General features: G+C 45.8%; 3 protein-coding genes across 5 annotated transcripts in view; 2 read left to right on the forward strand and 1 right to left on the reverse strand.

The window, feature by feature from the left end:
- Positions 1–16,963: 16,963 nt before the first annotated feature.
- Positions 16,964–43,709, forward strand: LOC310793787 (DDB1- and CUL4-associated factor 15-like; the record flags this gene model as incomplete). The annotated part of the gene is made up of 8 exons (XM_083655676.1): positions 16,964–17,096; positions 19,529–20,104; positions 20,241–20,332; positions 30,029–30,151; positions 35,272–35,354; positions 37,650–37,754; positions 39,438–39,553; positions 42,889–43,709. Coding segments are annotated over 8 exons (1,284 nt in total), but the record flags the coding sequence as incomplete, so codon positions are not given.
- Positions 43,710–51,655: 7,946 nt separating this feature from the next.
- On the reverse strand, positions 51,656–62,787 carry LOC310794016 (eukaryotic translation initiation factor 4 gamma 1-like; the record flags this gene model as incomplete). The annotated part of the gene is made up of 10 exons (XM_083655884.1): positions 51,656–51,679; positions 53,591–53,686; positions 54,168–54,329; positions 54,682–54,906; positions 55,753–55,857; positions 56,480–56,713; positions 56,979–57,125; positions 57,307–57,714; positions 58,482–58,613; positions 62,728–62,787. The coding sequence occupies 10 exons, from the start codon at positions 62,785–62,787 to the stop codon at positions 51,656–51,658; spliced, it is 1,593 nt and encodes a 530-aa protein (XP_083512010.1).
- Positions 62,788–63,926: 1,139 nt separating this feature from the next.
- LOC310793786 (mannose-1-phosphate guanylyltransferase catalytic subunit beta-like) overlaps positions 63,927–72,089 on the forward strand; it is a 22,073-nt gene continuing 13,910 nt past the window's right edge. The window contains exons 1-5 of one of the 3 annotated variants that reach the window (XM_083655675.1): positions 63,927–64,067; positions 65,787–66,005; positions 66,636–66,778; positions 67,386–67,544; positions 70,324–70,805. In XM_083655675.1, coding sequence (XP_083511801.1) covers positions 65,876–66,005; positions 66,636–66,778; positions 67,386–67,544; positions 70,324–70,752 — 861 coding nt within the window. In that variant the 5' untranslated portion in view covers positions 63,927–64,067; positions 65,787–65,875 and the 3' untranslated portion in view covers positions 70,753–70,805. Of the gene's footprint in view, positions 64,068–65,786; positions 66,006–66,635; positions 66,779–67,385; positions 67,545–70,323; positions 70,806–72,089 lie in introns of those variants that run through there. The other 2 variants (XM_083655673.1, XM_083655674.1) reach the window with 2 other exon arrangements.

The raw sequence follows: 72,089 nt of genomic DNA on the forward strand, positions 1-72,089 counted from the left end.
GTTAGCCTAGACCTCCAGCTGTTTCAAAACACAGCGGTCTCACATAGACACACAGCCCCATCTCTCCATATACAGACAGACATGCACCAAGTATCACTGCTGTATCTCGTTGCCTCATTCTTGGCAGTTTGTGAGTAAAATAAATAAATAATGATGACTGTAGTTTAAAACGTTTTTTCCATTGTTCTCAGGTGGGGCAATGCCAGAAATGATCACTGTAGGTACAGTATTGATCACTATAAGCAAATTATTCAAACAGCATCTGTATAGGAATGATTCGGGAGCAAGCCTTTTAATATTATTTTTAATGAATTGTTTTTATTTTTATTAAATTTTAGGGACCAAGCTTTTCTTTTCTTTTTTTATTATCAATAAGCGATTGATAAATTGATAATTACTATAATAATATAAAAATGTGATAATTATAAGCAGATTCCACTGTAATCGCAATTCATTGCAATATGGCAATACTCAATACATCGCAATACTAGCATATCGCAATACTATCGTATCGTGGGGCATCTGGTGATTCCCACCCCTACCGTCGTCTGGATCTCTGGCTTCAGCCCGATGTCCATTGAGCATCCTCCGGCGGTGGCGCCCCCGCTGGGCGGGCTTAGGCTACTGCACAGAGGCTTGGGGGCCTTGCGCTTTACTCGAGGTCTGCAGGTCAGGTCCATTGTGGCTTCAGTGGGCGAACAAGAGGGCTGTGGAGCGGAAGAGGCAATGATGGAAGAGGCACTGGTGTCAAGAGAAGCATCACTGGGGCTGCTTTCCTCACTGGCCTCTAGAGCTAAAGGAGGAGAAACAGAAGGTAGAAAGAAATCTAAATATATACCGGTAGGAGTTTTCAATGCAATGTGATTTTAGTAGGATAGAAAGGTGGTAAGAGCCTCATGAGTTTGAGTTCTATATCAGTTTCAACTTCAATCAATTAAATCATTCCATACAAACTTAGAAAACAGAATTGATATTCAGTTGTCACTTCCAATCTAAGTCATGTACACAAACACAAGATTTCAATGCAAGACTTTAGAAACCTTTTCAAGTCATAAGAATACAAGTCAGAGTCAAGTCACAAGTCACCAGAACCCAAGACGAAGTCTCAAGTCTTCTCTTCATGCATTCAAGTCAAGATCCACTTTCAAACTGCTTTACATTTGAAAAAGTATCGGTTCCATTTTAAAAGGATCGTTTTAGCACCGGTATCTGAAAAATACAACAATACCGTCCCTACTACCAAACAAATGTAAAAGAGTAATTACCTCAATACCTAACAATGAGTGGTTCAATCACTCAACTGCTTCCACACTCCCCAGTAGACAGACCGAACTCACCAGTAGACAGACCGAACTCACCAGTAGACAGACTGCACTCACCAGTAGACAGACCACACTCACCAGTAGACAGACCACACTCACCAGTAGACAGACCACACTCACCAGTAGACAGGCTGCACTCACCAGTAGACAGGCTGCACTCACCAGTAGACAGGCTGCACTCACCAGTAGACAGACCACACTCACCAGTAGATAGACCACACTCACCAGTAGACAGACCACACTCACCAGTAGACAGACCACACTCACCAGTAGACAGACCACACTCACCAGTAGATAGACCACACTCACCAGTAGACAGACCACACTCACCAGTAGACAGACCACACTCACCAGTAGACAGACCGCACTCACCAGTAGACAGGCTGCACTCACCAGTAGACAGACCACACTCACCAGTAGACAGACCACACTCACCAGTAGACAGACCGCACTCACCAGTAGACAGACCGCACTCACCAGTAGACAGACCACACTCACCAGTAGACAGACCACACTCACCAGTAGACAGACCACACTCACCAGACTGCACTCACCAGTAGACAGGCTGCACTCACCAGTAGACAGACCACACTCACCAGTAGATAGACCACACTCACCAGTAGACAGACCACACTCACCAGTAGATAGAGCACACTCACCAGTAGACAGACCACACTCACCAGTAGATAGACCACACTCACCAGTAGACAGACCGCACTCACCAGTAGACAGACTGCACTCACCAGTAGATAGACCACACTCACCAGTAGACAGACCGCACTCACCAGTAGACAGACTGCACTCACCAGTAGACAGGCCGCACTCACCAGTAGACAGACCACACTCACCAGTAGACAGACCACACTCACCAGTAGACAGGCTGCACTCACCAGTAGACAGACCACACTCACCAGTAGACAGGCCGCACTCACCAGTAGACAGACCACACTCACCAGTAGACAGACCACACTCACCAGTAGACAGACCACACTCACCAGTAGACAGGCTGCACTCACCAGTAGACAGACCACACTCACCAGTAGACAGACCGAACTCACCAGTAGACAGACCGAACTCACCAGTAGACAGGCTGCACTCTGCCTGGATGTTCACTTCCACCTTGAGGTCCAGGTTGCAGTCGGCTCGCTCTCCTCTCTCCTGCTTGACCAGTGGCTGCTGCCGCCTGCTGGTGTCCTCCTGTTGCTGCCAGACAAAAGCAATGGAACACTGTAATATCCATCTCCATCCAATCCTTTTCCACTAGGGATGCACCGATATGAAAATTTTGGCCGATGTATACGATAACCGATTATTAACACTGCTGTTATGGCCGCTAACCGATATTTACTGATGTTGACATGATCTGTATTAAAACACGTTTCTATGATAATCAAACTGTACATACTGAAAAACACATGTAAACACTGCCAACATGAACTAGAACTGGAAATATGTCTCCGCCAACAAGTGAGCAGTCGACATCCGTGTCTGTCCAGACTTTGACGTTTGAGCCAAATATGAAGAGATTCCGTGAAGGCGTTACTGACATATCACGTTAACAAGCTTGAAAATGGCGTTCATGTTCCTCACTTCACTCAACCTGCTCTCTGCTCAGCCTGCTCTCTGCTCAGCCTGCTCTCTGCTCAACCTGCTCTCTGCTCAGCCTGCTCTCTGCTCAACCTGCTCTCTGCTCAACCTGCTCTCTGCTCAACCTGCTCTCTGCTCAGCCTGCTCTCTGCTCAACCTGCTCTCTGCTCAACCTGCTCTCTGCTCAACCTGCTCTCTGCTCAACCTGCTCTCTGCTCAACCTGCTCTCTGCTCAACCTGCTCTCTGCTCAACCTGCTCTCTGCTCAGCCTGCTCTCTGCTCAACCTGCTCTCTGCTCAGCCTGCTCTCTGCTCAACCTGCTCTCTGCTCAGCCTGCTCTCTGCTCAACCTGCTCTCTGCTCAACCTGCTCTCTGCTCAACCTGCTCTCTGCTCAACCTGCTCTCTGCTCAACCTGCTCTCTGCTCAACCTGCTCTCTGCTCCCTCCGTACTCATCATGTTCCTCACTTCACTCAACCTGCTCTCTGCTCAACCTGCTCCCTCTGTACTCATCATGTTCCTCACTTCACTCAACCTGCTCTCTGCTCAACCTGCTCTCTGCTCCCTCTGTACTCATCATGTTCCTCACTTCACTCAACCTGCTCTCTGCTCAACCTGCTCTCTGCTCCCTCTGTACTCATCATGTTCCTCACTTCACTCAAGCTTCCTTCATGGCAGATGAAAGCAGGTGGACGTCATCTAGAATCATCTATGATGTCTTGATGATTGTTCAGGAAGTGTTTTAGGAGCGACGTTTTGACAGAGTGGAGGCCAGACCCAACACTCCCTCAATCTAAAGCTGCTCAATATAATACTGCAAATAAGTGAGTTAATTGACTACGTTGTAATCCCACCTGCAGACATCACACGGCCAATTGTGCCTGTGGGAATGTCTGGCCAAGGCAGAGGTGCCACTGCCGGGAATTGAACCCGGGACTCCGTGGTGGTAGGCGAGTGCTTTTATCTCTACACTACTCAGACGTCCCAAGTACGGCAAGTAGTCATTTTTTTTATGTAGTTATAATATGATAATATGATATAATAATATAATATGCCAAATGAATCCCGCTTGGAAGTAGTACTTCATCTTTACCTTTGGAGAGTGACGGCAGGCGTCGTCTTCAGAAGCAGCAGAGAGAGGCTGGGGCACCGGAGGCACCTGCTGGGGCACGTGGGGCTGCTGCTCGACGGGCGCTGGTTAAAGTAGCACAGGACAGAACCCTGCTGTTACAAAGAGTTGTCTACTTCAAGGTACTTTGCAATATATCATCTATTTCATACTAGATACTCTTCACAAACGTGAATCACTTTTATGCCCTTTGAAGCGTTTTATGAAAATCGTGTGTTTTTGTTTGACGCATTTACGTTCCAAAAGTCATCAAAATGATTCACGTTTGTGAAGATTATCATGCAGAACCCAGATTTGTGTTCCCAGAAACTTTTGTTAACCACATACCTTATTTTATGCATTTAATGCCTGACACAGATTCCCTAAGATGATGAGGTATATATATAATATATATATAGTTTTCATCTGACAGCATTTAACCATAAAATCATATTTGAACAGTTGTCTGCAGCTCATAGAGCCGCAGGAATGAGTCTGGAAGTAGACTTCCGGGTTCTTCAGTGGAAAGGTCTATGGGATTTAACATGGGGCTTTCACTCCCCTTATTTCTGGACTTTGAAGTCACAGGTAGGGTCGCATTATATTATTATTACCTTATTATATAGGAAGCCTAGTTGCGCCAAAAGGTGAGCAGTTATTCTTTTGAATGACAGTTTGACGAGAATCGGCCAGTTGCCTGGAAACAGAGTTCAGAAGCATGCGTACTGGCATCATTTGGTGATTCTGCTGGGAAAAATAAATTGAGGTATGTTAAAAGTTTCCACCAATTGAACCCTTTTGGGCCTTTTTTTTTTAAGGTTGTTGGCAATTTGAGCAATGTGTCACATCTGCCATCTTTCTGATCATCTTTGCTGTCACGCATTCAGGGGCTGTGTCTAAAATGCATTCGGGGGCTGTGTCTAAAATGCATTCGGGGGCTGTGTCTAAAATGCAAAATGTCTGTAGAATAAATAAATAAATGCCAATGCGCATGCGCCTGGACTCTCTTTCCAGACAACTGGACGATTCTCATCAAACTTTGTCTTTTAAAAGAATAACCGCTTTTTGGAGCAACTAGGCTTCCGATATAATAAGGTTGCCCCTATGTAACGATAACCGGTTTAAATGATAAGTGTTAAAATTCCTTACGATAACCGTACCGTTTCAAATTTTCATTATCATTAAAACCATGGTACCGTGATGACAGTGCTTTGAAAAACATGGTAAATACTGTCCATCATCAACCAAAGTTGGCAACAGTCTCCCAGATGCAAACGTGCAGCCTTGGAGAAATGATTTCAGTGAGTGTATCAATCCTTTTTGGGTCTGAGTTTTCAATATAAAACTTGATGAAATGATTTGTGTATAGTGTATTAGTACTTTTTGAACATTTTCAGCACATTTTAACAAACCGTGATAATACTGATAACCGTGATAATTTTGGTCACTATAATCGTGTTCTGAAATTTTCACATCGTTCCATCTCTAGTTACCCCATGCGACCCTACCTGTGACTTAAAAGTGCAGAAATAAGGTGAGTTTAATGCCCGACACAGATTCCCTAAAGGATGTTGGCGAGGTGAATGGAGGGTTCTGCATTAGTGTAGTGTTGACAAAAGAGCCTGAGGACGGTTAGAGCAGATCGGGTACTTGTTGCTGGCGACAGTAACGTTTATGTGGTCACACAATTTAACGGCTGCTGCCTGTCATAGAAAATGGTCACAGATTTCGTTGTTACACCTGTTTGTTACTGTTGGCGCAAACACGCTCATCCTCACTCTATGCTGCTGGGCTATTATGGACTCGTATTGATCTGGTGTAAAAGGCTTAAATGCACCAACGCATCAATGATCCCAATGGGATTTTGAGGGGGGGGTTATTTCTCTTCAGATTTCCCCAGACAGTAGGCAGGGGAGGGGTTGTGCAACGCAACAGGGCCGAACCAGAGCAGCTTCCCTCCCGTGTATTCCCCCCTTACCTGCGGGTGGCCTGAGCAGCACGGAGTGCATCATGTGCCCTGTCCTGTGGCTGTGTTGGCTCCTCTGTCTCTGTCTCAGCCTCTGTCTCTCCAGGCTGCGCATCTTGCCGTCCATGTCGCGCAGCCTCTGCCGCAGCGCGTCGTTCTCCTCGGCGCCGCGCTGCCGCTCCTGCTCCATCTGTGCGCGCAGCGCGGCGTAGCCCTCGTCCACCAGCTTGCAGATCTCCACTACCGCCGAGTTGGCCAGCATCTCTATGATGGACGCGATCTGCGCCTGGAAGCCAACACAGTCCGCCATCGTCGCCATTTCTGCTGCACACAGACAGCAGGGAGATCGTCGAGGACCAGATGCACGCCGCGCAGTGGAGATGGTGGTCGGCAGACAGATTTGCAGTCCCGGGCTACATGCAGAGCGGCACCGGGTTTGATTTGGCAGCACCGTGTCGGCCTGCTGTCAACCTTTTCTTGATGTGCTCGAGATGTTGTGGCTCTTCGGGTGCGAGCGTCGCCTCCTGATGACGTCAGTTTGTTGTTCAACCGTTCAACTGACCGCTTCATTTCAACACGGCATTTTTTTTATACAGTCATTATTATTGTTATTGCTTAGCTCTTCAGTTAAATTATTATTATTATTATTATTATTTTATCATACATTCAGGCGGTGTGACGCGTGGTCAATGGGTCAGGATGGAAATCCTCTCTAGTAGTCTATGGCTCCTATGCACTTAATTTGGGAGAGAAAGACATATGACCCCTGCAAACAACTTGTGATGTGTGCCAAAATCTCTATCCGGGACGAAAAACCCAAGAATGGCCAAAATGGCCTATTTTTTTTTGTGAATGGGATTCTCTCTCACCCTCTCTCTCGAGAACCGTTGGTCAGATCGACTTCAAACTTGGGGCGTGCTATAGGGGGGCCTGATGGAGTGCAGTGCACAGCTCCACCTACTGGCAACACAAAAAGTGGTTTATTTTTAAAACCGTGTTTGGAGTGTGGACGATTCCAAGGGCCCTTGACTGACAGGGGCCCCAAATTACCAAAAATTTCCGCCGCCACCCTTCGGACGGCGGCATCTGTGGGCCCGGTGTGATATCCTTTCATGGGGCCCGAAATCCTACTGGCTACGGCCCTGCCTACTGGCAGCACAAAAAGCGGTTTATCTCTCTCGAGAACCATTCGTCCAATCGACTTTAAACTTGGCGGGTGCGTTGCTGGGAACCTGAGAAATTGCAGTGGTAAAACTTTGTGCAATTCATCAAACTAGTGCAGTGCCCGTTCCCCCATGCACCACCCCGTGGGCGCTTCCCCCCGGCACACACACTGCACTCTGTCAGGTCCCCCTAAGCGCAAGTTTGAAGTCGATCCGACAAACGGTTCTCAAGATACGCGAAGGGCAGACATACAGACAGTCCTGGAATAAGTCCAAATTGCATGAAATGCGGCACCGCACTCCATCGGGGTCCGAGCAGCGCACTCCCCAAATTTGAAGTCAATCGAACAAATGTTTCTCGAGAGAAACTGCTTTTTGTGTTGCCAGTAGGTGGCGGGGGAAATTGCAAGATTTGCAAGAAATTCAGCGGCGCACTACTTCGAGTTCCCAGGAGCACACTCCCCAAGCTTGAAGTCAATCGGATGAACGGTTCTCAAGATAAACCACTTTTTGTGTTGCCAGTAGGTGGCGCTGTGCCGAATTGCACAGAACTCGGCACTGCTCTATGTCAGGTTCCCAGCAGCACACTCCCCAAGTTTGAAGTCGATCAGATGAATGGCTATCGAGATAAACCGCTTTTCTGTTGCCAGTAGGTGGCGCTATGCCAAATTGCATGGAATTCAGCTCCCTGCACTCCGTTGAGTCCCCCTAAGTGCACTTCCAGAGTTTGAAGTCGATCAGATGAATGTCTAGGGAGATAAACCACTTTTTGTGTGGCCAGTAGGTGGCGCTGTGCCGAATTGCACAAAATCCGGCACTGCACTGTGTCGAGTTCCCATCAGCGCACTCCCCAAAGTTGAAGTCAATCGGACGAACGCTTCTCAAGATAAAGCACTTTTTGTGTTGCCAGTAGGTGGCGCTATGCCGAATTGCACAAAATTTGGCACTGTTCTATGTCAGGTTCCCAGCAGCACACTCCAAGTTTGAAGTCGATCAGATGAATGGCTATGGAGATAAAGCGTTTTTTGTAGTAGAGGGAATCCCAACGCGCTTCAGCTATTGCAGGCAGGCAGGTCCGGTGCCTCACAGAGGAGGGATGCAGCATGCAATAAAAGGAAGGGAACTGGAGCAGCTCGGACGGTTCAATGCCTTTTATTAAGGTGCAAAGTAAGAGGACATACGTTTCGACGCCATATGCGTCTTCATCAAAGCGTTTTTTGTGTTGCCAGTAGGTGGCGCTATGCCAAATTGCACGGAATGATATTCTCTCCTAAATGAAGCGCATATCTGACCGGGCCAGGTCCTATACTACCTGTTCTTCCCAGCCAGCATAGTTAGCATTTAGCTGCTGCTAGCCCAGCCCAGGCAGACAGGATCGGGGATTCAACCACTGCAGTAAACGCACATCTGAACAGACATCTGTGTGCCTGCTCTTGAATGCCCAATCCTGTAGTGTAGAGCCACAGCACCGTCCTTTGGTCAGTCAGCCCATTGAGATATACGGGGGGTTTCCCTAGCCTGGGTAAACCCATCCCCCACGTGACCTGCTCTCAGACCTGTTCTCAGTCACTAGTTCAGGAGGGAAAGTTCTACAAAATCAGCCATGTCTGAAAGAAAAGTATTGAATAAATACTATCCTCCTGATTTTGATCCATCAAAAATACCAAAACTTAAACTCCCTAAGTAACACAAGAATGACATGTATTTTATGTATTATTGTAATTTAAATATTAGTCAGAGGAAACAAGGTGATGAAATTTAGAATGACAAGAAAAAATACACGTTCATATGCCTGTGCAATAGGCTAAGTAGGCCTAAATAACTGTTATACGGTTTGCAATTGTAACGTTTAATATAATGAAGTAAGATCTCACACATAACCTTTTGATTCTATATGCTGCCATCTGCCATCTCATGCTTGTTGATTGAATGATTTTGTTTTGCACCTGCTGCTCACGTTATGAACAAATTAATGCTTAGATGACCCTTATATCCTCAGCAGAAACTAACTGACTGCAGAGTCATTTTAATAAAGTATGAATGTTAGTTAGCTGTCCAGCAAACACTCCACTAATCGCCTATCTAGTTATAGTAATAATGCTTGTAAGTAGCCTACTTCCCCCCCCGGCAGCATTGTGACATTGAATGAAAGTATAGGCTATATTAGGCTCGTTTGAGATGACTTCTGGCTCGCCTGGGAAGCAGGCGAGAGCAGCCGAGTGCAGTCAGTCAATCAGAGGCAGAGAGGGGCGGGTCATGCCTTCGCCTAGCCTTCGCCATCATGGGAAAAAAATCTTGTGCCTCTTGCCTCCTGAGTGTCACCACACACACACACACACACACACACACACACACACACACACACACACACACACACACACACACACACACACACACACACACACACCAGAAGTAACACAACGCAGTCGTAACGCACGGGTTACAATGACATAGGCATAGCCTACTTAATTAATAGTCATTCATATATGACTCAGTCTGTTCATCAAACATGCCTTTCATTAGCTGATGATGCGGTAATCGGCCTCCGTGCTCAACTTACACATCCCCACCACATTTTGGGGCTGTTTTAACTTACAGGGGTGTAGTGCCCGTAGAACGCGGGGGAACGGCGTTCCCATACTTATCCAAGGGGTGTTTTGTGTGTGTCAGTGTGTGTGTGCATGTCGAGCCAATAAAACGAGTGAAACTTGGCAACCTTATATCAGCCATATTCACTCTCTTCCTTCCTCTCTGTCTGCTCTCCTTATCATGACAACCTTCCTCTCTCACAGCATCAACTCGTGGCTTACAGGAGAGGAAGGGGAACAGGGACAGACAAGAGGAAAGACAGACTGAAGTGGAAACTACTGGAAACTACAAGGAAAACACAGGAGGACAACAGAGCAACATCCACCAAGACAACAGGGACAACATAAAAGAGAATAAAAGGGAGCAGAAACATCCTTTCTCACACAGAGGTACGCTAAGCAAGCAAAGAAGAGTGGACTGGTGTGGAAGTTGAACAATACTTTGTAAACAGGGTGTAATATACTTCTAGCCAGTCTGCTATCTGGCTAAATAATCCTAACCACCAGCACGACATTTGAACAGTCCCTCTGCTGCTCTGATTGGTCAGCTGCAACAAACAACCTGCTGACTGCTGCACTTTTCAAAAAAGATTGTTGCAGCTGTAGCAGGTCAGCTGCAGCAGCAACTCCAGCAGACTCCTAACATTTTCCAAAACTGTTACAATTTGTAGCAAAATGGCAGCAGCAGCCTCTCCAGCAGTCTGTTCTCACACCTTTGAGTTCCCAGTAGAGATCCGCACTCAAACTGACAGGAAGACATAGAAGGAAACATTCCACCTTAACTAGATTTAAAGGAACACTCCGCCCATTTTCAACCAGCTTTGTATCATTAGAACATCAGTAGTATATCAGAAAACTGTAAACGGTTTTGAAGTCTGTCATTTAATTTGACAGTTATTGAGTGTTAAAGTGTGGACCAGTGACATCACTGGTCCACACTAACTCAAATTAATAACTAATTAATTCAAATCAACTCTCAATAACTGTCAAACTATTCATCATTCATCTAGTTTGACAGTTATTGAGAGTTGATTTGAGTTAATGAGTTATTAATTTGAGTTAGTGTGGACCAGTGATGTCACTGGTCCACACTTTAACACTCAATAACTGTCAAATTAAATGACAGACTTCAAAACAGTTTACAGTTTTCTGATATACTACTGATGTTCTAATGATACAAAGCTGGTTGAAAATGGGCAGAGTGTTCCTTTAAGGTGGGCTGAATGATTCACACAGCATCAACTCACGGCTTGAAGAAAGAAGGAAACATTCCACCTTAACTATATTTAAGGTGGGCTGAATGATTCACACAGCATCAACTCACGGCTTGAAGGAAAAGGAAACATTCCACCTTAACTAGCTACAGCTTTTTCAGCATCAACATATATTTTTTTCCCCCAGTACCTCACTTTAACAAGTAAAGATGAAAAAGACAGCCAAACATCCTTTCATTTTTCGGACCAGCTGCTAAAAAGGTAAGTTTACAAGTGTAACGTCCGAGCGGATACGAACCTGGGATCTCTGGCTCAGACCCCATACACTGTGCAACACTTAACCACTCGAGCTAAAGGGCCAGCCCGATAGCCCGAGTGGGAGTGAAGCCGCGCATCTCTGAGCCCTTACACAAGCATGAAGAAACAATGTTAAAAGCATGTTTCTTTTCAACACGGTTGAATCAAAAGTTAGCGTTAATCACCCCATTGCAATTTGCATCACCAGAATTCGGCACAAAATTCTAAAAATGCCGGCCGCCGTGTCAAATGATGATCGCCTTGTGCAACTTGTGTGATCGCTGGTTGAGAGATTATTTAGCTGTTTGTGTTGATAACTGACCTGTGCAGGTGTTCCCCATATACTGTAGGTGCGTTCCCCCACTTCTCTAGATAGCAATACACGACGGCAGGTAAAAACCGCCGAGACTTGCCTCACCCTCCATAAAGCTATGAGAGAGAGAGAGACCCCAGGCCTCGGGGTCACCTGTAGCCGGATTTTAAGCACCAAAATCGGCGTACATGAGCCAGAGGAGAGCCCCAAGCATGGACGTCACCTCGATGTGGATTTGATGCATCAAAATCGGTCCCCATGAGCCAGGACACACCCACTGGCCTGGAGATCACGTCTACTCAGACAATTATATCATTTAACAGTTTAAGTTTCCGTATAAATCATTACAATATCGCTCCCGTGAAGTGGGGATGCATTTGGGCGGGGGTGCAAAACTCGGCCGGCCGTGGTTGCCGGGGACAGGGAGGGAGAGCACAGCGCGGAGGCTGCTTCTCTGTCTGTTATTTTTTAAACGTGCGAAAAATACGGACTTGTTGTGCAAAATAACGTCAACAACTATCGATATTCTTGGGTACATTCAGTTTAGCAAGCTTAGCTAGCTAAGTGAGTTCAACACAACAAGCTAGTTTCAAACGAGTTGAGCTTCCGCTCCATAACGGCAACGACTGACTGCTACAGTACGAGCAAAGATGGCTGTTGTGTGTAATCAAACTCACCTCGGGGTACTGCTTGACTGGTCGTCGTCTCCACAGTGGATGTTTGAAGTTGGCCGACATTGCTCAGTGATGATATTCTAACGATGCGATGAGATGCTCTGTGCGACTGCTCTTTGCGACTCCCTGGTGGTCAATGACTGCTCAAGGCTCTAGCTGTTAACTTAACTCACGCTGTGAGCCAATCAGAGACCGACCCGTTAAATTCGAAATGATGCCGGGAAAATCCCCCTACCCACGGGTTGCCAGATCACGGGTTGCCAGATTGGCGGGATTTCCGCCCAATTAGGTTGGTTTGGGGTGCATTGTGCATGGGGGAAATGGGCTAAGCCTTGGGCGGGTTTACAGGGCAACTTGTTCCCATATATCTGCATTTGTTTTTGGGCGGTTTTGTGTGGTTTTGGTGCAGGTACTCTTGGGTTTTTTAACTAGTTTTCAAAAGCCAAACCACTGAGAGAGAGCAACTGATGGTCTTTGAAGACTCCATCCTGTCCATAATGTAGTTAACTTTAGACCTATCAATAGTGGTTGGTTGCTGTTTTTGAACTCTGTTACAGTATGTTTTATTGTTTTTATGTTGAAAACTGTATTTCCCATGTTTGGCTGTCAGCGGTTCTGGTCACGTTTTCATTGTGACATCATCATTGATGTCATAAATCAAACATGAGTGACATCATCAGTGATGTCATAACTGTTTCCGATTGTGACATCATTCTTCATTGTGTCATCATCAGTGATATCATAAATCAATTGTGACATCTGTGATGTCATAAATCAATAGACATGAGTGACATCAGTGATGTTATAACTCTGGTGTGATAACTCTTTCTCTACGTCACAATGTGACATCAGTGATGTCATAAAGCCATAATTATGTTGCGCCCATGACCTCAGTGAGGACAGACCCTGAAAGAGTTTTTTTTTTTTTTTACAAACTGTAAGATTCATAAGCTAAATAATTTAATGCATACATAAAAAATCATACGTTAATTAATAAGACAATAAGCTAATTACAATATTTGAGTTCACTTAGTAAAAGGGATATTTTATGTTTAGTTATATTTACCTATGTATGTTTATGTTGCACTGCTGAATCTACCTCTTTGTGGTTAACTCACATTTACGTGAAGTTCTTGATTTTGATTGGTTCCGGGCAGACATGTTTTGGTGGGAACACGGAAGTGACAGAGTGTATTGTGACCATGGATGTATTGATTGTGACATGTGAAGTAAAGCTGCCGATCTGAATGATCACTCAGCTGCTCCAGAGTTCTATTTATTGTCTTTATGAGAGTTTCACGTCGTCCAGGTGCAGCCAGAGAGTCTGTCTGTCAACTGTCTGTGAGTTTCCGCCTCTTCTTCCTCAGTCAGCCAGAGCACTGTGGGGAACTTTGCTGCAAGTCAGCCTTAGCTTAGCTTAGCTAGCCTAGCTAGGAATATGTTTATTTGGGTCGGAGCTCAAAGACTTCACGTTACTCTTACCATCAATCTGTTGTGTGTGTGTCTGTGGGAGAGACAAGTAAACCACTGGCTAGCTGCATGCTAAAAACACCGGCTCCCATTCATCCGTCAGACAGTTCAGTTTATTCACAAGTACAATCATAATGGAGACACAGCGGTAAGCTATCTGAAGCTTGAGAATAGGGGCACAGACACCAAGCAGATACTGTTAGTAACCTACGAGACTGTAGTATACTATCCTAAGACCCTAAAAAGTACCACTAATAAATTGATATGTATATAATAATAATACGTGCAATATAGAATAGTATTTATTCCATCAGTGTAAATGTGACGCCCACCAATGTGTGGTCACATTTATGTAAATTTATTTTATTTCCTAATGAGCCTGATTACACAATTTGTACGTTATGTACAGTCCCTAGCCTTTATATCTTGGGCAGTTAATCAACATTTTCATTAAGTACGCCAGGTACATTTTAGCTTGTAGCCACATGGGGGCAGTGCAACGCTTTACATCACGCTTTGATGCTTTTACGACAGGCGTCACGTTACGGCGAGCAGAACGGTCTTCACGACGTTAGCGGCGCTTTACGGTATTTCTGTTGAGCAAGCTTGAAACCAGCAGTGAAGTCGTCCTGTCTCACGTTCATTTATCCTGCTCACAGGTTGGTAAAGTAATAATTTAGGCTGATTAACTCAGTTTTGCTACTAGAAACATGTTACTTGACATATGAGTGATCAGGAAATGCACTCCGGTAATGTGGGTCATTGTAGTTTAATTTAATCAGTGTAAACATTGATTAAATAGGTTAGATACACACACACACACACACACACACACACACACACACACACACACACACACACACACACACACACACAAAGACATGTGTTAAGTGGAAATAACTAGTAGATTTCAGAGTAGACTTCAGAAGTCTCCAGCTTTTAGCAGCAACTGCTGCTGTGAATAAGTTCACCCAAAAATCAAAATGCAGTCGTTATGTACTCACCCCCTAGCCCCATAAGTGACGCTACTACTGTACTCCATATACACTCGTACAGTCCTAGCATCACACCGACTTCCATAAGGCAATAGGGGGGAACGGCTGTTCAAAACGCTCTCCCACCCGTCTCCGATGTCCGATTGCAGATCCATAGATATGATAGTCCTCCTACGGAAGCCAGTAATTTAGCCGGGGCGGTTGAAATGATACTGCTGTCTGTGTGAAACAACCGTTTAAAAGCAGTCTTTCCACAGCCTGTGCTGAATTTACAGCAGGGTGTGTTTGATCTCACTATCATGGTGCGCCGCTTGCACGCAGCGAGCAAACACATGCAGTCACACGGAGACGGCGGCTCAGTCAGTGATCAAATCCAGCGCACCTGGGAAGCAAAACGTCATGAAATACTCAAACTCCCAAGGTTCCTGTCGGCACTAGGAAGCTTCTCCTCTCCTAAATACGACATATAAATACATATACATGTAAATTTATTAGTAGCACTTTTTAGGCTCTTAGGATAGTCTAGGCATCTTGTAGATAAGCTATTTTAAAAAACAGACATAATGACATTCTTACAGACAGACAGACAGACTGTGTCTCACTGACTCTCCTCTGTCCTGGTCAGCTCCAGGTTGGGCTCCTGTATTGATGACCCGCGTTTGATCATCCCAGTAACGGTTGGTCATCCCATCCCCGGTCGCTAACGGCAGCAGCATGAAGGCTCTGATCCTGGTGGGCGGGTATGGCACGAGGCTCCGCCCCCTCACACTGAGCGTGCCCAAACCGCTGGTGGAGTTCTGCAACAAGCCCATCCTGCTGCACCAGGTGGAGGCGCTGGTCACGGTGAGCTCATCGCAATTCGCAAACATCACAAACACAATCTATACACAACATCTGGATGGATTCTTTTTGGCTGTGAAGGTGTGAGAGGAAATCAGTTTGATGGTACAGTGACTTCTAATAGGGAGAATGGCGGCTCTGGCATTCCCACAGCGCCCTCCGAAGGCCTGTTCCTGCACTATGGATTTTTGGTGGCTGCATCCCGGCTCGGCTTGACAGTGTCAAGGAACTTTTAACACAATTTTCTCCTTATAGCTCCTTCAAATTAAAAGTTTTCCACTGACAAACGGTACAATTTTATTGTGAAATACGTATAGGAAGTTAAACATGTTTAGCTTGCTAGCTTGATTTTCTCTCACTGAAACAAGTCGAGACAAGAACATTTGGGGATATTTGGAGCACCCCTCCCCCAGCAAACCAGTTATAAACACTGCATAAAGGTAAGCAAATAGAGACTAGTGAGTACAAGCAGAAGCAGTAAAATAAGGCTGATTGGAACGTACAACGTACGTTAGCATCTGTAACTGTGGGACGCAGATTCAATCGTTTATACGTTTATATATAATCATGCATATACCTGTATGTTATTTTGTGTGTGTGTGTGTGTGTGTGTGTGTGTGTGTGTGTGTGTGTGTGTGTGTGTGTGTGTGTATAGCCGGTCCCCTGGCGCTGGCCAGAGAGCTGCTGACCGTGGACAACGAGCCGTTCTTCGTCCTGAACTCTGACGTCATCTGTGACTTCCCCTTCACACACATGCTGCAGTTCCACCAGAGCCACGGCAGAGAGGGGACCATCGTGGTGAGAGACAGACAGACAGACTTACAGACGAGGAGAGACAGACTGACAGACAGACAGACTTACAGACGAGGAGAGACAGACTGACAGACAGACAGATGGGGAGAGACAGACAGACAGACAGACATACAGACGAGGAGAGACTGACAGACAGACAGACTTACAGACGAGGAGAGACTGACAGATGGGGAGAGACAGACATACAGATGGGGAGAGACAGACTGACAGACAGACAGATGGGGAGAGACAGACTGACAGACATACAGATGGGGAGAGACAGACTGACAGACAGACAGATGGGGAGAGACAGACAGATGGGGAGAGACAGACTGACAGACAGACAGATGGGGAGAGACAGACTGACAGACAGACAGATGGGGAGAGACAGACTGACAGGCAGACATACAGATGGGGAGAGACAGACTGACAGGCAGACATACAGATGGGGAGAGACAGGCAGACATACAGATGGAGAGAGACAGACTGACATACAGACAATTTTCCTAATATTTATCATCCAGTGATATAAAAAAGTGATTAAACTGTGTGCCGGTGGGGTGACTTGTGTGTGTGTGTGTGTGTGTGTGTGTGTGTGTGTGTGTGCAGGTGACGCGGGTGGAGGAGCCCTCTAAGTACGGTGTGGTGGTGTACGAGCCTCGCGCCGGCAGGATCCAGCGCTTCGTGGAGAAGCCTCAGGTCTTCGTCTCCAACAAGATCAACGCCGGCATGTACATCTTCAATCCCAGCATGCTCAGCAGGATCCAGGTACACACACACACACACACACACACACACACACACACACACACACACACACACACACACAGAGCACAGCACACTATGTAGGCACCTCTGTCAAACTGAGGCCCTGTTTACACAGCAACGCTCCCTGCATAAAACGGCAAACCTTTTTAGCGTTATGGCCCAATTCCACCGCAGGTAGTAGCGCGGTCCCGCTCCGCTCGACTCGATAAATGGTCTCATCCCATCGGTAAAAACCGGCCCAGCCCGGTTTGATTTGGGGCTGAGTCGTGCTACTTTTCGTCCCTGCCTCGTCGGGGTTCTATTCTGCGAACCCGGGTTCATACGGTGACGTGAAAACATTGTAGACGACTGATTGGTCAGGCAGAATCGTGTTTACTCTGTCTACTGACTGTCATATGCAATGCTGGCGGCTGCATACCAGTTTAGTGGGCTTACCTTCTTCTGTTATGTATATTTCCATCAGTCTTTGTGTTGCTGCCTTCGCCTCCGGTGAAATAAAATCGTGGCGGGTGTTCAATTGTCTGAGAAAAAAGTCAGCTGCTCGCTCAGGGAGCTCTGTAGCTGAGTGGAGGCTGCAGCGCTCCGCTAGGCCGCAGCAGGTGTTTGGTGAAGCCGCGGTCTTGCCTAGAGGCCGCGGGGTAGAGGCTTCACTCTGTTGCGCCGCTGAAGAGGGTCAGCTGTACACCATCGAGCTGCAAGGTGACGCCTCACAGCCTGCTAGCCTCACAGCCTGCTAGCCTCACAGCCTGCTAGCTTCACAGCCTGCTAGCCTCACAGCCTGCTAGCCTCACAGCCTGCTAGCTTCACAGCCTGCTAGCTTCACAGCCTGCTAGCCTCACAGCCTGCTAGCCTCACAGCCTGCTAGCTTCACAGCCTGCTAGCCTCACAGCCTGCTAGCCTCACAGCCTGCTAGCTTCACAGCCTGCTAGCCTCACAGCCTGCTAACTTCACAGCCTGCTAGCCTCACAGCCTGCTAGCCTCACAGCCTGCTAGCTTCACAGCCTGCTAGCCTCACAGCCTGCTAGCTTCACAGCCTGCTAGCTTCACAGCCTGCTAGCCTCACAGCATGCTAGCTTCACAGCCTGCTAGCTTCACAGCCTGCTAGCCTCACATCCTGCTAGCCTCAGCTTCACAGCCTGCTAGCTTCACAGCCTGCTAGCCTCACAGCCTGCTAGCTTCACAGCATGCTAGCTTCACAGCCTGCTAGCTTCACAGCCTGCTAGCCTCACAGCCTGCTAGCCTCACAGCATGCTAGCTTCACAGCCTGCTAGCTTCACAGCCTGCTAGCCTCACAGCCTGCTAGCCTCAGCTTCACAGCCTGCTAGCTTCACAGCCTGCTAGCCTCACAGCCTGCTAGCTTCACAGCCTGCTAGCCTCACAGCCTGCTAGCCTCACAGCCTGCTAGCTTATCGGCTCAATTCCTGTTTTTCCCCTTCTGTTTGTGTCTGTTTCTCGCTTTCTTCCACCGAGAAGAAAGCCCAATCTCCTCAGCTCTCCTGATGGTTCAGATTTTTCATTTGACTGCTTTCTGTCTGAATGTGGATGTGCATTGGACTGACTTTTTGCTATGAATTTTTTTTTTATTCAGGTGGGGTCGTCGTGTTGTAGCGGACTTCTACCTAGGGTTTCTGTTAGAAAAAAAACAGTGCCGGTCAACGTATCCTGCCAGATTTGAGTGTGTCGGACAAATGGGATAAATTCCAATCAAATATATCTGTTTATTGAGCTTAAAATATCTGAAGGTATGCGAATTTACAGTATACTGTAATAAAAACAAATTGAAAAGTAAAGTAGGCTACTTTATACATTATATTAGTTCCAAATAAGTCCCCTCAAATATAGACTTACAGCCCGAACACACCATACACCAGAGCTACGCTGAAGCAACACAGCGCGGAAGCAGTTTCATATCAGCATCCTTGTTAACAGGCGAGACTGATCACACCAGCTCCACGCTGAAGCGAAGCTGCACGCGTGCAAGGAACAGGGATCGATTGAGACTCGGCACGGGGCTGATGGCGTCTGGTGTGACTGGTGTAGCGTGGCACTCCAGCTTCCGTGAAGCGCTGCTTCTGAGTAGCGCCTGGTGTTGTTAACCGAGGCTTAGGGCTATAGGCGTGCGTAGGGCGTGCATTCATTGGGGCAATACCTAAACATCCATTATAGCCAATTAGAGGCATTCTTGTGTTTTTTGGGGGGAAATTGCAGCGAACACAAATATAAAATGAGCACAAGGTGAAATCTGGGTATAACTTTGGGATGATTGTCGGTGTTCAGTCAGTTTTTTTTATTTAATTTATTCTGTATACTTTTCTTTCTTTCTTTCTGTGAAGTAGCACTCTTCAGAAATCTCTCTGTCAATATTTCTGTCCTTTTTCTGCTGGATCAGTGAGGCTCCTTCCTGCCTCGCAGTGTATCTCAGTCTCTCACAGGCGAGCACGCTCCGTCATCTCAGATCCTCTACACAAAGGGAGCAGCTCCCCCGTCAGCTCCAGCCTCTGCGTCGTCCTCCTCTACCTCATCACCCTCGTTTTCCGTGCTACCTCAGGGATCACCCGGAACCACACCGCCGTCCGGCAGGCCCGATCCTTTCCCCCCGTCTCCCAGCCAGTCGCAGGCAGTCGTGCGAGCCCGGGAGTTTGCCGCCGACCTATTTAGGCGGGCCCAGGGAGGAGGAAGAGAAAATGACGAAGAGGGAGAGAGGAGACGAGCGGACGATGCCGTGGAAAATGTGTCCTCTCGTACGTCCTCGCGTACGGCTTCGTCCCATCTCCTTCCCCCTCGGAGATGGACTAGTTTACCACAACCCTCGACGTCGGGCGGGAGCCACAGTTTGCCGCAGGGCTCGGAACAGGTGATGACCCCGGCCTCCTCCTCGTCTTCGTCCCCTCCCACCCCATCCTCATCCTCGTCGCAGGAGGCAGGCCCCAGTGAGCCTGGGTATGTCAACTACACACGCCTGCACTACCGCCTCCAGCAGCCGGGGGCAACAGAGCAGAACGCAGGAGGTGAGAGAGGGCGTGAGTGAGGGAGGGAGGGAGAAACTGAGAAAGAGAGAAGATAATTAAAAAAAAAACGTATATCAGGTCAACTCTAAAGCTGTCCGGTTGGTGTGTCTCTCTCATCCTCTACTTCTCTCTCTAGGCTATGAAGACGATAAGGTCCTGCTGCCTTTCACAGTCACTGATCTGAAGGGACGGAACCTACAGCTGGTCACGGGGCCACACAACAGCCAGGTTTGTTTTGGTGCCAGGACTTGCTCGTTGGCATTAGTTACAGTGTATTCTAAGGATAAGGCGGATGTTTTTAACGCGTTGCTTACCGTCAACAACTATGAGAAATAACAGAATCAACATTGAGTTTACTTTACTCCCATTACATTCCGAGTTCCCACGAACCATTTTTAGCTGTCAAGCGGGAAGTAATTCACTCCAATTATAAGCAAAAAAAAACTTGAAATACAGCTCACAAAGACATGGCTTACATTTTAAAATCACTGTTTCACCACGAAAAGTCAGGCTGTTGAAGTTATTACCAATCAAATTCAAATGGGAACAAATTCTTCAAAAAGTCAGCTGTCCCGGTGCATTGTGATGATGGAATATGCATGTCTCTTTGATGTGTTTTCAATCATTTCTTAATACAATGGAGTTCTGCTGCTGCTGGGACGTGGCTGCATAGATGAGATTTGTCTGATTTTGTTATTTTCATAGGATTTGTTAAGCAATGCATAAAAAAACACCACCCTTAAAGGAACACTCTGCCCATTTTCAACCAGCTTTGTATCATTAGAACATCAGTAGTATATCAGAAAACTGTAAACGGTTTTGAAGTCTGTCATTTAATTTGACAGTTATTGAGTGTTAAAGTGTGGACCAGTGACATCACTGGTCCACACTAACTCAAATTAATAACTCATTAACTCAAATCAACTCTCAATAACTGCCAAACTATTCATCATTCATCTAGTTTGACAGTTATTGAGAGTTGATTTGAGTTAATGCGTTATTAATTTGAGTTAGTGTGGACCAGTGATGTCACTGGTCCACACTTTAACACTCAATAACTGTCAAATTAAATGACAGACTTCAAAACAGTTTACAGTTTTCTGATATACTACTGATGATCTAATGATACAAAGCTGGTTGAAAATGGGCGGAGTGTTCCTTTAAGCTTAATTTATACTTATTAGAAAGTGTCGCTCAGCACATGGTTGCAGACGAAAAATAAAGTGTCGCTCATGTTGCTGCATTTATGCTTCTCTCCTCGGCTCAACGGTCACGTGACGCTATAGACAGAGGGAGGCAGAGAACTAGTGCAGACAGCCAAGAGAGGGAATGCTGTGTCAGTGAACCCACGTCGGAGGCAAGATGTAACTGCAGCCGCATATAATATAACGACACACAACCACACAATCACCTCCTCTCTCTCTGGGAAGTTGGTCACGGTGTTCTTTGTGATTTTCACGAAGTCATACATCAAGGACATGCGGATAAAAAATAGCGGGGAGTGGACACACTCATTCATTTCATTTCAGCGAAAACTAAAACAAGGAAGTCTAGAGCGTGCCCGTCTATATAGCCAATCACACTTGCGCGACATTATGTGGCGTAGTCAGCGACACTAGACATTTCACCAGGTAGCAGACACTGCTCGCCGACACTTGAAAGTGTCGACTCAAGTCCTCATTTCTGTCGGCGACCGTTTCAAAAGTGTCGGCAGACAAAGCATAAATTGGGCTTTACCCTGTAAGTACATCATCTATTTACTCTTGGTGAATCGACAAGGTGGTATTTAATATTGAACAGAGAAGTTGAATAACTAGGTAAAACAAATGTTAAGATGCAAGACAACAGTTTTGCTGCTATCTACTTGTTTTTAAGCAGTGCAGCTGTTTCTATATGAGACATGCAGCTGTTTATATATGAGACATGCAGCTGTTTCTATATGAGACATGCAGCTGTTTCTATATGAGACATGCAGCTGTTTCTATATGAGACATGCAGCTGTTTCTATATGAGACATACAGCTGTTTCTATATGAGACATGCAGCTGTTTCTATATGAGACATGCAGCTGTTTCTATATGAGACATGCAGCTGTTTCTATATGAGACATGCAGCTGTTTCTATATGAGACATGCAGCTGTTTCTATATGAGACATGCAGCTGTTTCTATATGAGACATGCAGCTGTTTCTATATGAGACATGCAGCTGTTTCTATATGAGACATGCAGCTGTTTCTATATGAGACATGCAGCTGTTTCTATATGAGACATGCAGCTGTTTCTATATGAGACATGCAGCTGTTTCTATATGAGACATGCAGCTGTTTCTATATGAGACATGCAGCTGTTTCTATATGAGACATGCAGCTGTTTCTATATGAGACATGCAGCTGTTTCTATATGAGACATGCAGCTGTTTCTATATGAGACATGCAGCTGTTTCTATATGAGACATGCAGCTGTTTCTATATGAGACATGCAGCTGTTTCTATATGAGACATGCAGCTGTTTCTATATGAGACATGCAGCTGTTTCTATATGAGACATGCAGCTGTTTCTATATGAGACATGGCGTGTCCGTCTGTGTTTAGCATGAGAGGATGTAACCTCGGTCCCTCCACAAGGGGGCGGGAGAGAAAGAGAGAGAGCGCTTCGGTGGGCGGCCGAGGTCGACGGTGAATGGAGTAGGGATGTCACGATACTAGAATTTCTACTTCGGTACCGATACCCAGGAAAATATCGATACTCGATACCATTTTCGATACCACGCGGCGGGATGACAACAACACATCAAGAGGCATAAAAAAGAAACAAACAGATGGACGGACAGACGCACGCTTCTCCATAATCTAGGCCTGATAAAACTCACTAAAAACTTTGACCTTAAAGTCCCTGGAAACCAAAATCCACAAAAACGTTCTAACTATGTTATTTAGGGTCTTATGTTAGTAATTTTGTGCCTCCGAAATTATTATACATTACTTTCAACCCAAAGCCTTAAAATCGCCACTTTTCTACAAGATTCTACAAAGTACTTCCTCATTGAAGACAGCAGTGCGTGAGGTGCTAAAACGCAGGAGCTTATGACGTCATAAGCTCTATATAACCTTTGTACACGCGCGCTAGGGCTGCACGATATTGGAAAAAACTGACATTGCGATATTCCCCACCCCTGCGATATATATTGCGATATGAAAAAATAGAGATTTTCACCAGATTACCAGAATAGCTCTATTTTAAAGAAAATAATACTTCTAGATTGATTTGGGTGATTTTGTAGAGGAGTCCATCTGATATTGGAGGGGAAATTATGTATTTTAATGTTTCTCAACCACTGGGCTGTGGCCTACTGGTAGGCCTCAGAGCACCATCTATCAGGGTTCATACACATTTTGACCAATGGATTTCCATGACTTACATACATGAAAAAGTGAGTGAGTTATGACATTCTACTTTAAAAATGTCACTAGCCTACATTTCACTTAGTGTACTGCAGCTTTTAAAGCCAGGGAAAGACAACATGTATGCCGTATCATCACCATATTTTACCATATCCAACATCTAAGACCATATAGTCTCATATCACAATATTGATATACAATTGATATATTGCCCACCCCTAATATTGAGTGCCAGAATCTACCGTTTCAATAAATCAACAATGAAACACCCCTGCCACTTTACACACTTGGTCTGACCCCCCGGAAACCCCCTCCAGAAACTACCAAGTGGTACACTCCGCATCTCTGGAGTTCCGGTTTTGGAGCGCACCGCAGTACAGACAGAGATGACGATTCACATGTAGCAGCACTGGTGACAAACAATTCATTCGTGAAAAGTAATAAATATACATTTAATTGCCAAGATATGTCTCTTGTCTTTTTATTTTCACTGAAATGTTTTGTGTAAATGAGTCGCTATGTATGATTAACTCAACCCAGGTCCTTACACATCAAGAGCGAATATATGGCACGAAATTGCGATGCGAGTTTTGACCCACCTGTCAATCACAGCCACAGATGTGTACACGTCGGAAGCGAACTACTGAAAAATCGACCGTGGTTCGAAAAAATAAACACCGCAATAACGCTCGGCGAAACTTCGCCGTTGGTATGCACGGTTGCATTGACTGATATAGGTTCGGATAATATTATTGACGTGCGAATTAATCGCACGAAAAAAACGCTCCCGATGTGTAGGACCTGGCATCATCAGAGCCTGAGGGGGAGAGAGAGCTGCGGTGATACACGGACAACTTCTCAGTAATAATCACTTTAGCCTTCGTGTCATTATATTATGTTGCTGTCTTGCTTGTTGGTGTTTCAAGAGTAAATATCTCCACTCCACAGACATGTTTGAGTTACAGCAGCCAGCCTGCTGTATGCTAGTGCGCTGCAACCTGTGGACACATCCACCTACGCAATCACATCGTTTACATCCGACGGGCTACTGTCAGCAACGCAACATAAGCAAAAATAATTCAATTTAGCTCTCTGTCCATTTTGTTGTGTTGAAGCTAAGCACTAAATGAGTGAGTACAGTAGTAGGGCATCTCTCACCTTTGAGAGAGACTGCATTTCACTCAGTAGGCTACCCCTAAAGTGAGAGTTTATCAAGCAAAATGACGAGTTAATTTACTTTTAACTCATTCAGTGCCAGCCACTTTTGGAGAACGGATGCTCCCAGTGCCAGAGTTTTCAGAGCGTTTTCAGTGATTTCTCGAGGCCCACAGAATATTGTGTGATATTACTATGTAAACACCGAACACGCACAAGAACGAGCTGGCTCTATTGTATCATCAGCAAAAAAAAGTTTATTGATACCATTTTCCGTTCTTTAGTTATGAGCCGGAGAAGATAGGTTGTTTTCAGCGTTTTCAGGCTTTTCAAATTATTAGCTGAGATAATCCGCCTTTTGTGAAATGCAGCATTTCAAGCACATTCACTGAGTCTGAAGATAATATTTTCTGATGTAGTGACGTAGTTGTTGTGTGATGCCCTGCGTGCACCACCCCCCTCCCCCCCTCCCCCCGTAAACTCCTCCCCACACTGCACACAGCCTCACGCAACCATTATATTTTCGGATTGCTGCGTTTGTGTGCTGCTGTCGGCTCTCAGCGCCACAGCAGGGAAGAGCCAACCCGGATTGCTGAATGGTTTGGCGTCAGGGGCTGCTTTCCTGTCTGCTAATCGGGTGGAGAAACTATACAGACAGACAGACAGACAGACAGGGACAGAGGGGCTCAGTTGTGAGCGCGGATTGACTCCTGTTCGGAGCCAATGTCAGCTCCCGCGACAGAGCAAATGGCTCTGGGAGCATGCATCGGGTTGTCTTTGATCCACGGCTTTTAGGCTGTTTCTCGGACCTGTCTCTAATCTGGACTGCACCGAGCAAGCACTGTCGCCACCTAATGAGTCCGTAAAATAGGTTATACACCTCCAATAGCTACTATAGTTGTACAGGAGCTGCGGAAGGCTTTGATCGACGTCCCACCGTCAAAAAACGCATTGGACGTCGAAGGACGTCCGTGGCATTCTACGTCACTATTTAATTGGACGTCGAAGGACGTCCATGGCATTCAATGAGTTAACATCGCACGCCCTGCGATGTGACTATTGCGCATGCGCACATCGCGATGACGATGTGTAAACGATATATCGTGCAGCCCTAACGCGCGCAATCCGCACCCACCTATGGCAAGTCCATTCTTTGCCCCCAGTGACAGCGCTCCCTTGCTGTCCGTCTCCCTCTGTGTGCGTCTGCCAAGCGCTATGCTTGTGAGATTAGCAAGGTGTCGGGTTTCAGCCAGGCCATGTGCTTCTCTCTCTCTCTCTCTAGCCCTTTTCCCACATGCGTACCGGAAAATTACCTGTAAGTCAATATCGGACATTTCCCTTCACACTTCGGCTCGCGCATGTGGGAATCTATCAGCGAAATTGCCTGTATGTGGGTGGGTGGGGGGGGGGGGGGGCGGCACTGCAGAGCGAGTGGGGGAGTGACGTGTCGGCAAAACTCTGAATGGTGAAATAAGTTTGCTTGTTTATCCGTTCACCTGCATCGCGTTGAAGCACTTTTTACAGACTGGCTTCATTTGATGTGTCCGGGCTTGCCTTCGCTGTCGGCAACGTAAGCAAAATACTTCCACTTTCGCTTCATGCATTTGCCCTGTCGGGCTGTGACTGACGGAGGAGGACGGACTGTGGCCAGAGAGCGAGCAGAGAGGAGAGGGGAAAATCAGCACAGCACACCCACACATGAAGCTGACATAGGCTACTGCTCTTATTATCACAAGATCATTTCGACAGTTTGCTTTAATGTGCGCGAATGATTAGATTATGCCCGCTGGAACATTAAGCAACGTGTGTACACCTCGCCCATGAGAGTGTCGCGGAAAATGACTGCACCCGTTTCTCACTAGTATCCGCTAAAGCTCATACCGCTCTTCTGACAGGCTGGAAAGTGGTGAAATCTCCGCGACGACGGGGTCGCGCTTATACCGGCACGGCGCCTTTCTCACATGCAGGCATTAGACCACGTACCGGTCATTTTGCGGTACAAAGCGCATGTGGGAAAAGGGCTTCTCTCTCTCTCTCTCTCTCTCTCTCTCTCTCTCTCTCTCGCCTAGTGAGAGAGAGCGAGAGACACACAGGCTGGTGGCTCTCTCACACACACACACACACACACACACACACACACACACACAGGGATAGCGGAACGCATCTGAACTTGGGGGGGCCGGGGGGCGTGTCGGGGGGGGCGTGTCCCCCCGTCGGGGGGGCGTGTCCCCCCGAATCTCGGCAGCGCCGAAGAAAATTTTATGTTTTTTGGACTTTTATCCATATTTAGAAGAATATTTAATTTTAAATTAACATTAGGATTATACTGTTGTGATGTCATTATTCAGTATCTTCTCCTTTTCTATTATTAGTATTAGTATTAATATTAAATACTGAGTATCTCATGAAAAACTATTAATATTGCATCTTTTGTGTTTAGCTCCGTCTCACAGCAGGCCCGGCTCCAGAACCAAATTACAGAGGGGGCCTGCCCCTAGCTTGGGGGGGCCAAGGGGGGTCCGGGGGGATTCTCCCCCGGAAGAAGATTTTGTACATTTTAAAGTAAAATTCGTCAAACTGGTGCATTTGAGAGCAAAAGGAAGAGGCTAAATCTATGAGGAACTACACACATCTCTAATGTGTTGTGACTTTACAAATAGGCCTAAACAATTAATATTAAATGTATTTACACATTGTGCACAAATTGCATTCATTGTGACAAATTTACAATAGTTAATTAATATCCAGCCAGAATCATTGCAAATGGAGGTTCAAAGTAACAGTTAGCAATAGCATTCAGTTAATCAATGCCTAATGACAGCCAGATTCCGTTTTAAACTTTAAAACAGAAAAACGGAAAAACGTTTTTAGCACACACAAAAAAAAAAAAAAAAATTGAATGGGGGGGCCAGCTTAGGGAATGGGGGGCCCGGCCCGGTCAGGCCCCCCTCCAACGCCGGGCCTGTCTCACAGCATTGTAACATTGTAGTGCAGCCAGAAAGGAAAACTACTGTAAACATTTGAACCACATTTCTTGTTTAGAACCTATAGCTAGCAACATCGCCATCTCCTGAAAAACATTAATATTGCACCTTTCTTGTGGCTACATCACAGCATCTACTGAAAAACATTTATAGTGGATCTGACTTGTTTAGTTCACTTTAGATTCACATCACATCTGAAAAACAACCAGTCGAGTGTAATAAGTAAATGAGGTTTAATTGTAAAAAAAAAAAAAATCTAAAAAAAAATTTTTTTTTTTTTTTTTTTTTTTTTTTTTTTTGGGAACTGAAAAGTACCCGGGCCGCGGCCCGGGTGGCCCGGGCGGTTCCGCGATCCCTGCACACACACACACACACACATACACACACACACACACACACACTCGCAAGTGCTGTGTAACTTGATCTCTTTCTCCGTTTCCCTCCCCCCCCTCTCTCTCGCGCTCTCTCTCTCGGAGGAGATAAATGTCCCTGCTGCAGACGGACACGCCCACACATTCCGCGGGAGAAAGTACACTCTAAAAAATAATGAAATCTCATGCGTTTTGCCACACCTGTCAAACCTAAATTTATATACTTTGCAACGTTCATCATCGTTCAAATTTGGCTGGTAGCTTATTAACATAGGGTCCTGTGATGTGATGAACTCAAAATGCTAAATAATAAAGAAATATTTCTGGTTTCCAGGGACTTTAACAGCAGATTACACCTGCTCTAGTCATCAGCCTATCAGAATACTTTGAATTTATTGAAGCAAAAGATACCCACCAATGACAGGGAGGGAGAAATCAGTGGTATGTTTGATTTTTCATTAAGAGAAAGCACTGCTGATATTGATACAGTTGCAAATGAGTATTGTATCCGTTTCAAATTTTTAGTATTGATACGTATCGATACTATCGATACCTGTTGCAAATGAGTATTGTATCCGTTTCAAATTTTTAGTATTGACTTTTATCGATACTATCGATACTTTTGACAAACCTAGAATGGAGAGAGCGGCTCAAATCCGGTGAAACACGCGCGCACACACGGAGAGGGGCAGCTCACACACGGAGAGGGGCAGCTCATCAATGCGACACACAGATTAGCCGATTAGCTAACGCATTTAAACACGTAAATCTTCGCTTTCAACACTGTTTTGCACCATTGGAATCAGCGTGACTTGCACTTGTTAATGAAGCTCAGTGGCACATTGATTCCGCAGTTGCTTACATACATAGCCTAAAGGCCCAATTATGCTCAACGTTAAATACAGATACACATACAGACAGAGCTTTCTGATGTCTTTATTTTCGGACAAAAATGGAGCATAAATGAGCTCTAGTGTACTAAACCTGCACAGCTTACTTCACCACCTGGGTGTGATTTTTATAACCTCCACCAGGGGTTCCCAAACTTTTCAGACCAAGTACCACTATGTACCAAACCACATTTCCCAGGGACCACTTCCACTGCAGATTCCCCCCGCCCCCCCCCCATAAAATGTACTTTGCTGATTTAACAATGCAATAGCATCAGAAAGGCTAAATAACAACATAAGGCTACTGGTTCAAAACAGACACACGCGTGCGTGCGCCCACACACAACTGCCAACATTAGGCTGTGAAAAAATAAAATGCAATGCTCTGGTGGACCACCAGGCGGAGCCCCGCGGACCACAGTTTGGGAACCACCAATCTGGGAAGTGGGAACCCATCGGTTAAACAAAACAAAACAAAATCTCTAACCTCTGGGGGGCAGCAGCCCCGTTTCAATGTGGTGCAACAGGAAGTCAAGAGGCGCGGTCGGCAGCGGAAGAAAATCCCTTTCCGCTCCCTGCAAGCTCTGCCATTGGCTCCAACCGACCGGCTCTGCCCATTAATGGATTTATTTTCCGCTCCCTGGGTGTTGCTCTCAAATCCGTCCGTCGCTATGAAACAATAACAACACTAGCTCGTGGCTAGTAGCAAGTAGCAACATGCTATATGCTGAAAATGGTAATTGTTGACTACTAACACACCGGTCACGTTCACTTCATTTTGATCGGGTAAAGCGCAGCATGCGTGCGAGCGCTGTTATACCCCTTTTGACGGAGCCTGCCGACAGATTTTTGATGCAAGTCGAAAGTCCGTCTCGAGAGATTAGGGAACCACTGACCTACACAAATAACCGTAGACATTAACTGCAATAAAATTGTGATAAAAGTTTCAGTCAGTTACAGTAAAGATAAGGAAGGAAAAACCATACAAGTGATCTAATATAGGTTTGGCTCCTACATTTTGCATGGGAAGAAACTTTGTAAAAGATGAGTGTGTGTTTTCTCCTGATACTGGTGGTGCTGGAGAACAGGTGTGAGTTAGGGCCATGTGTTTTTGTCTCTTGCAGAGTGTGCGTGTGGAACAGTTGACTCTGGACTTTGAGTATCTCATCAATGAGGTGATCAGGAGCGACGCTGCCTGGGCCCCCCAGTTCTGCTCCTTCAGCGACTATGATGTTGTGATATTAGAGGTCAACAACATACACACATACCCAGACATTCACACACACACAATGTCTCTCTCTGTCATAGTACAGTTCTCTTTTGTCTTATTATCTTTATTTGTATTTGTATTTTTTCGCTATCAATCTGCTCAGATCTGTCCACATTTCCCCCCCTCACACCTTGCTCTGATTTGATTAATTTCTTCATATTTAAGTGTCCACTATAATTATGTTTCACACAGGCGCCAAGCTTGGGCTCGGGCAGAGGAGGCTGTGGAAGTGATACTGAAACCTAGAGTTCCCCAAATGGCCACTTGAGGGCTGGCTCCAAAAGGGAGTCGTTCCCGTTCACCCCATGTTAAAATGCCCATATTTACAACAGGATTAAGCATGTTTACAGCCTGGTTCAAAACAGTTTTGCTCTTCCGGTATATAGCTTATTTCACTTTTCATAACAACTGTCCAGAGGGTGAATTTTTATATAACTCACTCAAGGGAGCCCTCAGAGTCCTGCGCGGGTCTGATTTTCAAGACCCGGTTCCGCCCGGCCCCGCGACGTGCAGTACCGACCCCGCTCCGCGAACCCGCACATATGATCAATCAGTACCGCAACCCACCCCGCCCCGCAGACATGAGACCCGCCCCCCGACCCGGAACCGCATATATATAATAACCGTTAATCTGCAGTGCAAACATTTTGTAGTGAACCTAACGAAACTGCCACCGTTTCACACGAGAGGCGAACAGCAGTCTTTCCGGCCGAGACTCGTCAGCTGATGTACGTTAATTAGCTTTTAGCAGCTGCTAGCTCACTAACCAGCTGGATAGCTCTGCTATCAGACACACAGACAGTTACAGCAAGCAAAGTGACTTACCAGCTATTTCCAATATGTCCGGTATAATCCATACTGCCTTTATGATTGCTGTTGGAGGAACGTAAATCCACGTTGGGATGAGACCTCTCCACTTTCACGCTATCCATCCATGACATGTTGTTGCTATGAAAACAGCCAGTGTGTATGTTTGACTGGAAGCTAACGTTAGCCTACTATATTATCTGTCCGACTCGTATTGTCTCCACTCAATCACCTTGACCGCAGCTGAGTTTTGAATGTTTTGTGCAGTCCATATAGGGTCACACAATGCACAGTATGCGCATACTTGAAACGATGCGAACAAAGCGAAAACGTGCGTCAGAAACTTTTCTCCTGTTCGAGTCAGACCAGCTGCCAGACACACCCCCTGCCTCCATCTGAGTGCAACAGAAAAACATACATGGCTCATACGTTGTCGTTGTTCCACCTGCCGCCCGTCCGCATTTAGTTAATTTTACCCGCCGCCCGACCCACCAATTTACAGAAGTGTATTTTTTACCCGCCCCCGCGTTTTTTTTCGGGTACCCGGCGGGGCCCCGCGGAACCCCGACCCAGTGCAGGACTCTTGGAGCCCTGGGAAAATACTGGAAAAATAGTCTTTCATTTGAAATACACAAAATACAAAACAAATGCTGTTTTTGGAAATTGTTATTATAATAACTAGAAAACAACATGGAAGATAATGCTTCTCTTGCACTAGAATGTGTCACACTAGCTGTGTTTCCATTACAGTTTTTCGCAAAATAATTGCGATATTTCTACAACTTCGACAATGTACAATTGCGACTTGTAGGCGTTTCCATTGAAGTTGAGTTTGGTCACCTGAACGCAATTCCCATTAGCCTACCAGCAGCTGCCTGCCACAGTGGATCTGCCCCATATCCCGTCCCCTGCATGCTCAAATCCAACCAATGGTCAATGCAAATCACAACATGAAGTTACAACACATATAAACGAGCCTGATTATCAATTCAAAATAAAATTAGTTGCAAAATGTTGCTGGCTGCGGTGAATGCAGTGAGCGCGACAGGCAGAGGAAAAAAGCCTAATAGCCTAATAGCCTACAACTGGTCCGATTTAGAGATGGAGGGGGGAAAAGGCTGATTTGGTCAATAATCACAATTTTGTGTAGCTATTATAATTATAACACTGCACCTGAAACGTGTGTAATGTATTACTCACAGTCACTGTATTCACTTCAGTCAGGAGCACGCACCGCACCGGTGTGTGCTTGCTTTTCATCCCTTATCTCGCGCTGTGCCAAATGCGCGCACACAGGCAGCCTGTCACCATGGACCGATTTCTGCCATTAAACATTATCTATTTTATATTTATTTTGCATAACACTCGTCTTTCTGCTAGCGTTGCTTCAAAGTTTTCCATTGCTGCGGAGGTTTTGCCACGGCTTATCGAACCGTTTCTTCCTCATTTTTCGCTGCTTTTCCAAAGCAGAATGGGTCACATGACGTGCTAATGCGAAAAAACTGTTTCCATTACACTTTTGCGATAAACTGCTATATCGACACGTCTGAAAAACCACCTCATGAGAGCGCAAAAACGTTTTGCGATATTTGGGAGGTTTTTCGAAATTTACGTGTTTCCATTACCCAATTTCTATTGCGATATTTAGATTTTGCGCATTTATGAGGGTAATGGAAACACGACTACTGTCACAAACTAAATGTTTGTTGCATGGTGAAAGAAAAATAAAGTACACAATCTATTTCTTAAATAACTCATGCTCAATGGTCCCTAAACCTATGTAATCTTATGTACCCCTTGAGCTGTTTTGCCATGCCAGTAGTAGTCTACCCCCTCACTCATGCGTGTTGATTCTGCTAAATTTGTTCTATTATTATTCAGGAGCAATTTTTTTTTTTTACGATATAATTTTTTTCTGACGATATCGATATCGTGACGTTTCGATATCGCGATATATCGTGCGATGAAATATCGTGACACCCCTATAACTCACCCATTTAGTGTAAAATAGACAATAGAAAAGACAATGTTTTGGGCGTGATTGACAGGTCGTCTGTCAAGTGATCATGCAGCGCGCCGATCACGGCCCACCACCAGGTGGTGCTGCGGCTCCACCTGGTCTCGTGCCGTCTCGTGCGAGCTGCACAAGAAGCCCAATATGGCGACGGCCACACTCGACTTCAAAACAGGAGTCCAGAAACCAATGGGTGACTGTCCATCTGTCTATCTATATATAGGTTCACCTCGATGGAAAATGTAGTGTCTTACGGCCTTGACATGATAAGCCATTATTATCTGTCTTTCAGAACAACATACATTTTGTTTGGACTTTTATCAAAGTGTGGAAGTCGTGTGTGAACACAGTGTGTGTGTGTGAACACAGTGATGAAGTGGCTGCTTCCTGAGACCACCACCCGCTACATACATCGCATGAGCAACGAATGCAGGCTCCATCTGGGCCCTTCTTGATCTAACTTCGTTCTCTCTCTTTCTTTATAAAAAAAAAATATATATATATATATACTAACCTAAACTTGTACCACTAACCTAAACTTGTACCACTGTTCCTTCAGAAGTTGTAGTTGTCATAGACTGTGCTCCATAGTTGATTGCTCTATTGCGGACAAAAAATGTGTTATTGTAAGTCGCTTTGGATAAAAGCGTCTGCCAAATGACGTAATGTAATGTAATGAGAAAGAAAGAAGAAAAATCTATTAAAGTAATCAGACCTGCAGTAGTTTTTATGCCTCCGCCGGCGATAGCCAGGCCGGAGGCATTATGGATCCGGGTTGTCCGTCCGTACGGCTGTCCGTACGATGTTCCATGTTTGTTAACGCGATATCTGAGGAACGCCTGGACGGAATTTCATCAGATTCGCCTTAAACATTAATTTAGGCTCAAGGATGATCTGAATAGATTTTGGTGGTCAAAGGTCAAAGGTCAAGGTCACTGTGACCTCTCGAACGCCATTTTCAAGCTTGTTAACGCGATATCTGAGGAACGCCTGGACAGAATTTCATCAAATTTGCCTCAAACATCGACTTAGACTCCAGGATGATCTGATTAGATTTTGGTGGTCAAACGTCAAAGGTCAAGGTCACTGTGACCTCTCAAACGCCATTTTCAAGCTTGTTAACGCGATATCTGAGGAACGCCTGGACGGAATTTAATCAAATTTGCCTCAAACATCGACTTAGACTCCAGGATGATCTGATTAGATTTTGGTGGTCAAAGGTCAAAGGTCAAGGTCACTGTGACCTCTTGAACGCCATTTTCAAGCTTGTTAACGCGATATCTCAGGAATGCCTTGACGGAATTTAATCAAACTTGTCTCAAACATCGACTTGGACTCAAGGATGAACTGATTACATTTTGGTGGTCAAAAGTCAAAGGTCAAGGTCACTGTGACCTCTCAAACGCCATTTTCCAGCTTGTTAACGCGATATCTCACGAATGCCTTAACGGAATTTCATCAAATTTGCCTCAAACATCGCCTTAGACTCAAGGATGATCTGATTAGATTTTGGTGGTCAAAGGTCAAAGGTCAAGGTGAGCTCTCGAACGCCATTTTCAAGCTTGTTAACGCGATATCTCAGGAATGCCTTGACGGAATTTAATCAAACTTGTCTCAAACATCGACTTGGACTCAAGGATGAACTGATTACATTTTGGTGGTCAAAGTTCAAGGTCACTGTGACCTCTCACACACCCAATTTCCAAGCTCTGTAACGCAACATCACAGGAGCGCCTTGACGGAATCTCTTCCAATTTGCCTCAAATGGCGATTTGGACTCCAGAATGAACTAATGGCGGAGGCATAAGTCCGCGTTGCGGTCGTTCTAGTTTCAGTTAGCTACACACACACACACACACACTCAATGATTGCGATCGGTTATGAAATGTCTGTAATATCATGGTACATTCCAGACTGAGAAAGTTGGAGGCAATTTGATCAATTCTCATGGGATGTTCGGAAATATCAAGGAATGTTACAAACCAGTCAGTCACTTTACTACAGGATGTATTTTCAACTTGTTTGACACATTCATTGCATTAGATTGTTTTCAGCTGTTTTTGTATATTGCAGTGCAGTCACTTCTCCACAGTAAGCCCAACTGTAGCGGAAACCAGACTGGTTGTTCCTTTTCTAACTGAGCTGGAAACATTCACATGTTTAGGTCATGGAAGCACTCGGACTTAGTGAAGGAGAGTCATGGGGAAGTCATGGGGTTTGACATCAGGTCCCCGGTGCAAAACCCTGCAGTAATGTGTGTACTTGGTGTGTATCAGGTGTGTGCGGAGACCAACACTGTGATGATCAACATCGGCCTGCTACTCCTGGCCTTCCCCAACGCTGACGAGGAGCACTTCAGGTACCCAACGCTCCTCCACACTGCTGTCTGTCTGTTACCCAACGCTCCTCCACACTGCTGTCTGTCTGTCTGTTACCCAACGCTCCTCCACACTGCTGTCTGTCTGTCTGTTACCCAACGCTCCTCCACACTGCTGTCTGTCTGTCTGTTACCCAACGCTCCTCCACACTGCTGTCTGTCTGTCTGTCTGTTACCCAACGCTCCTCCACACTGCTGTCTGTCTGTCTGTTACCCAACGCTCCTCCACACTGCTGTCTGTCTGTCTGTTACCCAACGCTCCTCCACACTGCTGTCTGTCTGTCTGTTACCCAACGCTCCTCCACACTGCTGTCTGTCTGTCTGTTACCCAACGCTCCTCCACACTGCTGTCTGTCTGTCTGTTACCCAACGCTCCTCCACACTGCTGTCTGTCTGTCTGTTACCCAACGCTCCTCCACACTGCTGTCTGTCTGTCTGTTACCCAACGCTCCTCCACACTGCTGTCTGTCTGTCTGTTACCCAACGCTCCTCCACACTGCTGTCTGTCTGTCTGTTACCCAACGCTCCTCCACACTGCTGTCTGTCTGTCTGTCTGTTACCCAACGCTCCTCCACACTGCTGTCTGTCAGTCTGTTACCCAACGCTCCTCCACACTGCTGTCTGTCTGTTACCCAACGCTCCTCCACACTGCTGTCTGTCTGTTACCCAACGCTCCTCCACACTTCTGTCTGTCTGTTACCCAATGCTCCTCCACACTGCTGTCTGTCTGTCTGTTACCCAACGCTCCTCCACACTGCTGTCTGTCTGTCTGTTACCCAACGCTCCTCCACACTGCTGTCTGTCTGTCTGTCTGTTACCCAACGCTCTTCCACACGTCTGTCTGTCTGTTACCCAACGCTCCTCCACACTGCTGTCTGTCTGTCTGTCTGTTACCCAACGCTCCTCCACACGTCTGTCTGTCTGTTACCCAACGCTCCTCCACACTGCTGTCTGTCAGTCTGTGTTACCCAACGCTCCTCCACACTGCTGTCTGTCTGTCTGTCTGTTACCCAACGCTCCTCCACACTGCTGTCTGTCTGTCTGTCTGTTACCCAACGCTCCTCCACACTGCTGTCTGTCTGTCTGTTACCCAACGCTCCTCCACACTGCTGTCTGTCTGTCTGTCTGTTACCCAACGCTCCTCCACACTGCTGTCTGTCTGTCTGTTACCCAACGCTCCTCCACACTGCTGTCTGTCTGTCTGTTACCCAACGCTCCTCCACACTGCTGTCTGTCTGTCTGTTACCCAACGCTCCTCCACACTGCTGTCTGTCTGTCTGTCTGTTACCCAACGCTCCTCCACACTGCTGTCTGTCTGTCTGTTACCCAACGCTCCTCCACACTGCTGTCTGTCTGTCTGTTACCCAACGCTCCTCCACACTGCTGTCTGTCAGTCTGTCTGTTATTCACCTTCAGCTGACGAGGAGCACTTCAGGTCCCCAACGCTCCTCCACACTGCTGTCTGTCTGTCTGTCTGTTACCCAACGCTCCTCCACACTGCTGTCTGTCTGTCTGTCTGTTACCCAACGCTCCTCCACACTGCTGTCTGTCAGTCTGTCTGTTATTCACCTTCAGCTGACGAGGAGCACTTCAGGTCCCCAACGCTCCTCCACACTGCTGTCTGTCTGTCTGTTACCCAACGCTCCTCCACACTGCTGTCTGTCTGTCTGTTACCCAATGCTCCTCCACACTGCTGTCTGTCTGTCTGTTACCCAACGCTCCTCCACACTGCTGTCTGTCTGTCTGTTACCCAACGCTCCTCCACACTGCTGTCTGTCTGTCTGTTATTCACCTTCAGCACTGGATCTGCCATTCCAGACTGCCTATCATCTGCCAATAGCTGTGAATGCCTTTGTTCTTTGTCTCTACTTGATAAACAACCATACACACCATTATTCTGCCCTCAGTACATCTTTTAATTGAATTTTCCCATATGTCCATATGAACACAAACTTATAAAACAGAGCTACTGTAAAGTTCTCACATATGACATATTAGCAGGTAAAAAAAAGCATACAAAATAAATAAGAGTAAAAAGTACAATAGTGCAGCAATGTAATAGTTGACTGTACATTCTCACCTTCAAGAAAGTCCATATTCTTGTAAAGTCCATTCCATTGACAAGATGGCATTTATTTTACCTATACGTGTATAGAAGGCACATCCATCTTTTCCCCCAAAAAAAGAGCTCCAGCCGTGAAGTTGATCAATATATAATAATATATATATAATATATAATACCGTAAGTCCTTTTTCCCCATCCTTTTTTGTTCCCAGGCCAAACACCTACCATTCCAACCTGCAGGTCAGCTGGGACCTGAACACAGGAGTGTGCTACACTTTTGGTGTCGGTGACCTTACGGAGGTCAAGGGTCAGACTAGGTGAGGAACCCCCCCCCCCCCTCCCCCTCCCACGCTCTCTGTTCCATTCATCCTGATGAAGCCGTGTCTCTACACGCTGTTCAGTTCATCCTGCTGAAGCTGTGTCTCTACACACTGTTCAGTTCATCCTGCTGAAGCTGTGTCTCTACACGCTGTTCAGTTCATCCTGCTGAAGCTGTGTCTCTACACGCTGTTCAGTTCATCCTGCTGAAGCTGTGTCTCTACACACTGTTCAGTTCATCCTGCTGAAGCTGTGTCTCTACACGCTGTTCAGTTCATCCTGCTGAAGCTGTGTCTCTACACACTGTTCAGTTCATCCTGCTGAAGCTGTGTCTCTACAAGCTGTTCAGTTCATCCTGCTGAAGCTGTGTCTCTACACACTGTTCAGTTCATCCTGCTGAAGCTGTGTCTCTACACGCTGTTCAGTTCATCCTGCTGAAGCCGTGTCTCTACACACTGTTCAGTTCATCCTGCTGAAGCCGTGTCTCTACACACTGTTCAGTTCATCCTGCTGAAGCCGTGTCTCTACACACTGTTCAGTTCATCCTGCTGAAGCCGTGTCTCTACACGCTGTTCAGTTCATCCTGATGAAGCTGTGTCTCTACACACTGTTCAGTTCATCCTGATGAAGCTGTGTCTCTACACACTGTTCAGTTCATCCTGATGAAGCTGTGTCTCTACACACTGTTCAGTTCATCCTGATGAAGCTGTGTCTCTACACACTGTTCAGTTCATCCTGCTGAAGCCGTGTCTCTACACACTGTTCAGTTCATCCTGCTGAAGCCGTGTCTCTACACACTGTTCAGTTCATCCTGCTGAAGCCGTGTCTCTACACGCTGTTCAGTTCATCCTGCTGAAGCTGTGTCTCTACACACTGTTCAGTTCATCCTGCTGAAGCCGTGTCTCTACACACTGTTCAGTTCATCCTGCTGAAGCTGTGTCTCTACACGCTGTTCAGTTCATCCTGCTGAAGCTGTGTCTCTACACACTGTTCAGTTCATCCTGATGAAGCTGTGTCTCTACACGCTGTTCAGTTCATCCTGCTGAAGCTGTGTCTCTACACACTGTTCAGTTCATCCTGCTGAAGCCGTGTCTCTACACACTGTTCAGTTCATCCTGCTGAAGCTGTGTCTCTACACACTGTTCAGTTCATCCTGCTGAAGCTGTGTCTCTACACACTGTTCAGTTCATCCTGCTGAAGCCGTGTCTCTACACACTGTTCAGTTCATCCTGATGAAGCTGTGTCTCTACACGCTGTTCAGTTCATCCTGCTGAAGCTGTGTCTCTACACGCTGTTCAGTTCATCCTGCTGAAGCTGTGTCTCTACACTCTGTTCAGTTCATCCTGATGAAGCTGTGTCTCTACACACTGTTCAGTTCATCCTGCTGAAGCCGTGTCTCTACACGCTGTTCAGTTCATCCTGCTGAAGCTGTGTCTCTACACACTGTTCAGTTCATCCTGATGAAGCTGTGTCTCTACACACTGTTCAGTTCATCCTGCTGAAGCTGTGTCTCTACACACTGTTCAGTTCATCCTGCTGAAGCCGTGTCTCTACACACTGTTCAGTTCATCCTGCTGAAGCTGTGTCTCTACACGCTGTTCAGTTCATCCTGCTGAAGCCGTGTCTCTACACACTGTTCAGTTCATCCTGCTGAAGCCGTGTCTCTCTGTCTTCTCTGTCAGTGGGAGTGTGTGGAGTTCTTACAGGAAGTCCTGTGTGAACACAGTGATGAAGTGGCTGCTTCCTGAGACCACCGCCCGCTACATACATCGCATGAGCAACAAAGCTCTGCACAAAGGTGGGTTTTACCTTTACACACACACACACACACACACACACACACACACACACACACACACCCACCCTCCAATAAAGCCCTGGGACGGTTTGCACAAAACATCCTAAGTTAAGATTTTCCTTAAAGTCCAAGTTAAGGTTTCCATAAAGGAACAGGAAAAAGACTTAAGGTTGTTTTGTGCAATCGATTTTATTTTATGGAAACCTTAACTCGGACTTTTAAGGAAAATCTTAAGTCAAGGTGTTTTGTACAACCGGTCCCAGGTCTCTAAAATAAATGTCAGATTTACCAAAAATGTGTCTAAATTTGTGTATTATTCATAGCCTAAATAATATTAAAATAAGCCCTTTTCACAGCTACCGTTTTGTGTCGAAAAGGCAGGGTAAACACAGGTGCAAGCAAAACATTAATGAATTAATGGAAGTTTCCAACTTCCATGATTGGAGGGTTGGAAACCCTCGTTACTGTTTTGCTTGCACCTGTGTTTACCCTGCCTTTTCCACACAAAATGGCCACCGTGAAAAAGGCCTATTCTTACAATATCACACAATACATGTATATTACAATATCACACAATACATGTATATTACAATATCACACAATACATGTATATTACCAATATTATCTGGTTGCCATACAGGCACGGTTGTGAAAACATAACTTACTGTACTCCTTGGATCGCTGTACAGCATTGCTCCTGTTAGACAATACAGGAAAGTGTTTTCTTCCAGGGTATCCACGGGGGCTTCAAAAGTATCAAAAGTTGATAATCAATTTAGGGAAAATTTAGGCCCTAAATAGTCTTAATCACCATTTGATGGGGTATTAAATTGTTTAGCTATTGTGCCGATTGTGTTAAATGGGCATATGATATCGTCTCATATCGATCGCAGACCCCTGAAGCAAATGCAAATCGTATCGTGGCAGACTTTGTGATATCAGCAAATATCCTATCGTTTTCCAAAGAAACTATATATCATATCGTAATGAAACTTATGATTTACACGCCTATCGCTGATGTGACAGAAGTGGCATTGAGGTATTGGAAAAGGTCTTCAAAGGTATTGAATCTAACTTCAGGACTCCTGCATATACCCTGTATTAAATCTTGTAGCTGATTGTCTTAAATTAACATATAAAGATAAAGTAACGCACACCAAAGGTTGTAGTGAGGTGCTGATGGAAGTAGACTTGAGTTGAACACTCTGGCTCCATATGCATTTCTTTTAATGGGTGACGGGTCGGCCCTCCGGCCTTCTTCAAGGTCAACAATAGTATGACAACAGGCACTGGGGATATTCTATAGGCTAGGCCACACCCTAATCATCTGATGGTGGTTAGAGCATCATCAGGGTCAGGCAAACAATCAAATAGCCTTTAGCCAATTAAAACTCTTCAACAGTGACAGGTCAAACTACAGCCAATCAAATCACTTCAAAGTTGAAACAAAGTGACAGAACATATATCATACCATACTGTAATAGACTTTACAATTACAAAGTCAAGTATAAAAATATACATTTAGGTTTCTAATAGAAAAAGTTTCAACATCAGCTCTAGATGAACATCATAAACAACTCAATCTAAACATCCAATAAAGAGACTACTTTACAGAAAACATGTTAAGTCAAAGTATATTCAGTCCATGAGGGGACAGGCTTCTCAGGCAGTGAATCCAATAGAGCTCAACAGTGACTGCCCGCTTTTTCTCAAGAGAATTCCCCATTCATTTTCTCCATCTAGACCAGGAGGAGTGGGCTTTTTTTCTTCCAGAGGGCCATACTGACTTACATCAAGTAAGCGAAGGGCCACCCTGACTTACATCAAGTAAGCGAAGGGCCACCCTGACTTACATCAAGTAAGCGAAGGGCCACACATTGGACATCATTCCTGCCATACACTCCTGATTTTCACTGGAGTCTCCCTATTTTTAACCCTCTCTCCCTCTGTGATTGATTATTTCTCCTGTTAATCCCCTGATATAATATAATATATACTGTGATACAAATCCAATGGCTGTAGCAGATGAGATTTATTAACAGAATTCTGCCTTTTATTTAGTTTTTGGGGGTGGTTGTTTTTTTTCTTTTGAGGATGTTGAGGGCCGGATTGAGATGGTGCAGGGGCCGGGTCTGGCCCTGGGGTTACCGCGACACGCAACTCTTTTCTTTTCTTTTTATAATATTTTTTCCCCAAATTTTTTTATCCCATTTTTATCCCCCATTAGTGCTAATTTAATTTATTTATCCTGGTTGCTACTCCACCCTCTGCCGATCTGGGGAGAGCCGAAACTGGCTCCATGCTTCCTCCGATACATGGGCAGTTAGCCAACCGCTTCTTTTCACCTGACAGGGGAAGCTTCACCGGTAGGACATAGCACGTGGGAGGTTCACGCTATTCCAACCAGTTCCCCTCCCTCCCTCCGAACAGGCGGCCTTAACGACCAGAGGAGGAACCACATTAGCAACCAGGATATTGCATGTTTTGGTGAAGCGGTTCCTATATAAGGGAAACCCCCGGGAGGCACGGGGAGAACATGCAAACTCCACACAGAAAGGCCCTTTTGACGACCCCACCCGGGCGGTGGGCACTCGAGGACATGCGGCCGGGCACGCATTCCTTCAGCGTTCACAGCGTCCCAGGTGGGAATCGAACCCAGGAGCTTCGAGCTGTGAGGCGACAGCCGCTTACCACTGCACCACCGTACCCCCTTGCGACACGCAACTCTAAATGGATTCTCCTTTAGAGTTGCGCACGGCTTGCCCTTCTCCGTGGAAGTCAGACCCAAAGCAAGCCTGGCTGGCTTCAAACATGCACGAATCACAAAGACAAAAGTACTCACACATAGCCACGGGTGTCTTCCCTCACGCCGGTCTGGCAACGCTGTTTGTTAAGTTTCAGTTTACGAGTACGATGCTTATTTGTGTAGCCGGAAACTGTATCTTTCCCTTTTCGGAGAGTGGGTCTGACTTCCACGGAGAAGGACAAACCGTGTGCAACTCTAAAGGAGAATCCATTTAGACTTGCGTGTCGCGGCTAGCCCTGGGGCAGCATTTTGCCCATGTGTGATCTAGACATTTAGAAAAACCTTATATAATGAGTTTTTTAAGCCTGGAACCAAGCCAACCAGCCACCTACTGAATCGTGAGTGACCATAAAACATTTCACTAGGAGCAAAAAAAAAAAAAAGGTCTGGTGCTATGAAGATTTGTGCTTGACTGGCCCCAGCCATTAACTCACTGTTGTATGGCATTTGCAAACATACACCAGCATTTGTGGCGTATGTAGATAAGAGTGAAATCTGATTCAAATCTCACTCCTCTTCTCATCTGTAGGCTCGTCCCTGCAAGTGCTAACGGACCACGACCGATGCACCTGGATTGTGTTATGAAGGAGGTCGCCAGACAGCAGCAGGCCAGACAGCAGCAGGCCAGACAGCAGCAGGCCACCAGACAGCAGCAGGCCACAATGGTCAAAGAAATTGAAACAAGCGCGCACATGTGTGTGCGGCTGTACGCGCGCACACACACACACACGTACACATCGACACTGCCTCATCTTTGGTGCAGAGCATGACCTTAATTTGGGGGCAAAACTAATGTTGAATGACACGTGATAACATGTTTATTACACGTGTCAAGACAAATCTGTACAACCGAGCGAACAATGCTCTCAGAGGAATACTGTAACAAAGTTGTAGAGGTGATCTGTGTTTAATCTTTGAGGTTAAATCTTTTTTCTTTTCTTTTTTATTGTGTACTGTAATATAGTATTGCATCCATCAACCAATAGCTGGACTGAACAAAAATTTCAGATTTCATTTTTTGTTTTTATACATAAAGGTGTACTGTTAATCGAGTGTGTGTCTTTTGTGTAATTGATTGTATGGACTATATCTGCACCTGTGTGGTGTTCACAAGGCAATGTCACCCAGTATTTGGATGGGTGTCCATGTGTGTTTAATATGTATGAAAAAGTTCACAGATTCTGCTGCTTCTGGACAAGTGGTTTCTTGTCTGGCCTGGACCAGTTAAATCCAGTATTGATTTATATCTCCATGGTATTTATCAAAATGAAACAGTACTGCATCACTTGTAACGTTGTCCATTTTTGGGGGGTCTTTTTATGTCATGAATGCAGTGGGGTCTTGCAGTCACCTGCTTAGCCAGTCAATTGACATCATGCATGGCAGTGAGACCATGTTCTATTGGGCTATTTTTGTTAAAATAAAATGTTCAAAAGATTTGTTTAATTTTGTTTAAAAAGGCTTTGATATAACCATTTGCACAGACAATCTATCACATGTAGGTGATCTGGCAGACCAAGAAAACGGTCCAAATAAATCAGTCGCATGAAGAAAAAGATCTAGAGGTTTAGAGGGAGCAAAGATAATTTTCGTCATTATTGAGAATAAAGCTACAAACTCAGATTTCCAGGGTTCCTACGTAAGTATGGAATTTGATTTTAGTATTTTCCAGGTCTGGAAAAGGAAAAGGGTAGCCTATTGAAAAATATCTTTTTTCAGACTATTGTCTATTGTGACTATCTGACTACCGGTATACAGTATTATGTTAACAGATTGCATTTTAAAACCATTTAGTTACATAATAAAAAACATAGCTGTATTCCCAAACCAACCCAGTCTCACTCCCAGAGCGTCAAAATACGATTCGTCATCATGCCCCCTGGTGTCATGACTGCTGACATGAAAGTTCTGCCAAAGAAGGACCATCTGGAGGTCGCCTCGCAGTGGTCCAGGGTTGTGAGTGGCGGACCCGTTCCAACACCTGGTTCAATCCCTGACCCATACCATAGCCCCTACCAAGTTGCTTTTGTTGCCTAACCCTAAGATTGGGCATTAGTTCCATATTGTTTAACTTTCAGTGGAATCATATCGTGACACATTTCTGAGGTCTAAATTGATGATGAAAAGCAAATTTTCCATATTGCCCAGCCCTACATCTTACATGTGCCTTTGACTACAACTGAACATTTAGCCCAAAATACAGATTTTTTTATCCATAATATTGCCCAGCTCTATGTCAGCCCTTAGCAAAAAGAAGTATACTTCAAGTTTATTTTATTAAGTAAACTTAAGTAAAGACCAAGTGTATTTCCAAGTGTACTTTTATGCAAGTATACTTATATATAAATTCCGGACTATAAGACGCACCGGTGTATAAGCCGCGGGACCAAAATTGACTATTTTTTTCTTCTATAAGCCGCACCGGACTATAAGCCGCGGGTGTTTTGATGTTTAATTACCATATGAAAGGGTTCGTGCACAGAGAGGAATGTCGGGAAAGAGATCGCTGTTTGGGGAAGCTCCCATTTATTAACATTTCAACAAAACAAAACAAAAGTCAGGTCACTAATCCCCAGACAAAATCACACAACAATAGGCTACCGTATATGTGCAGCAAACCTGTAACCAGAGAAGTCAAGTCACTAATCCTCGTCTTCCTCTTCTTCCTGCGTACTGAAACCACCAAAGTCCTCATCTTCAGTGTCGGAAACGAACAGGTTCAGGGTGGCTTCGTCAACCACTCTCCTCTCTCCTTCAGGTGCCATGGCACGAGTCCGATACCTCACGAGTCCGACACCTCACGAGTCCGAAAAAAGAGGCTAACTTCCCCCAGACCCTAACCCAAAACCTAACCTCTCCCACCCCCACGCCTAAACCTAACATCCCCCAGACCCTAACCCAAAACCTAACCTCTCCCACCCCCACGCCTAAACCTAACCTCCCCCAGACCCTAACCCAAAACCATGAGGTGTCGGACTCGTGAGGTATCGGACTCGTGAGGTATCGGACTAGGGGGCAGTCCCCGTGGCGTCATCATCTTCATCCCGCAGCAGTCCAGCGTTTTGGAACCCGTTGGTAATTGTGGATGTTTTCACACTCCTATAATATTCCGTGATCTTCCTTTGTGTGAATTCGCCGAAGTTTGTGATTTTCTCCTGATAGTCGGGAGGGAGTTGTTCAGTAGTTCTCCCCCGGACGGACAGTCCCTTTTGCCCAGGTTACGCGCGGCTGCTCTGTTTGATCGGCGGCTGCTCTCTTTTAATGCGAGATTGACTGCTTTCAACTTGAAAGCTGCCTCGTGTGAATTTCTGCGTACCTTCCCCATGGTAAGTGAGAGTGTTGCTTCTACTGCTCGTCTTGTTGTGAATATTCCTTGATCTTCCTTTGTGTGAATTCGCCGAAGTTTGTGATTTTCTCCTGGTAGTCGGGGGAGGGAGTTGTTGCCCGAGTGGCCGTTTGCTTACCGTAATTACCATATGTAAGTGGTCACGCACAGAGGGGATTGTCGGGAAGAGATGGCTGTTTGAGGAAGCTCCCATTTACCGTATTACAACATTTCAACAAAACAACATAACACAACACCACCGTTGTTTATTTTTACAGTGCACACAGTGTCCGCGGTGTGGTGAAAAGAGGGCAAGAGAGGAAATTAAAACAGAAGTGGATTTATAGTTAGAAAGAGTGCTAAAAAAGAGAGATTTTTTTTTTTTTTTTTTTTTTTTCTGAAAAAATCCATAGATAAGACGCACCGTTATATAAGCCGCAGGGGCCAAAAAACGGGAAAAAAGCCGCGGCTTATAGTCCGGAATTTACGGTACTCAAGTACACTTTATGCACCAAGTATACTAATATAAATATACTAGTAGTATACTCCAAGTATACTTGCCCAATACTTCTTGACACTAAATCGGCCCAATTCAGTATACTAGTAGTATACTAAGTAAGTATACTACTAGTATACTTTAAGTGTAAGGAAAAAGTGTGACCATGTGAGATTCAAACTCAGGGCCCCTTCCTTTCAGCACAATGTCCTATGTCTTATCCACTAGGCCATCCATTCAGCTGAGTAAAGTAGTGAATGTTGACCATACCACTATATGTGTATCTGTCTCTATTCTAACACTACAGGTCAGATTGGGCTGAAAATTTAAAGCAACATAGCAACATTTGTTGTTTTTAATCCAATAGCAATATTAATATTATTGTCATCTTGTAAAAAAGAAAGAAAATCTCACTAAACTCATTGTAATTCTCTTTTCATTCAAATTCAAATTTCAAGTGTTGAAAGGGTAAAATGATTCAGATCAGAAACATCATGAAACACTCCATGTTAAATAACGCGCTTTGTCTCCAAAATGAAACTGCTGCATCACAACTCTGTTTCAAACAGTGATATGCAGTAGAGTTCAGTGATGCTGCAGTTATATTCAGCAATATTCGACTCTGGCCAGCAGATAAAGCTGTTTTCTCACAATTCTCAACATCTGAATCCACATCATTTTAATCTAGCAGCATTCAGCAGGTCAAGAGAAGAGAGGAGAGTGGAGAGAAGAGAAGATCAGAGAAGAGTAGAGCGAAGAGCATTAGGTCGCAGATGATGCTGTTAATAAATATGAACTTTCAGCGTGTGGCTCAGCAAACTGTTAAAAACATGGCTGCTATGCTGCATTGAAACCAATGAGAATCAGAAGGCAGAGCTGTAAAAATACAGACTGACTTCCTCCAATCAGAAGGCAGAGCTGTAAAGACAGTCTGACCTCCAATCAGAAGGCAGAGCTATAAAGACAGTCTGACTTCCTCCAATCAGAAGGCAGAGCTGTAAAGACACAGACTGACTTTTCTCATTGTGGAAAATAAACCTTTTCTCAAAGTGTTGTCATTTGTTAGTTAACATTTATTGGTGTAGAACTCGCCATCTTTGGCTGCTCCAAGTCCTCTCTGAACTTCCCTGCGGCTGTGCAACAGTCTCTTATGCAGGGGACAACTGTTGCCAAAAAACTCATTCTGCAGGAATGGAAATCCCCCTCTTCACCTTCTTTTCAACTGTGGTTGACGGACATGACCTCTGTCATACGGATGGAGAAACGTAGGTTCCCGAGGACCAACTCACTCTATTTGGGATCTGTTTCTAGCCTACCTTGATGAGGTTAGGGGCAATGGGTGACTTGCATGGCTGGTTTCTCATAGACCCCTTGCGTGTGTTCCCACGCACAATGTCCCTTACAAGCACATAAGCACCTTGTGGAGCTGGTGGCACCATGTTGCAATATTGAGCATCGATAATATGTATGTGTATTATTTATTTATTTTTCCCTGTGACTGAGCTTGTTTGTTTTGTGTATCGTTAAAAACAAATTGACAATAAAACATTTATTGGTGCAAGCTATTTTTTTAGAAAAAAAAATCAACTCAAATTATGCTTTGAAAAAGTGATGGGGACAAAATCGGCCATTTCAAAAAGCGATGGGTCCATGTCCCTAGAGAGCCCAGCATAAATGACACCAATGACACCCCCTCAATGTCTGCACCATGATCCTAATCCAGTCACTGAATCCCTGTCTCATATTCTAAATGGTTGCTATGTGTATATGGGAATGTAGATTGCAAGGCATGACAGGATTGTGGATTTGATAGCTACGGACATAATACCATTATGTTCCATCTTCTGCTAAATTCTACACACACTCTTGTGTTTCAACTACCATGTGTTTCAAGTACCATGTTCAAATGTCACAGCTATGTTATTGATGAGGATAGTAATAACAGTAATAAGAATGCATTTTATTTGCACACTAACAAAACACAATATTAAAATACATACATATACATTACATACATATACATTAGACCAGACCTGGGCAAAAGGCGGCCCGCGCTTTTTTTTTTACAGTGCACCTGAATGCAACATGCAAGGTACCCGCTGAATAAGTGTCCAAATGTTCATGTCATTCTGGCCAATACTCCACTTCTGTTATAACATTTCAGTCTGGTATGGAATATCTTTCAATAATCTTTATGACTAAAAGGCTAAAAGTAATCTCATGTGTAAGAAATGACTGTTCTACATTGAAGTAAAAATGGAAATAATTAACTTGTTGGTTTTGGATTTATTTAGCTTCAAGAGTGCATTTTTGTTCGTGTGACCCTCAACACAGGCTTTGATCATCCCGGGCCACTTACTGATACTTATGCTTAAATTAACACACTCATATTCTGGTTTATTTAAAGAAAAACATTTTGGCTTGTGGACATGCTAATTGGCTGGTAACTTTAAAATATAGCAGCCATATTGGCAGGTGGTCAAAAAAGTTAATGACATAGGAGTGAGTGAGAAAAGGATAAAATATTGGTGTTTAAGACTGAATAATGACATCACAACTGTTCATTTAAAATGAGTTATTCCTCTAAAACTGACTTCAAATGCCCCCAAAAAATTTGCGCCGGCGGCGTTCGGCCCCCAACGCTCAGCAAAATCTGGCACTCTGGTAGCGAGGACATTTTTTTGTGGTCCTCTCTATCATCAAAGTTCCTGGGTTACGGCATGACATTTGTTCGGCCCCCAGCAACAATCTGGGTTTCTCATGTGGCCCCCCATGAAAAATAATTGCCCACCCCTGCATTAGACAAACATATACATTAGACACACATATACATTAGACAAACATATACCGGTACATTAGACACACATATACATTAGACACACATATACCGGTACATTAGACACACATATACATTAGACACACATATACATTAGACACACATATACCGGTACATTAGACACACATATACATTAGACACACATATACATTAGGGGTGGGGGAAAAAATGGATAAACAATAGTGGAAGGACGTATGCTCCTCTGCATGACGTCCCTTAGTCTCTTCACCATGAGGGGAGTTGGCGGGGAACGGGACACCACTGGGCTGATGAAGAGCTGATGAAGAGGGGGGAAATGGAATTCAAATTAATCACCTCATTTTCATTTTAGGACTTCAGTTGACAGATTGAGAAAAAATGTCTGAATAATGCAGGCAGCAAGTAGCATAAAGCCTAATGTTTCGAGGTCTGTTAGGGTAAAGACTCGGGAACAAATTGAATACAAAAACTAACGTTTCGACGCGAGCAGCGTCTTCTTCAGAGTCAAACAGTGAAGACTGGGATATGGGACATGGGAGGGATCAGAAACTATTCTATTGGCTTGCCTTAGACTGACTTACACTGACATCAACACTCCACCAGAAGGTTTGATACAACTCTGCGTTTGCAGTTACCATTTCTCTGAAGAGCATCTATATACAAAATGGAGTATGTGTGGGCTGTTTCAAGTTCTGTGTTCGGCTGAGAGCTACAGTATGCCGTTTTACGTGCGATCGGGGCTGAAACCTTCAGGGTGTGTAAAGAGCACCCGTGCGGGTGACCTGACGGAGCCAGATTTTATAATTAGGGCAGATTAATTGCCCTAATGCTGAATGCCCGAAGGCTGATGCTATAGTTCAGTGATGATGTCATCAGTGATGATGGAGCCGGACTTTCTTAGGCGGCGTGCACACCAAACGTGTGTGAACACTTTGGAAATCATGTCGAGAGTGCTTCCATCGCACACAAAACACAGCGCATAGAGCGTTTTTGTGTGTGCTTTGTTTTGATTTCCCCTGCAGTCGCGTGCAGTACAGTTCAGTACGCAACGATCACACGGACGGGAGCCAGCTGGTTTCGTCTGTTTGATGTTGTTGACTGTAAACATGAATGCCAGATTAATGCCAATTCTGGCTGCAGCAGCGGAGGTTGAAGATCCCCCTGGGAGGAGAAGAGGTATGAGGAGGAGTGACATTGATCGCTGATGTCATCAGTGACAATGTTATGTTGGTCTGAGGCTATATAAGATGTGGGTCTCAGGCTATATATAAGAAAAAAATCATAACAGATAGAGAATCATGTTCTTCCAGTGACCTCCAGTCACCAGGTCAAAGCCAGTACCGATTAAGCAAAAGCATACCTCAGTGTCCGCCTTGACGTCCACGTTGACTGGTGGCACATGTCGCAGGCTGTAGATGTCGCGGGTGCTCCTCTGCATGACGTCCCTTAGTCTCTTGACCATGAGGGGAGTTGGCGGGGAACGGGACACCACTGGGCTGATGAAGAGCTGATGAAGAGGGGGGAAATGGAATTCAAATTAATCACCTCATTTTCATTTTAGGACTTCAGTTGACAGATTGAGAAAAAATGTCTGAATAATGCAGGCAGCAAGTAGCATAAAGCCTAATGTTTCGAGGTCTGTTAGGGTAAAGACTCGGGAACAAATTGAATACAAAAACTAACGTTTCGACGCGAGCAGCGTCTTCTTCAGAGTCAAACAGTGAAGACTGGGATATGGGACATGGGAGGGATCAGAAACTATTCTATTGGCTTGCCTTAGACTGACTTACACTGACATCAACACTCCACCAGAAGGTTTGATACAACTCTGCGTTTGCAGTTACCATTTCTCTGAAGAGCATCTATATACAAAATGGAGTATGTGTGGGCTCTGTTTCAAGTTCTGTGTTCGGCTGAGAGCTACAGTATGCCATTTTACGTGCGATCGGGGCTGAAACCTTCAGGGTGTGTAAAGAGCACCCGTGCGGGTGACCTGACGGAGCCAGATTTTATAATTAGGGCAGATTAATTGCCCTAATGCTGAATGCCCGAAGGCTGATGCTATAGTTCAGTGATGATGTCATCGGTGATGATGGAGCCGGACTTTCTTAGGCGGCGTGCACACCAAACGTGTGTGAACACTTTGGAAATCATGTCGAGAGTGCTTCCATCGCACACAAAACACAGCGCATAGAGCGTTTTTGTGTGTGCTTTGTTTTGATTTCCCCTGCAGTCGCGTGCAGTACAGTTCAGTAGGCAACGATCACACGGACGGGAGCCAGCTGGTTTCGTCTGTTTGATGTTGTTGACTGTAAACATGAATGCCAGATTAATGCCAATTCTGGCTGCAGCAGCGGAGGTTGAAGATCCCCCTGGGAGGAGAAGAGGTACGAGGAGGAGTGACATTGATCGCTGATGTCATCAGTGACAATGTTATGTTGGTCTGAGGCTATATAAGATGTGGGTCTCAGGCTATATATAAGAAAAAAATCATAACAGATAGAGAACCATGTTCTTCCAGTGACCTCCAGTCACCAGGTCAAAGCCAGTACCGATTAAGCAAAAGCATACCTCAGTGTCCGCCTTGACGTCCACGTTGACTGGTCGCAGGCTGTAGATGTCGCGGGTGCGCCTCTGGTAGGTGGCGAACCTGCGACACATCAACCTCCGAGCTGCCCAGATTTCTGAAACAGGAGAGGGAGAGAAACGTGTGTGAGTTCAGTTTGCCTGTTTGTCTGTGGTGCAAAACGACAGAAAGACAAAAACTGACGACGACGAAGAAACAAAGCCTATCCACCTTATTTTTGAATGCCCCACTGTAAAAAAGAATCGTGGGTACAAGGTCCGGTTTAACGTGACTCATTGTTGCCGCTTGCCATTTCCTTTGTTATACTCTGGCTGCAGACCCGAATTATAAACCGGAAGCTGGAGTCCGTTATAAAAGTTATAAATATAGTCACGTTATAAACAACTAACCAACGCTGGAGGTCCGTATGGAAACTCGAAATGTGTGTTACTCGAAATGGTTAAAAGTTAAATCAATTTGGTGGCGTTTTACTGCCATGTAACATAGCTAGCTAGCCGCTAAATTAGCCACAGTTAGTAGCCGACTACCCACAATGCATTACGTTATCCCAGCACCCGAACGACACGGCTGTAGAGCAGAATGGCTCTGCTGTAAAAGGGTAAAATCCTCATAGACGTTTTTTTTTTCGGGGGCTGGGGGGTTATCTAAATTGGTTACACCGGAAATAGAACCCATAGTTAACGTAAGGCAAAATGGCCGCCAAAAATAAGGTGGATAGAGGGTATGCACGTGATGTCACAGAGGCAGAAGTCACTGTGGGGTCACGCCCACTGAGTCACAGCAAGACTGAGCTTGAATGCAGTAATCAGCCTAGATAACTGACACCTGCTGCTCAGGGAGGAATTTGACACTCATTTTGACACTCGTTCCCGAATGAGGGGGCGTGTTCCAGTGGGTGTGCATACCCTCTATTAAATTTGGTCTTTTTCTTGGTGGGGGGGGGGGGGGGGGGGGCTTTCCCTTTTAAAAATCCTCACTCAAGACCAAGAGATTGCAAAGTGAGTCTGCAAAGTAATCAATCAGCCTTAGATGAATGGAATAGCAATAGTACCACAAAACTCCATGACTGATTCATTCATTGCTCACATTTGGATGTGTCTTGGAAAGCATGTTATAAAATAAGCGTATTGTTATTTATGATACAGATCCACTGACCTTGCAGAGTAGATTCTTCAGCGGCGGGGGTGGCTGTGGGGGGAGGGGATGGCTCCTCCCTCTCCTTTTCTGCTGTGGGAGGGGCGGGGGATGGCTCCTCCCTCTCCTTTTCTGCTGTGGGAGGGGCGGGGGATGACTCCTCCCTCTCCTTTTCTGCTGTGGGAGGGGCGGGGGATGGCTCCTCCCTCTCCTTTTCTGCTGTGGGAGGGGCGGGGGATGGCTCCTCCCTCTCCTTTTCTGCTGTGGGAGGGGCGGGGGATGGCTCCTCCCTCTCCTTTTCTGCTGTGGGAGGGGCGGGGGATGGCTCCTCCCTCTCCTTTTCTGCTGTGGGAGGGGCGGGGGATGGCTCCTCCCTCTCCTTTTCTGCTGTGGGAGGGGCGGGGGATAGCTCCTCCCTCTCCTTTTCTGCTGTGGGAGGGGCGGGGGATGGCTCCTCCCTCTCCTTTTCTGCTGTGGGAGGGGCGGGGGATGGCTCCTCCCTCTCCTTTTCTGCTGTGGGAGGGGTGGGGGATGGCTCCTCCCTCTCCTTTTCTGCTGTGGGAGGGGCGGGGGATGGCTCCTCCCTCTCCTTTTCTGCTGTGGGAGGGGCGGGGGATGGCTCCTCCCTCTCCTTTTCTGCTGTGGGAGGGGCGGGGGATGGCTCCTCCCTCTCCTTTTCTGCTGTGAGAGGGGCGGGGGATGGCTCCTCCCTCTCCTTTTCTGCTGTGAGAGGGGTGGGGGATGGCTCCTCCCTCTCCTTTTCTGCTGTGGGAGGGGCGGGGGATGGCTCCTCCCTCTCCTTTTCTGCTGTGGGAGGGGCGGGGGATGGCTCCTCCCTCTCCTTTTCTGCTGTGGGAGGGGCGGGGGAGGGCACCGTCTCCGGGGCAGCGGCAACTGTCTCTGTGGGAGGAGGTGTCTCCGCCTTGACGTCCAGAGTGACAGGCACGGGGGCCTGGGCGACGGGCGTTGCCTGAAGGAGACAAGATTTGTATCTCTTGAGGGGCATACTTGTACATTTGATTTGTGAAGATATTATTATGTCGTGAAAATGTAAATGCATGACAATTGCAGTCACAAGACTGATTGACATTGTTAGTCCCCCTGCCAGAAGCTACAGGCCTTGTGTCCTGATAGGGAAAAAGTAACATGGTGCAAATATACAGGATTCAAATAACATCTTATCTCTAAAGACAAGTGCAGCAAGAGAAAGAGAGCTAGCTAATACACAAGTATACTATCAGAATAACTATACTCTTAAAAAAGTTTAAGATCTACATATAGAGATTTAAGCAACAAATACGAAAAGAAAGAAATGTACAGTATACTACCCACATTGCCAATACAGTAGAACCATTCTAGTTCTTTACCCCTAACTATGTGTACAGGTTTAAACAGGTCTTCATTCATAAAAGGGCATGTCTCGTGTCTGAATGGCTGTAACGTGTCTTTACCTTGTCTAATACGACTTCCCGGATGGCTGGCAGACCCTGAGGCTTGTTCAGGCTGGCAGGGATGAACTGGAAGGCCAGGAGGAACTCCCTGTTATATACAGCCTGGATGGGCGCTGCTGCCTGGGTGATGGGCACGGGGGCTGCCTGGGCGACGGGCGTTGCCTGAAGGAGACAAGATTTGAATTAATCCTGTGGTACATACATAAGTATGTCGTGACTTTACTTTCTGAGGCACACATAACTATTAATTAATCCTGTAGTACATACATAAGTATGTCGTCACTTTACTTCTTGAGGCACATAACTATTAATTAATACATAATGATATAGTCACTTTAATTTGTGAGGCACAACACTATTAACTCATACATGTGGTTCTTGGCATATAGAGGCTACAAGCCATACATCCAGTGTTTGAGGTCTGTGGGATAGATGCACAGTGAATACAATGTCAGAGAATGGGTTTGAGCTGGTCTGGTTCGGGGCTAGCGAGTAAGTGAGTCCATCCCCCTACCTGGGTGATCTTGCTGAGGCAGCTGGTGTCAAAGGGTCGGCTCTCGGTGGAGATGGGCACCATGTTCCAGCCCTTCCGGCCACCAGGGCCTCCGGCTGACTCCTTCTTGGAGAGGAGAACATGCCGGACCTTCATCTGCTCCCTGTGCTCGTCCAGCTCGGCGTCTTTGTGGATCTGGTCGATGGTCTTGGGGCCCGCCTCACCTCGCCTGGGCACCCAGTTGCACTGGGGTTGGAGAGAGATGGTGAGTACAGGGTAGGTATTCATGAGAGCTTGGCAGTACTCGCTTACCTAAAACAAGTCTGAAATGCTACTTTCCCCGATCCTGACGCTTTTCCTCAAGTCTTTCTTTCACTTGCATCTAATGTGTTGTTGTTGTTTCAATACACTTTCTTTGAAGGCTGTAAATTGAGTACTGTAATGTTATTTGGGTTTTAAATGACAGTAACTTGTAGCTTCACCTTAGAATGCATTAGGACGTTTTTTTTTAATTAGAAGAATGAAAAATGCATATTGTGAATCATGAAAATATCTCAAAATAGTCTGGTCTGGCTTAATGTTCCAAATAATTATTGTCAGGTTCTAGAGCTGACCTAAACTGCCTATAGTATGCCATGATTTATGAGAAAATATTGTTTTGTGAAAAGTTGTAATAAAAGGGCAACATCGGCTAATAACCCCCACTATGGTGTGGTGAGTATGAGGGCGACCAGAGAGATTCCAATTACCAACAAGCGTTGGTAAACAGGAGAGTGTTTGGTGAGTGACAAAGTGCGAAATGGATTCATAGTATTCTCACATGCATTTGTTACAAATAAGGTGCATTGCCCTCGACACTAATGGCTGTGGTCAATTGACTACGGCCATTTTAATACAACCACATGTCCTTTAACTGCAAACAACTGTTGCTGGCCAGCCAACATCGCTGTGAGGAGACGCAATGAAGCAGCACAAGAGACCAAGACACCCCAATTCATTCTTATGTCACTAGACCTCACTGGTAAGTTAGCAAAAACATGGACTTCTTTTCAGAAGACTGGTAGAGTAAGCTAGGGTTGAACTCAAGCCTACCCGTCGAATGTCCACCACGTCCTGCAGCATGAAGCGGATCCTGGAGGAGATTTTCCTCTCCTTGATGATCCTCTCCATCTGGTTGAAGTACTGGTCCATCTGAGCCTAAAGACAAACCAAGACGCTTTGGTGAGCGTACGTTTCATTGTGTTCAATTTGCAAGCCCAAACAATGTAAACTAGTCCTGCACGATATGAGGAAAATCTGCGATGTGCGATAACATTGTTCAATATACCGATTACGATATGACTTGCGATAAATAAACAAATATTAGCTATTAGCTAGCAAATGTATTAGCTATACATTTCCTATGTCTTTCTGCTTTAATAATGTTAACAAAGACCCCAAACATAGCCTATGCCCACTGAATAAAGAAATGAAATACACACTGACTCTAGCTGAAACTACACACAGCGTGTTTGGGCTTTGGCAGAGGGGCGGAGCGCACTGTTGCAAGGGGACGGTGTACACTGAATTTACAACACAAGACAAAATTATCAGATGCTGAGTGGGAATGCATGACGCATGTAAATAAAAGCACTTTTGTTATTCATTGCGTTTCAGGCAGTCTTTGCGATGTGTTTATTGCGCATGTTCATATTGCGATGACGATGAAAATACGATTAATTGTGCAGCCCTAATGTAAACCATACTGAACGTGCCCATTCCACCACTAGACCTAACTATTTGTCAAGATCTCCTCTACAGTATGTGTGTGTTGTTGTACCTTGGCCGTCTCCAAGTCCAGGTCCTTGCCGATGGTGGACAGCAGTTTGCAGAGGCACTCCAGGGACTCCTCGTCATGGTCCTTGAGCAGCTTTCCGATGCAGGAGTGCATGATTCCCTCGGTCAACTTTTTGAGTTTGAACAGCTCAGCGATGAGCTTGATGTTGCCGAGGGAACGCCTCCTCGCCTTCTCCTTAGACTCCTCCAGCTCCTCTCTGAGCTGCTTGGTCTCGTCCTGCAGAGACAGAGAGGTCAGAGGTCAGGGAAGGGAGAGGGACAGGGTTTAAGGTTGGCTTACATTACATTTCTGGTGAATTTATCCCCACAGATATTTAACACTAAACATCAGGAAATTGAACCAAATTGGATCTTGATGTAATGGCGCAAATTCTTCCTCCCAACACACGGTCACCTTCAAATCCCTCCCACCACACTTCAAGGTTTGACCATCAACTCGACTCGACCCTCCCCCTTCAATATATTCTGAGGCAAGCGCATACCCCTGAGGCAGCATCCAGCTCTTTCTGCTTCTTCTCAAAGATCTCCTCGTCATCTTCGTTCTTCTCAAACACCTTCCTGCAGCGTTTGAGTAGCAGGTGGCGGAAATTCACAGTGACTCCCGGCTCATCTGTGGTGGGAACTTTTAGCTGAGGAGAGCAGAGTAAAGGGACAGTTAGGGTACACAGTTGGTTAACTTGGTTGAGGACGTATAAGGGAGAAGGGGTGGCTCTCAGTTCCTTCATCTCATCACTTAATAAGTCAGTGGCTCAGAGACGTGGCACAAATTAAAGACTGGCGCATGGCAGGTAGAAGCATGCATATACATACCGTCATAAGGCAGCTGCACATGTTTGCATAGACCACTGAGAAGTTTGGCTCGGAGATGGCCTTCTCAAAGATGAGGTCTATGACTCCTTTCAACTTCTCCTCTGTGTCAATGGCCAGCTCTTGGACCTGCTTCATCAGCTGTTGAAACATCTGCGGGGTCAGCTTGTTGAGGATGCTGCGCAGACGCTTGAACAGGTCCTGGGTCTTGGCAAGCTCGCTCTCCTCTGGCTCCTCTGCTCCGCGAGTGCGGGCTGGCTTTTTGGCCGAGGGCTTCCAAGCCTTCTCGGCCTTGTTTAGCTGCACGTTGTCGTTAAGCGACATAATGGTGATGATCTTCCTCGGTTGAGGCTCTTCCCTCTGGTCCTGTTGGAAACGGCGTGGCCCGCCGACACCGATCATGCCTAGAGGCTAGAAGGAGGGATGGGAGGAAGGGGTGAGACGATGAGACATTTCAGCCAAAAACATTTAAAGGAACACTCTGCCCATTTTCAACCAGCTTTGTATCATTAGAACATCAGTAGTATATCAGAAAACTGTAAACTGTTTTGAAGTCTGTCATTTAATTTGACAGTTGAGTGTTAAAGTGTGGACCAGTGATATCACTGGTCACTACACTAACAAATTAATAACTCATTAACTCAAATCAACTCTCAAACTGTAAACGGTTTTGAAGTCATTCATCTAGTTTGACAGTTATTGAGAGTTGATTTGAGTTAATGAGTTACTAATTTGAGTTAGTGTGGACCAGTGATGTCACTGTGGTTTAGCAAAATGTAAATGCATGACAATTGCAGTCACAAGACTGATTGACATTGTTAGCCCCCCTGCCAGAAGCTACAGGCCTTGTGTCCTGATAGGGAAAAGTAACATGGTGCAAATATACAGGATTCAAATAACATCTTATCTCTAAAGACAAGTGCAGCAAGAGAAAGAGAGCTAGCTAATACACAAGTATACTATCAGAATAACTATACTCTTAAAAAAGTTTAAGATCTACATATAGAGATTTAAGCAACAAATATGAAAAGAAAGAAATGTACAGTATACTACCCACATTGCCAATACAGTAGAACCATTCTAGTTCTTTACCCCTAACTATGTGTACAGGTTTAAACAGGTCTTCATTCATAAAAGGGCATATGTCTCGTGTCTGAATGGCTGTAACGTGTCTTTACCTTGTCTAATACGACTCCCCAGATGGCTGGCAGACCCTGAGGCTTGCTCAGGCTGGCAGGGATGAACTGGAAGCCCAGCAGGAACTCCCTGTCATAAAGCACTGCTGCTCCTTGGGTGACTGGCATGTGTACCTGAAGGAGACAACATTTGTAGTCTTGAGGGGCATACTTGTACATTTAAGAGCAGAAATTAATTTAGGCTCACCTGCCAAAGACTGGCACACTAGAGTTTACCGGCTAGGAATAAAAGGTGTGGTCTAGCTAGAAAACCACGTAGGAGCACATGTGAAACTTGTAATGTAGCGATAGATGTCTACAATTGTTATCAAGCTGCTGAAGTTGCATTCCTTTGCTCTGAAAGAAATGAATAAAAATGTGATTCTTATTCCTTCCTCTGAAGGCAGGTGTTGACGTATCATGAGGGCAGTGTAGGAAATTTAAAAAATATTTTGGGGGCAACTTTTGCCCCCACCGTCTAAAAACTCGGGGCATTTACAACATTTTGGGGGCATTAAAAAAATAAATAATTAGTGCATAAAGTTGCTAAAGTGTAGTGTAAACAGAGATGTTTGTGTGAGTGTGTTCTTCATCGTGGTCTTGTGGCAACGAGCTTGCAGGTGCTGAGTGTGTGTTAGAGATGGAAATTAAATGAATTGGATGAAAATGAAATTATCAAAATATTGGGGCAATTTTAGCTGGATAGCTGGATGTCGATGGTGGTAATTAACACATGAATTACGGTATTAATTAATGCTAGGTGTTGATGAGGAATTAATCCATGATGATGTAACAGGTTAATATGGTCCCGCTTATGAATTTCACCAAAACACCCCATTTCCTCTGGGAATCTCCTACTTGTGTGCTCTAGAGTTTAGTGTTTCCAAACGCACCCACCGCAGCAACGTCATTATGTGCGCATGCACGCAGCTCCGGTCACAGTCTCCTGGAAGCGATATTTTTTTTCGGATGATGGCGATGGCTATGCGAAGGCATAACCCGCCCCTCTCTGCCTCTGATTGGCCTAGCGTCAAACTTCCATCCAAACACATTCGCTTGGCTATCCTGCATTACATCTCTTTCTACAGTCTGTGGTCAGACAGTCAGACAGACAGCAGTTACGCTTGCTAGCCTGCATGAAAGACGCCAGTGTGTTTATGTTTTTAATATAGTCATCTATGGTTTATAACGCTGCCTGCCGCTACTCTTGGCAGTGCACATATGTAGACCATAGACAGATAATTGATCAAGGGTGATATAAAACAGGGTTATTTACAGGGAACTAATTCAGATCATTGTAACACAAGAATGACATGTATTTTATGTATTATTGTAATTTAAATATTAATCAGAGGAAACAAGGTGATGAAATTTAGAATGACAAGAAAAAATACACGTTCTTCATATGCCTGTGCAATAGGCTAAGTAGGCCTAAATAACTGTTATACGGTTTGCAATTGTAACGTTTAATATAATGAAGTAAGATCTCACACATAACCTTTTGATTCTATATGCTGCCATCTGCCATCTCATGCTTGTTGATTGAATGATTGTTTTGCACCTGCTGCTCACGTTATGAACAAATTAATGCTTAGATGACCCTTATATCCTCAGCAGAAACTAACTGACTGCAGAGTCATTTGAATAAAGTATGAATGTTAGTTAGCTGTCCAGCAAACACTCCACTAATCGCCTATCTAGTTATAGTAATAATGCTTGTAAGTAGCCTACTTCCCCCCCGGCAGCATTGTGACATTGAATGAAAGTATAGGCTATATTAGGCTCGTTTGAGATGACTTCTGGCTCGCCTGGGAAGCAGGCGAGAGCAGCCGAGTGCAGTCAGTCAATCAGAGGCAGAGAGGGGCGGGTCATGCCTTCGCCTAGCCTTCGCCATCATGGGAAAAAAATCTTGCCTCCTGGAATGTCAACGAGGGGAGTGAGACCGCGCATAATGTACACCAATCTATGTGTCACACAGTAAACAACCTGAGACCCAGTAGTGCCTCTTGCCTCCTGAGTGTCACCACACACACACACACACACACACACACACACACACACACACACACACCAGAAGTAACACAACGCAGTCGTAACGCACGGGTTACAATGACATAGGCATAGCCTACTTAATTAATAGTCATTCATATATGACTCAGTCTGTTCATCAAACATGCCTTTCATTAGCTGATGATGCGGTAATCGGCCTCCGTGCTCAACTTACACATCCCCACCACATTTTGGGGCTGTTTTAACTTACAGGGGTGTAGTGCCCGTAGAACGCGGGGGAACGGCGTTCCCATACTTATCCAAGGGGTGTTTTGTGTGTGTCAGTGTGTGTGTGCATGTCGAGCCAATAAAACGAGTGAAACTTGGCAACCTTATATCAGCCATATTCACTCTCTTCCTTCCTCTCTGTCTGCTCTCCTTATCATGACAACCTTCCTCTCTCACAGCATCAACTCGTGGCTTACAGGAGAGGAAGAGGAACAGGGACAGACAAGAGGAAAGACAGACTGAAGTGGAAACTACTGGAAACTACAAGGAAAACACAGGAGGACAACAGAGCAACATCCACCAAGACAACAGGGACAACATAAAAGAGAATAAAAGGGAGCAGAAACATCCTTTCTCACAGAGGTACGCTAAGCAAGCAAAGAAGAGTGGACTGGTGTGGAAGTTGAACAATACTTTGTAAACAGGGTGTAATATACTTCTAGCCAGTCTGCTATCTGGCTAAATAATCCTAACCACCAGCACGACATTTGAACAGTCCCTCTGCTGCTCTGATTGGTCAGCTGCAACAAACAACCTGCTGACTGCTGCACTTTTCAAAAAAGATTGTTGCAGCTGTAGCAGGTCAGCTGCAGCAGCAACTCCAGCAGACTCCTAACATTTTCCAAAACTGTTACAATTTGTAGCAAAATGGCAGCAGCAGCCTCTCCAGCAGTCTGTTCTCACACCTTTGAGTTCCCAGTAGAGATCCACACTCAAACTGCCAGGAAGACATAGAAGGAAACATTCCACCTTAACTAGATTTAAGGTGGGCTGAATGATTCACACAGCATCAACTCACGGCTTGAAGAAAGAAGGAAACATTCCACCTTAACTATATTTAAGGTGGGCTGAATGATTCACACAGCATCAACTCACGGCTTGAAGGAAAAGGAAACATTCCACCTTAACTAGCTACAGCTTTTTCAGCATCAACATATATTTTTTTCCCCCAGTACCTCACTTTAACAAGTAAAGATGAAAAAGACAGCCAAACATCCTTTCATTTTTCGGACCAGCTGCTAAAAAGGTACGTTTACAAGTGTAACGTCCGAGCGGATACGAACCTGGGATCTCTGGCTCAGACCCCATACACTGTGCAACACTTAACCACTCGAGCTAAAGGGCCAGCCCGATAGCCCGAGTGGGCGTGAAGCCGCGCATCTCTGAGCCCTTACACAAGCATGAAGAAACAATGTTAAAAGCATGTTTCTTTTCAACACGGTTGAATCAAAAGTTAGCGTTAATCACCCCATTGCAATTTGCATCACCAGAATTCGGCACAAAATTCTAAAAATGCCGGCCGCCGTGTCAAATGATGATCACTGCCTTGTGCAACTTGTCCCCACTTCTCTAGATAGCAATACACGACGGCAGGTAAAAACCGCCGAGACTTGCCTCACCCTCCATAAAGCTATGAGAGAGAGAGAGACCCCAGGCCTCGGGGTCACCTGTAGCCGGATTTTAAGCACCAAAATCGGCGTACATGAGCCAGAGGAGAGCCCCAAGCATGGACGTCACCTCGATGTGGATTTGATGCTTTAAAGTCGGTCCCCATGAGCCAGGACACACCCACTGGCCTGGAGATCACGTCTACTCAGACAATTATATCATTTAACAGTTTAAGTTTCCGTATAAATCATTACAATATCGCTCCCGTGAAGTGGGGATGCATTTGGGCGGGGGTGCAAAACTCGGCCGGCCGTGGTTGCCGGGGACAGGGAGGGAGAGCACAGCGCGGAGGCTGCTTCTCTGTCTGTTATTTTTTAAACCGTGCGAAAAATACGGACTTGTTGTGCAAAATAACGTCAACAACTATCGATATTCTTGGGTACATTCAGTTTAGCAAGCTTAGCTAGCTAAGTGAGTTCAACACAACAAGCTAGTTTCAAACGAGTTGAGCATCCGCTCCATAACGGCAACGACTGACTGCTACAGTACGAGCAAAGATGGCTGTTGTGTGTAATCAACTCACCTCGGGGTACTGCTTGACTGGTCGTCGTCTCCACAGTGGATGTTTGAAGTTGGCCGACATTGCTCAGTGATGATATTCTAACGATGCGATGAGATGCTCTGTGCGACTGCTCTTTGCGACTCCCTGATGGTCAATGACTGCTCAAGGCTCTAGCTGTTAACTTAACTCACGCTGTGAGCCAATCAGAGACCGACCCGTTAAATTCGAAATGATGCCGGGAAAATCCCCCTACCCACGGGTTGCCAGATCACGGGTTGCCAGATTGGCGGGATTTCCGCCCAATTAGGTTGGTTTGGGGTGCATTGTGCATGGGGGAAATGGGCTAAGCCTTGGGCGGGTTTACAGGGCAACTTGTTCCCATATATCTGCATTTGTTTTTGGGCGGTTTTGTGTGGTTTTGGTGCAGGTACTCTTGGGTTTTTTTAACTAGTTTTCAAAAGCCAAACCACTGAGAGAGAGCAACTGATGGTCTTTGAAGACTCCATCCTGTCCATAATGTAGTTAACTTTAGACCTATCAATAGTGGTTGGTTGCTGTTTTTGAACTCTGTTACAGTATGTTTTATTGTTTTTATGTTGAAAACTGTATTTCCCATGTTTGGCTGTCAGCGGTTCTGGTCACGTTTTCATTGTGACATCATCATTGATGTCATAAATCAAACATGAGTGACATCATCAGTGATGTCATAACTGTTTCCGATTGTGACATCATTCTTCATTGTGTCATCATCAGTGATATCATAAATCAATTGTGACATCTGTGATGTCATAAATCAATAGACATGAGTGACATCAGTGATGTGATAACTCTGGTGTGATAACTCTTTCTCTACGTCACAATGTGACATCAGTGATGTCATAAAGCCATAACATGTTGGCGCCCATGACCTCAGTGAGGACAGACCCTGAAAGAGTTTTTTTTTTTTTTTTACAAACTGTAAGATTCATAAGCTAAATAATTTAATGCATACATAAAAAATCATACGTTAATTAATAAGACAATAAGCTAATTACAATATTTGAGTTCACTTAGTAAAAGGGATATTTTATGTTTAGTTATATTTACCTATGTATGTTTATGTTGCACTGCTGAATCTACCTCTTTGTGGTTAACTCACATTTACGTGAAGTTCTTGATTTTGATTGGTTCCGGGCAGACATGTTTTGGTGGGAACACGGAAGTGACAGAGTGTATTGTGACCATGGATGTATTGATTGTGACATGTGAAGTAAAGCTGCCGATCTGAATGATCACTCAGCTGCTCCAGAGTTCTATTTATTGTCTTTATGAGAGTTTCACGTCGTCCAGGTGCAGCCAGAGAGTCTGTCTGTCAACTGTCTGTGAGTTTCCGCCTCTTCTTCCTCAGTCAGCCAGAGCACTGTGGGGAACTTTGCTGCAAGTCAGCCTTAGCTTAGCTTAGCTAGCCTAGCTAGGAATATGTTTATTTGGGTCGGAGCTCAAAGACTTCACGTTACTCTTACCATCAATCTGTTGTGTGTGTGTCTGTGGGAGAGACAAGTAAACCACTGGCTAGCTGCATGCTAAAAACACCGGCTCCCATTCATCCGTCAGACAGTTCAGTTTATTCACAAGTACAATCATAATGGAGACACAGCGGTAAGCTATCTGAAGCTTGAGAATAGGGGCACAGACACCAAGCAGATACTGTTAGTAACCTACGAGACTGTAGTATACTATCCTAAGACCCTAAAAAGTACCACTAATAAATTGATATGTATATAATAATAATACGTGCAATATAGAATAGTATTTATTCCATCAGTGTAAATGTGACGCCCACCAATGTGTGGTCACATTTATGTAAATTTATTTTATTTCCTAATGAGCCTGATTACACAATTTGTACGTTATGTACAGTCCCTAGCCTTTATATCTTGGGCAGTTAATCAACATTTTCATTAAGTACGCCAGGTACATTTTAGCTTGTAGCCACATGGGGGCAGTGCAACGCTTTACATCACGCTTTGATGCTTTTACGACAGGCGTCACGTTACGGCGAGCAGAACGGTCTTCACGACGTTAGCGGCGCTTTACGGTATTTCTGTTGAGCAAGCTTGAAACCAGCAGTGAAGTCGTCCTGTCTCACGTTCATTTATCCTGTTCACAGGTTGGTAAAGTAATAATTTAGGCTGATTAACTCAGTTTTGCTACTAGAAACATGTTACTTGACATATGAGTGATCAGGAAATGCACTCCGGTAATGTGGGTCATTGTAGTTTAATTTAATCAGTGTAAACATTGATTAAATAGGTTAGATACACACACACACACACACACACACACACACACACACAAAGACATGTGTTAAGTGGAAATAACTAGTAGATTTCAGAGTAGACTTCAGAAGTCTCCAGCTTTTAGCAGCAACTGCTGCTGTGAATAAGTTCACCCAAAAATCAAAATGCAGTCGTTATGTACTCACCCCCTAGCCCCATAAGTGACGCTACTACTGTACTCCATATACACTCGTACAGTCCTAGCATCACACCGACTTCCATAAGGCAATAGGGGGGAACGGCTGTTCAAAACGCTCTCCCACCCGTCTCCGATGTCCGATTGCAGATCCGAAGATATGATAGTCCTCCTACGGAAGCCAGTAATTTAGCCGGGGCGGTTGAAATGATACTGCTGTCTGTGTGAAACAACCGTTTAAAAGCAGTCTTTCCACAGCCTGTGCTGAATTTACAGCAGGGTGTGTTTGATCTCACTATCATGGTGCGCCGCTTGCACGCAGCGAGCAAACACATGCAGTCACACGGAGACGGCGGCTCAGTCAGTGATCAAATCCAGCGCACCTGGGAAGCAAAACGTCATGAAATACTCAAACTCCCAAGGTTCCTGTCGGCACTAGGAAGCTTCTCCTCTCCTAAATACGACATATAAATACATATACATGTAAATTTATTAGTAGCACTTTTTAGGCTCTTAGGATAGTCTAGGCATCTTGTAGATAAGCTATTTTAAAAAACAGACATAATGACATTCTTACAGACAGACAGACAGACTGTGTCTCACTGACTCTCCTCTGTCCTGGTCAGCTCCAGGTTGGGCTCCTGTATTGATGACCCGCGTTTGATCATCCCAGTAACGGTTGGTCATCCCATCCCCGGTCGCTAACGGCAGCAGCATGAAGGCTCTGATCCTGGTGGGCGGGTATGGCACGAGGCTCCGCCCCCTCACACTGAGCGTGCCCAAACCGCTGGTGGAGTTCTGCAACAAGCCCATCCTGCTGCACCAGGTGGAGGCGGTGGGTCACGGTGAGCTCATCGCAATTCGCAAACATCACAAACACAATCTATACACAACATCTGGATGGATTCTTTTTGGCTGTGAAGGTGTGAGAGGAAATCAGTTTGATGGTACAGTGACTTCTAATAGGGAGAATGGCGGCTCTGGCATTCCCACAGCGCCCTCCGAAGGCCTGTTCCTGCACTATGGATTTTTGGTGGCTGCATCCCGGCTCGGCTTGACAGTGTCAAGGAACTTTTAACACAATTTTCTCCTTATAGCTCCTTCAAATTAAAAGTTTTCCACTGACAAACGGTACAATTTTATTGTGAAATACGTATAGGAAGTTAAACATGTTTAGCTTGCTAGCTTGATTTTCTCTCACTGAAACAAGTCGAGACAAGAACATTTGGGGATATTTGGAGCACCCCTCCCCCAGCAAACCAGTTATAAACACTGCATAAAGGTAAGCAAATAGAGACTAGAGAGTACAAGCAGAAGCAGTAAAATAAGGCTGATTGGAACGTACAACGTACGTTAGCATCTGTAACTGTGGGACGCAGATTCAATCATTTATACGTTTATATATAATCATGCATATACCTGTATGTTATTTTGTGTGTGTGTGTGTGTGTGTGTGTGTGTGTGTGTGTGTATAGCCGGTCCCCTGGCGCTGGCCAGAGAGCTGCTGACCGTGGACAACGAGCCGTTCTTCGTCCTGAACTCTGACGTCATCTGTGACTTCCCCTTCACACACATGCTGCAGTTCCACCAGAGCCACGGCAGAGAGGGGACCATCGTGGTGAGAGACAGACAGACAGACTTACAGACGAGGAGAGACAGACTGACAGACAGACAGACTTACAGACGAGGAGAGACAGACTGACAGACAGACAGATGGGGAGAGACAGACAGACAGACAGACATACAGACGAGGAGAGACTGACAGACAGACAGACTTACAGACGAGGAGAGACTGACAGATGGGGAGAGACAGACATACAGATGGGGAGAGACAGACTGACAGACAGACAGATGGGGAGAGACAGACTGACAGACATACAGATGGGGAGAGACAGACTGACAGACAGACAGATGGGGAGAGACAGACAGATGGGGAGAGACAGACTGACAGACAGACAGATGGGGAGAGACAGACTGACAGACAGACAGATGGGGAGAGACAGACTGACAGGCAGACATACAGATGGGGAGAGACAGACTGACAGGCAGACATACAGATGGGGAGAGACAGGCAGACATACAGATGGAGAGAGACAGACTGACATACAGACAATTTTCCTAATATTTATCATCCAGTGATATAAAAAAGTGATTAAACTGTGTGCCGGTGGGGTGACTTGTATGTGTGTGTGTGTGTGTGTGTGTGTGTGTGTGTGTGTGTGCAGGTGACGCGGGTGGAGGAGCCCTCTAAGTACGGTGTGGTGGTGTACGAGCCTCGCGCCGGCAGGATCCAGCGCTTCGTGGAGAAGCCTCAGGTCTTCGTCTCCAACAAGATCAACGCCGGCATGTACATCTTCAATCCCAGCATGCTCAGCAGGATCCAGGTACACACACACACACACACACACACACACACACACACACACACACACACACACACACACACACACACACACACACACACACACACAGAGCACAGCACACTATGTAGGCACCTCTGTCAAACTGAGGCCCTGTTTACACAGCAACGCTCCCTGCATAAAACGGCAAACCTTTTTAGCGTTATGGCCCAATTCCACCGCAGGTAGTAGCGCGGTCCCGCTCCGCTCGACTCGATAAATGGTCTCATCCCATCGGTAAAAACCGGCCCAGCCCGGTTTGATTTGGGGCTGAGTCGTGCTACTTTTCGTCCCTGCCTCGTCGGGGTTCTATTCTGCGAACCCGGGTTCATACGGTGACGTGAAAACATTGTAGACGACTGATTGGTCAGGCAGAATCGTGTTTACTCTGTCTACTGACTGTCATATGCAATGCTGGCGGCTGCATACCAGTTTAGTGGGCTTACCTTCTTCTGTTATGTATATTTCCATCAGTCTTTGTGTTGCTGCCTTCGCCTCCGGTGAAATAAAATCGTGGCGGGTGTTCAATTGTCTGAGAAAAAAGTCCGCTGCTCGCTCAGGGAGCTCTGTAGCTGAGTGGAGGCTGCAGCGCTCCGCTAGGCCGCAGCGGGTGTTTGGTGAAGCCGCGGTCTTGCCTAGAGGCCGCGGGGTAGAGGCTTCACTCTGTTGCGCCGCTGAAGAGGGTCAGCTGTACACCATCGAGCTGCAAGGTGACGCCTCACAGCCTGCTAGCCTCACAGCCTGCTAGCCTCACAGCCTGCTAGCTTCACAGCCTGCTAGCTTCACAGCCTGCTAGCCTCACAGCCTGCTAGCCTCACAGCCTGCTAGCTTCACAGCCTGCTAGCTTCACAGCCTGCTAGCCTCACAGCCTGCTAGCCTCACAGCCTGCTAGCTTCACAGCCTGCTAGCCTCACAGCCTGCTAGCCTCACAGCCTGCTAGCTTCACAGCCTGCTAGCCTCACAGCCTGCTAGCTTCACAGCCTGCTAGCCTCACAGCCTGCTAGCTTCACAGCCTGCTAGCCTCACAGCCTGCTAGCTTCACAGCCTGCTAGCTTCACAGCCTGCTAGCCTCACAGCATGCTAGCTTCACAGCCTGCTAGCTTCACAGCCTGCTAGCCTCACATCCTGCTAGCCTCAGCTTCACAGCCTGCTAGCTTCACAGCCTGCTAGCCTCACAGCCTGCTAGCTTCACAGCATGCTAGCTTCACAGCCTGCTAGCTTCACAGCCTGCTAGCCTCACAGCCTGCTAGCCTCACAGCATGCTAGCTTCACAGCCTGCTAGCTTCACAGCCTGCTAGCCTCACAGCCTGCTAGCCTCAGCTTCACAGCCTGCTAGCTTCACAGCCTGCTAGCCTCACAGCCTGCTAGTTTCACAGCATGCTAGCTTCACAGCCTGCTAGCCTCACAGCCTGCTAGCTTCACAGCCTGCTAGCCTCACAGCCTGCTAGCTTCACAGCCTGCTAGCTTCACAGCCTGCTAGCCTCACAGCCTGCTAGCCTCACAGCCTGCTAGCCTTACAGCCTGCTAGCCTCACAGCCTGCTAGCCTCAGTTTCACAGCCTGCTAGCTTCACAGCCTGCTAGCCTCACAGCCTGCTAGCCTCACAGCCCGCTAGCCTCACAGCCCGCTAGCCTCACAGCCTGCTAGCCTCACAGCCTGCTAGCTTATCGGCTCAATTCCTGTTTTTCCCCTTCTGTTTGTGTCTGTTTCTCGCTTTCTTCCACCGAGAAGAAAGCCCAATCTCCTCAGCTCTCCTGATGGTTCAGATTTTTCATTTGACTGCTTTCTGTCTGAATGTGGATGTGCATTGGACTGACTTTTTGCTATGAATTTTTTTTTTATTCAGGTGGGGTCGTCGTGTTGTAGCGGACTTCTACCTAGGGTTTCTGTTAGAAAAAAAACAGTGCCGGTCAACGTATCCTGCCAGATTTCAGTGTGTCGGACAAATGGGATAAATTCCAATCAAATATATCTGTTTATTGAGCTTAAAATATCTGAAGGTATGCGAATTTACAGTATACTGTAATAAAAACAAATTGAAAAGTAAAGTACGGTAGGCTACTTTATACATTATATTAGTTCCAAATAAGTCCCCTCAAATATAGACTTACAGCCCGAACACACCATACACCAGAGCTACGCTGAAGCAACACAGCGCGGAAGCAGTTTCATATCAGCATCCTTGTTAACAGGCGAGACTGATCACACCAGCTCCACGCTGAAGCGAAGCTGCACGCGTGCAAGGAACAGGGATCGATTGAGACTCGGCACGGGGCTGATGGCGTCTGGTGTGACTGGTGTAGCGTGGCACTCCAGCTTCCGTGAAGCGCTGCTTCTGAGTAGCGCCTGGTGTTGTTAACCGAGGCTTAGGGCTATAGGCGTGCGTAGGGCGTGCATTCATTGGGGCAATACCTAAACATCCATTATAGCCAATTAGAGGCATTCTTGTGTTTTTTGGGGGGAAATTGCAGCGAACACAGAGGCAACTGCATGACCAAAACAAATATAAAATGAGCACAAGGTGAAATCTGGGTATAACTTTGGGATGATTGTCGGTGTTCAGTCAGTTTTTTTTATTTAATTTATTCTGTATACTTTTCTTTCTTTCTTTCTGTGAAGTAGCACTCTTCAGAAATCTCTCTGTCAATATTTCTGTCCTTTTTCTGCTGGATCAGTGAGGCTCCTTCCTGCCTCGCAGTGTATCTCAGTCTCTCACAGGCGAGCACGCTCAGTCCTCTCAGATCCTCTATCTCTGTCTCTCACAGGCGAGCACGCTCCGTCATCTCAGATCCTCTACACAAAGGGAGCAGCTCCCCCGTCAGCTCCAGCCTCTGCGTCGTCCTCCTCTACCTCATCACCCTCGTTTTCCGTGCTACCTCAGGGATCACCCGGAACCACACCGCCGTCCGGCAGGCCCGATCCTTTCCCCCCGTCTCCCAGCCAGTCGCAGGCAGTCGTGCGAGCCCGGGAGTTTGCCGCCGACCTATTTAGGCGGGCCCAGGGAGGAGGAAGAGAAAATGACGAAGAGGGAGAGAGGAGACGAGCGGACGATGCCGTGGACAATGTGTCCTCTCGTACGTCCTCCTCACGTACGGCTTCGTCCCTTCTCCTTCCCCCTCGGAGATGGACTAGTTTACCACAACCCTCGACGTCGGGCGGGAGCCACAGTTTGCCGCAGGGCTCGGAACAGGTGACGACCCCGGCCTCCTCCTCGTCTTCGTCCCCTCCCACCCCATCCTCATCCTCGTCGCAGGAGGGAGGCCCCAGTGAGCCCGGGTATGTCAACTACACACGCCTGCACTACCGCCTCCAGCAGCCGGGGGCAACAGAGCAGAACGCAGGAGGTGAGAGAGGGCGTGAGTGAGGGAGGGAGGGAGAAACTGAGAAAGAGAGAAGATAATTAAAAAAAAAACGTATATCAGGTCAACTCTAAAGCTGTCCGGTTGGTGTGTCTCTCTCATCCTCTACTTCTCTCTCTAGGCTATGAAGACGATAAGGTCCTGCTGCCTTTCACAGTCACTGATCTGAAGGGACGGAACCTACAGCTGGTCACGGGGCCACACAACAGCCAGGTTTGTTTTGGTGCCAGGACTTGCTCGTTGGCATTAGTTACAGTGTATCCCAAGGATAAGGCTGATGTTTTTAACGCGTTGCTTACCGTCAACAAACCCTATGAGAAATAACAAAATCAACATTGCGTTTACTTTACTCCCATTACATTCCGAGTTCCCACGAGCCATTTTTAGCTGTCAAGCGGGAAGTAATTCACTCCAATTATAAGCCAAAAAAACCTTGAAATACAGCTCACAAAGACATTGCTTACATTTTAAAATCACTGTTTCACCACGAAAAAGTCAGGCTGTTGTAGTTATTACCAATCAAATTCAAATGGGAACAAATTCTTCAAAAAGTCAGCTGTCCCGGTGCATTGTGATGATGAAATGTGCTGCCCAGAGCAACGGCATGTCTCTTTGACGTGTTTTTGCTGATTTTGTTATTTTCATAGGATTTGTTGAGCAATGCATAAAAAAACACCACCCTCACCCTGTAAGTACATCATCTGTTTACTCTGGGTGAATCGACAAGGTGGTATTTAATATCGAACAGAGAAGTTGAATAACTAGGTAAAACAAATGTTAAAGCAGCTACGAGCAACTTTTTCGATTGTTATTAAACAGTATAAATTTAATATCAATGCATCACATCTTACCTCTAATAGTCGACGATACCAACGCAGAGTAGTCTCGCTTGAACCCCGAGTGAATCGGCCAGTGTTAGTGTGTCTGTAGCCAGGGCAGATCAGGAAGTGAAATGAAACGGTTTGCAGCAGCCACTTCGGCCATAACCACAAAATAACTTCCAAAAAACCTGTTAGAATATAACGAGAGATGTTCCCGCGAGTATGCGTGGCGTTCACATTGTTTATGTTATGTTGCTAGGCAGCGCAAACGGCGTAAAAAGGCAGCTGCGTTTCACTTCCTGGTTTCACTTCCGCTGCGTTTCACTTCCACTTCCGGGTTACCCGGTCCGG

Source organism: Poromitra crassiceps (genome assembly GCF_964638095.1).
Source record: "Poromitra crassiceps genome assembly, chromosome: 19".
Lineage (NCBI taxonomy): Eukaryota > Metazoa > Chordata > Actinopteri > Beryciformes > Melamphaidae > Poromitra > Poromitra crassiceps.